The sequence below is a fragment of the Amia ocellicauda genome, unplaced genomic scaffold (genome assembly GCF_036373705.1).
Source record: "Amia ocellicauda isolate fAmiCal2 unplaced genomic scaffold, fAmiCal2.hap1 HAP1_SCAFFOLD_204, whole genome shotgun sequence".
In the NCBI taxonomy this organism is placed as follows: Eukaryota; Metazoa; Chordata; class Actinopteri; order Amiiformes; family Amiidae; genus Amia; species Amia ocellicauda.
This window is the reverse complement of record NW_027102767.1, coordinates 1-70,922: the sequence shown is the minus strand read 5'-3', so window position 1 is coordinate 70,922 and position 70,922 is coordinate 1. Positions and strand designations below refer to the sequence as shown.

Sequence of the window (70,922 nt, the reverse complement as noted above, 5' to 3'; positions counted from 1 at the left end):
AAGAGAGGGAGTTTGTGGATGAGTGTGTGGGTGTGTGTGAGAGAGGGAGTGTGTGGTTGAGTGTGAGGGTGTGTGTGAGAGAGATAGTGTGTGATCGAGTGTGTGTGAGAGAGGGAGTGTGTGATCGAGTGTGTGTGAGAAAGGGAGTGTGTGATTGAGTATGTGGGTGTGTGTGAGATAGGGAGTGTGTGATTGAGTGTGTGGGTGTGTGTGAGAGATGGTGTGTGTGAGAGAGGGAGTCTGTGATCGAGTGTGTGATTGAGTGTGTGTTTGTGTGAGAGGGAGTGTGTGGTTGAGTGAGTGGGTGTGTATGAGAGAGGGAGTGTGTGATAGAGTGTGTGGGTGTGTGTGTGAGAGGGAGTGTGTGGTTGAGTGTGTGGGTGTGTTTGAGAGAGGGAGTGAGGGAGTGTGTGATTGGGTGTGTCGGTGTGTGTGAGAGAGGTAGTGTGTGGTTGAGTGTTTGGGTGTGTGTGAGAGAGGGAGTGTGTGGTTGAGTGTGTGGGTGTGTGTGATTGAGTGTGTGGTTGAGTGTGTGTGTGTGTGTGAGAGAGGGATTGTGTGATCGAGTGTGTGGGTGTGTGTGAGAGAGGGAGTGTGTGATCGAGTGTGTGGGTGTGTGTGAGAGAGATAGTGTGTGATCGAGTGTGTGGGTGTGTGTGAGAGAGGGAGTGTGTTGTTGAGTGTGTGGGTGTGTTTGAGAGAGGGAGTGAGGGAGTCTGTGATTGGGTGTGTCGGTGTGTGTGAGAGAGGTAGTGTGTGGTTGAGTGTGTGGGTGTGTGTGAGAGGGAGTGTGTGGTTGAGTGTGTGTGTGTTTGTAAGAGGGAGTGTGTGGTTGAGTGTGTGGGTGTGTGTGAGAGTGGGAGTGTGTGATCGAGTGTGTGGGTGTGTGTGAGAGAGGGAGTGTGTGGTTGAGTGTGTGGGTGTGTGTAAGAGAGGGAGTTTGTGGATGAGTGTGTGGGTGTGTGTGAGAGAGGGAGTGTGTGGTTAAGTGTGTGGGTGTGTGTGAGAGGGAGTGTGTGATCGAGTATGTGATTGAGTGTGTGGGTTTCTGTAAGACAGGGAGTGTGTGGTTAAGTGTGTGGGTGTGTGTGAGAGAGGGAGTGTGTGGTTGAGTGCGTGGGTGTGTGTGAGAGAGGGAGTGTGTGGTTGTGTGTGTGGGTGTGTGTGAGAGAGGGAGTGTGTGATCGAGTGAGTGATTGAGAATGTGGGTGTGTGTGAGAGAGGGAGTGTGTGGTTGAGTGTGTGAGTGAGTGTTAGAGAGGGAGTGTATTGAATGAGTGTGTGATTGAGTTTGTGGGTGTGTGTGAGAGAGGGAGTGTGTGACTGAGTGTGTGATTGGGAGTGTGTGATCGAGTATGTGGGTGTGTGTGAGATAGGGAGTGTGTGATTGAGTGTGTGGGTGTGTGTGAGAAAGGGTGTGTGTGAGAGAGGGAGTCTGTGATCGAGTGTGTGATTGAGTGTTTGTGTGTGTGTGAGAGGGAGTGTGTGATTGAGTGTGTGGGTGTGTTTGCGAGAGGGAGTGAGGGAGTGTGTGATTGGGAGTGTCGGTGTGTGTGAGAGGGAGTGTGTGATCGAGTGTGTGGTTGAGTGTGTGTGTGTGTGTGTGTGAGAGGGAGTGTGTGGTTGAGTGTGTGGGTGTGTTTGCGAGAGGGAGTGAGGGAGTGTGTGATTGGGAGTGTCGGTGTGTGTGAGAGGGAGTGTGTGATCGAGTGTGTGGTTGAGTGTGTGTGTGTGTGTGTGAGAGAGGGAGTGTGTGGTTGAGTGTGTGGGTGTGTGTGAGAGAGGGAGTGTGTGATCGAGTGTGTGGGTGTGTGAGAGAGAGGGAGTGTGTGATCGAGTGTGTGGGTGTGTGTGAGAGTGGGAGTGTGTGGTTGAGTGTGTGGGTGTGTGAGAGAGGGAGTGTGTGGTTGAGTGTGTGGGTGTGTATGAGAGAGGGAGTGTGTGATTGAGTGTGTGAGTGTGTGTGAGAGTGGGAGTGTGTGGTTGAGTGTGTGTGTGTGTGAGAGGGAGTGTGTGGTTGAGTGTGTGGGTGTGTATGAGAGAGGGAGTGTGTGATTGAGTGTGTGGGTGTGTGTGAGAGTGGGAGTGTGTGGTTGAGTGTGTGGGTGTGTGTGAGAGGGAGTGTGTGATTGAGTGTGTGGTTGAGTGTGTGGGTGTGTGTGAGAGAGGGAGTGTGTGGTTGAGTGTGTGGGTGTGTGTGAGAGAGGGAGTGTGTGATTGAGTGTGGGTGTGTGTGAGAGAGGGAGTGTGTGATTGAGTGTGTGGGTGTGTGTGAGAGTGGGAGTGTGTGGTTGAGTGTGTGGGTGTGTGTGAGAGGGAGTGTGTGATTGAGTGTGTGGTTGAGTGTGTGTGTGTGTGTGTGTGTGAGAGGGAGTGTGTGGTTGAGTGTGTTGTGTGTGTAAGAGAGGGAGTGTGTGATCGAGTGTGTGGGTGTGTGTGAGAGAGGGAGTGTGTGATTGAGTGTGTGGGTGTGTGTAAGAGAGGGAGTTTGTGGATGAGTGTGTGGGTGTGTGTGAGAGAGGGAGTGTGTGGTTGAGTGTGTGGGTGTGTGTAAGAGGGAGTGTGTGATAGAGTGTGTGGGTGTGTGTGAGAGAGGGAGTGTGTGATCGAGTGTGTGGGTGTGTGTGAGAGAGGGAGTGTGTGATCGAGTGTGTGGGTGTGTGTGAGAGAGGGAGTGAGTTGTTGAGTGTGTGGGTGTGTTTGAGAGGGGGAGTGAGGGAGTGTGTGATTGGGTGTGTCGGTGTGTGTGAGAGAGGTAGTGTGTGGTTGAGTGTGTGGGTGTGTGTGAGAGGGAGTGTGTGATTGAGTGTGTGGTTGAGTGTGTGTGTGTGTGTAAGAGGGAGTGTGTGATCGAGTGTGTGGGTGTGTGTGAGAGTGGGAGTGTGTGGTTGAGTGTGTGGGTGTGTGAGAGAGGGAGTGTGTGGTTGAGTGTGTGGGTGTGTATGAGAGAGGGAGTGTGTGATTGAGTGTGTGAGTGTGTGTGAGAGTGGGAGTGTGTGGTTGAGTGTGTGTGTGTGTGAGAGGGAGTGTGTGGTTGAGTGTGTGGGTGTGTATGAGAGAGGGAGTGTGTGATTGAGTGTGTGGGTGTGTGTGAGAGTGGGAGTGTGTGGTTGAGTGTGTGGGTGTGTGTGAGAGGGAGTGTGTGATTGAGTGTGTGGTTGAGTGTGTGGGTGTGTGTGAGAGAGGGAGTGTGTGGTTGAGTGTGTGGGTGTGTGTGAGAGAGGGAGTGTGTGATTGAGTGTGGGTGTGTGTGAGAGAGGGAGTGTGTGATTGAGTGTGTGGGTGTGTGTGAGAGTGGGAGTGTGTGGTTGAGTGTGTGGGTGTGTGTGAGAGGGAGTGTGTGATTGAGTGTGTGGTTGAGTGTGTGTGTGTGTGTGTGAGAGGGAGTGTGTGGTTGAGTGTGTTGTGTGTGTAAGAGAGGGAGTGTGTGATCGAGTGTGTGGGTGTGTGTGAGAGAGGGAGTGTGTGATTGAGTGTGTGGGTGTGTGTAAGAGAGGGAGTTTGTGGATGAGTGTGTGGGTGTGTGTGAGAGAGGGAGTGTGTGGTTGAGTGTGTGGGTGTGTGTAAGAGGGAGTGTGTGATAGAGTGTGTGGGTGTGTGTGAGAGAGGGAGTGTGTGATCGAGTGTGTGGGTGTGTGTGAGAGAGGGAGTGTGTGATCGAGTGTGTGGGTGTGTGTGAGAGAGGGAGTGAGTTGTTGAGTGTGTGGGTGTGTTTGAGAGGGGGAGTGAGGGAGTGTGTGATTGGGTGTGTCGGTGTGTGTGAGAGAGGTAGTGTGTGGTTGAGTGTGTGGGTGTGTGTGAGAGGGAGTGTGTGATTGAGTGTGTGGTTGAGTGTGTGTGTGTGTGTAAGAGGGAGTGTGTGGTTGAGTGTGTGGGTGTGTGTGAGAGTGGGAGTGTGTGATCGAGTGTGTGGGTGTGTGTGAGAGAGGGAGTGTGTGGTTGAGTGTGTGGGTGTGTGTAAGAGAGGGAGTTTGTGGATGAGTGTGTGGGTGTGTGTGAGAGAGGGAGTGTGTGGTTAAGTGTGTGGGTGTGTGTGAGAGGGAGTGTGTGATCGAGTGTGTGGGTGTGTGTGAGAGAGGGAGTGTGTGATCGAGTGTGTGGGTGTGTGTGAGAGAGGGAGTGTGTGATTGAGTGTGTGGGTGTGTGTAAGAGAGGGAGTTTGTGGATGAGTGTGTGGGTGTGTGTGAGAGAGGGAGTGTGTGGTTGAGTGTGAGGGTGTGTGTGAGAGAGATAGTGTGTGATCGAGTGTGTGTGAGAGAGGGAGTGTGTGATCGAGTGTGTGTGAGAAAGGGAGTGTGTGATTGAGTATGTGGGTGTGTGTGAGATAGGGAGTGTGTGATTGAGTGTGTGGGTGTGTGTGAGAGATGGTGTGTGTGAGAGAGGGAGTCTGTGATCGAGTGTGTGATTGAGTGTGTGTTTGTGTGAGAGGGAGTGTGTGGTTGAGTGAGTGGGTGTGTATGAGAGAGGGAGTGTGTGATAGAGTGTGTGGGTGTGTGTGTGAGAGGGAGTGTGTGGTTGAGTGTGTGGGTGTGTTTGAGAGAGGGAGTGAGGTAGTGTGTGATTGGGTGTGTCGGTGTGTGTGAGAGAGGTAGTGTGTGGTTGAGTGTTTGGGTGTGTGTGAGAGAGGGAGTGTGTGGTTGAGTGTGTGGGTGTGTGTGAGAGGGAGTGTGTGATTGAGTGTGTGGTTGAGTGTGTGTGTGTGTGTGAGAGAGGGATTGTGTGATCGAGTGTGTGGGTGTGTGTGAGAGAGGGAGTGTGTGATCGAGTGTGTGGGTGTGTGTGAGAGAGATAGTGTGTGATCGAGTGTGTGTGAGAGAGGGAGTGTGTGATCGAGTGTGTGGGTGTGTGTGAGAGAGGGAGTGTGTTGTTGAGTGTGTGGGTGTGTTTGAGAGAGGGAGTGAGGGAGTCTGTGATTGGGTGTGTCGGTGTGTGTGAGAGAGGTAGTGTGTGGTTGAGAGTGTGGGTGTGTGTGAGAGGGAGTGTGTGATTGAGTGTGTGGTTGAGTGTGTGTGTGTTTGTAAGAGGGAGTGTGTGGTTGAGTGTGTGGGTGTGTGTGAGAGTGGGAGTGTGTGATCGAGTGTGTGGGTGTGTGTGAGAGAGGGAGTGTGTGGTTGAGTGTGTGGGTGTGTGTAAGAGAGGGAGTTTGTGGATGAGTGTGTGGGTGTGTGTGAGAGAGGGAGTGTGTGATCGAGTGAGTGATTGAGAATGTGGGTGTGTGTGAGAGAGGGAGTGTGTGGTTGAGTGTGTGAGTGTGTGTGAGAAAGGGTGTGTGAGAGAGAGGGAGTCTGTGATCGAGTGTGTGATTGAGTGTGTGTGTGTGTGAGAGGGAGTGTGTGGTTGAGTGTGTGGGTGTTTGTGAGAGAGGGAGTGTGTGATTGAGTGTGTGGGTGTGTGTGAGAGAGGGAGAGTGTGATAGAGTGTGTGGGTGTGTGTGAGAGAGGGAGTGTGTGGTTGAGTGTGTGGGTGTGTTTGCGAGAGGGAGTGAGGGAGTGTGTGATTGGGTGTGTCGGTGTGTATGAGAGGGAGTGTGTGATTGAGTGTGTGGTTGAGTGTGTGTGTGTGTGTGTGAGAGGGAGTGTGTGGTTGAGTGTGTGGATGTGTGTGAGAGAGGGAGTGTGTGATCGAGTGTGTGGGTGTTTGTGAGAGAGGGAGTGTGTGATTGAGTGTGTGGGTGTGTGTAAGAGAGGGAGTTTGTGGATGAGTGTGTGGGTGTGTGTGAGAGAGGGAGTGTGTGGTTGAGTGTGTGGGTGTGTGTGAGAGGGAGTGTGTGATTGAGTGTGTGGTTGTGTGTGTGAGAGGGAGTGTGTGGTTGAGTGTGTGGTTGAGTGTGTGTGTGTGTGTGTGTGAGAGGGAGTGTGTGGTTGAGTGTGTGGGTGTGTGTGAGAGAGGGAGTTTGTGGTTGAGTGTGTGGGTGTGTGAGAGAGGGAGTGAGGGAGTGTGTGATTGGGTGTCTCGGTGTGTGTGAGAGATTGAGTGTGTGGTTGAGTGTGTGGGTGTGTGTGAGAGAGGGAGTGTGTGATTGAGTGTGTGATTAAGTGTGTGGGTGTGTGTGAGAGAGGGAGTGTGTGATTGAGTGTGTGGGTGTGTGTGAGAGAGGGAGTGTGTGGTTGAGTGTGAGGGTGTGTGTGAGAGAGATAGTCTGTGATCGAGTGTGTGTGAGAGAGGGAGTGTGTGATCGAGTGTGTGTGAGAAAGGGAGTGTGTGATTGAGTATGTGGGTGTGTGTGAGATAGGGAGTGTGTGATTGAGTGTGTGGGTGTGTGTGAGAGATGGTGTGTGTGAGAGAGGGAGTCTGTGATCGAGTGTGATTTTGAGTGTGTGTGTGTGAGAGGGAGTGTGTGGTTGAGTGTGTGGGTGTGTATGAGAGAGGAAGTGTGTGATTGAGTGTGTGGGTGTGTGTGAGAGAGGGAGTGTGTGATAGAGTGTGTGGGTGTGTGTGAGAGAGGGAGTGTTGTTGAGTGTGTGGGTGTGTGTGAGAGGGAGTGTGTGATTGAGTGTGTGGTTGAGTGTGTGTGTGTGTGTGTGAGAGAGGGAGTGTGTGGTTGAGTGTGTGGGTGTGTGTGAGAGAGGTAGTGTGTGGTTGAGTGTGTGGGTGTGTGTGAGAGAGGGAGTGTGTGATTGAGTGTGTGGGTGTGTGTAAGAGAGGGAGTTTGTGGATGAGTGTGTGGGTGTGTGTGAGAGAGTGAGTGTGTGGTTGAGTGTGTGGGTGTGTGAGAGGGAGTGTGTGATTGAGTGTGTGGTTGAGTGTGTGTGTGTGTGTGAGAGGGAGTGTGTGGTTGAGTGTGTGGGTGTGTTTGAGAGAGGGAGTGAGGGAGTGTGTGATTGGGTGTGTCGGTGTGTGTGAGAGAGGTAGTGTGTGGTTGAGTGTGTGGGTGTGTGTGAGAGGGAGTGTGTGATCGAGTGTGTGGGTGTGTGTGAGAGAGGGAGTGTGTGATCGAGTGTGTGGGTGTGTGTAAGAGAGGGAGTTTGTGGTTGAGTGTGTGGGTGTGTGTGAGAGAGGGAGTGTGTGGTTTAGTGTGTGGGTGTGTGTGAGAGAGGGAGTGTGTGATTGTGTGTGTGATTGAGTGTGTGGGTGTGTGTGAGAGAGGGAGTGTGTGATTGAGTGTGTGGGTGTGTGTAAGAGAGGGAGTTTGTGGTTGAGTGTGTGGGTGTGTGTGAGAGAGGGAGTGTGTGGTTTAGTGTGTGGGTGTGTGTGAGAGAGGGAGTGTGTGATTGTGTGTGTGATTGAGTGTGTGGGTGTGTGTGAGAGAGGGAGTGTGTGGTTGAGTGTGAGGGTGTGTGTGAGAGAGATAGTGTGTGATCGAGTGTGTGTGAGAGAGGGAGTGTGTGATCGAGTGTGTGTGAGAAAGGGAGTGTGTGATTGAGTATGTGGGTGTGTGTGAGATAGGGAGTGTGTGATAGTGTGTGGGTGTGTGTGAGAGATGGTGTGTGTGAGAGAGGGAGTCTGTGATCGAGTGTGTGATTGAGTGTGTGTTTGTGTGAGAGGGAGTGTGTGGTTGAGTGAGTGGGTGTGTATGAGAGAGGGAGTGTGTGATAGAGTGTGTGGGTGTGTGTGTGAGAGGGAGTGTGTGGTTGAGTCTGTGGGTGTGTTTGAGAGAGGGAGTGAGGGAGTGTGTGATTGGGTGTGTCGGTGTGTGTGAGAGAGGTAGTGTGTGGTTGAGTGTTTGGGTGTGTGTGAGAGAGGGAGTGTGTGGTTGAGTGTGTGGGTGTGTGTGAGAGGGAGTGTGTGATTGAGTGTGTGGTTGAGTGTGTGTGTGTGTGTGAGAGAGGGATTGTGTGATCGAGTGTGTGGGTGTGTGTGAGAGAGGGAGTGTGTGATCGAGTGTGTGGGTGTGTGTGAGAGAGATAGTGTGTGATCGAGTGTGTGTGAGAGAGGGAGTGTGTGATCGAGTGTGTGGGTGTGTGTGAGAGAGGGAGTGTGTTGTTGAGTGTGTGGGTGTGTTTGAGAGAGGGAGTGAGGGAGTCTGTGATTGGGTGTGTCGGTGTGTGTGAGAGAGGTAGTGTGTGGTTGAGTGTGTGGGTGTGTGTGAGAGGGAGTGTGTGATTGAGTGTGTGGTTGAGTGTGTGTGTGTTTGTATGAGGGAGTGTGTGGTTGAGTGTGTGGGTGTGTGTGAGAGTGGGAGTGTGTGATCGAGTGTGTGGGTGTGTGTGAGAGAGGGAGTGTGTGGTTGAGTGTGTGGGTGTGTGTAAGAGAGGGAGTTTGTGGATGAGTGTGTGGGTTTGTGTGAGAGAGGGAGAGTGTGGTTAAGTGTGTGGGTGTGTGTGAGAGGGAGTGTGTGATCGAGTGTGTGATTGAGTGTGTGGGTTTCTGTAAGACAGGGAGTGTGTGGTTAAGTGTGTGGGTGTGTGTGAGAGAGGGAGTGTGTGGTTGAGTGCGTGGGTGTGTGTGAGAGAGGGAGTGTGTGGTTGTGTGTGTGGGTGTGTGTGAGAGAGGGAGTGTGTGATCGAGTGAGTGATTGAGAATGTGGGTGTGTGTGAGAGAGGGAGTGTGTGATCGAGTGTGTGGGTGTGTGTGAGAGAGGGAGTATGTGATCGAGTGTGTGGGTGTGTGTGAGAGAGGGAGTGTGTGATTGAGTGTGTGATTAAGTGTGTGGGTGTGTGTGAGAGAGGGAGTTTGTGATTGAGTGTGTGGGTGTGTGTGAGAGAGGGAGTGTGTGGTTGAGTGTGAGGGTGTGTGTGAGAGAGATAGTCTGTGATCGAGTGTGTGTGAGAGAGGGAGTGTGTGATCGAGTGTGTGAGAAAGGGAGTGTGTGATTGAGTGTGTGGGTGTGTGTGAGAGATGGTGTGTGTGAGAGAGGGAGTCTGTGATCGAGTGTGATTTTGAGTGTGTGTGTGTGAGAGGGAGTGTGTGGTTGAGTGTGTGGGTGTGTATGAGAGAGGAAGTGTGTGATTGAGTGTGTGGGTGTGTGTGAGAGAGGGAGTGTGTGATAGAGTGTGTGGGTGTGTGTGAGAGAGGGAGTGTTGTTGAGTGTGTGGGTGTGTGTGAGAGGGAGTGTGTGATTGAGTGTGTGGTTGAGTGTGTGTGTGTGTGTGTGAGAGAGGGAGTGTGTGGTTGAGTGTGTGGGTGTGTGTGAGAGAGGTAGTGTGTGGTTGAGTGTGTGGGTGTGTGTGAGAGAGGGAGTGTGTGGTTGAGTGCGTGGGTGTGTGTGAGAGAGGGAGTGTGTGGTTGTGTGTGTGGGTGTGTGTGAGAGAGGGAGTGTGTGATCGAGTGAGTGATTGAGAATGTGGGTGTGTGTGAGAGAGGGAGTGTGTGGTTGAGTGTGTGAGTGAGTGTTAGAGAGGGAGTGTATTGAATGAGTGTGTGATTGAGTTTGTGGGTGTATGTGAGAGAGGGAGTGTGTGACTGAGTGTGTGATTGGGAGTGTGTGATCGAGTATGTGGGTGTGTGTGAGATAGGGAGTGTGTGATTGAGTGTGTGGGTGTGTGTGAGAAAGGGTGTGTGTGAGAGAGGGAGTCTGTGATCGAGTGTGTGATTGAGTGTTTGTGTGTGTGTGAGAGGGAGTGTGTGATTGAGTGTGTGGGTGTGTGTGAGAGAGGGAGTGTGTGATTGAGTGTGTGGGTGTGTGTGAGAGAGGGAGTGTGTGATAGAGTGTGTGGGTGTGTGTGAGAGAGGGAGTGTGTGGTTGAGTGTGTGGGTGTGTTTGCGAGAGGGAGTGAGGGAGTGTGTGATTGGGAGTGTCGGTGTGTGTGAGAGGGAGTGTGTGATCGAGTGTGTGGTTGAGTGTGTGTGTGTGTGTGTGTGAGAGGGAGTGTGTGGTTGAGTGTGTGGGTGTGTGTGAGAGAGGGAGTGTGTGATCGAGTGTGTGGGTGTGTGTGAGAGAGGGAGTGTGTGATCGAGTGTGTGGGTGTGTGTGAGAGTGGGAGTGTGTGGTTGAGTGTGTGGGTGTGTGAGAGAGGGAGTGTGTGGTTGAGTGTGTGGGTGTGTATGAGAGAGGGAGTGTGTGATTGAGTGTGTGAGTGTGTGTGAGAGTGGGAGTGTGTGGTTGAGTGTTTGTGTGTGTGAGAGGGAGTGTGTGGTTGAGTGTGTGGGTGTGTATGAGAGAGGGAGTGTGTGATTGAGTGTGTGGGTGTGTGTGAGAGTGGGAGTGTGTGGTTGAGTGTGTGGGTGTGTGTGAGAGGGAGTGTGTGATTGAGTGTGTGGTTGAGTGTGTGGGTGTGTGTGAGAGAGGGAGTGTGTGGTTGAGTGTGTGGGTGTGTGTGAGAGAGGGAGTGTGTGATTGAGTGTGTGATTGAGTTTGTGGGTGTGTGTGAGAGAGGGAGTGTGTGATCGAGTGTGTGATTGAGTGTGTGTGTGTGTGAGAGGGAGTGTGTGGTTGAGTGTGTGGGTGTGTGTGAGAGAGGGAGTGTGTGATTGAGTGTGTGGGTGTGTGTGAGAGAGGGAGAGTGTGATAGAGTGTGTGGGTGTGTGTGAGAGAGGGAGTGTGTGGTTGAGTGTGTGGGTGTGTTTGAGAGGGGGAGTGAGGGAGTGTGTGATTGGGTGTGTCGGTGTGTGTGAGAGAGGTAGTGTGTGGGTGTGTGTGAGAGGGAGTGTGTGATTGAGTGTGTGGGTGTGTGTGAGAGTGGGAGTGTGTGATCGAGTGTGTGGGTGTGTGTGAGAGAGGGAGTGTGTGGTTGAGTGTGTGGGTGTGTGTAAGAGAGGGAGTTTGTGGATGAGTGTGTGGGTGTGTGTGAGAGAGGGTGTGTGTGGTTAAGTGTGTGGGTGTGTGTGAGAGGGAGTGTGTGATCGAGTGTGTGATTGAGTGTGTGGGTGTGCCTGAGAGGGAGTGTGTGATCGAGTGTGTGGGTGTGTGTGAGAGAGGGAGTGTGTGATCGAGTGTGTGGGTGTGTGTGAGAGAGATAGTGTGTGATCGAGTGTGTGGGTGTGTGTGAGAGAGGGAGTGTGTTGTTGAGTGTGTGGGTGTGTTTGAGAGAGGGAGTGAGGGAGTCTGTGATTGGGTGTGTCGGTGTGTGTGAGAGAGGTAGTGTGTGGTTGAGTGTGTGGGTGTGTGTGAGAGGGAGTGTGTGATTGAGTGTGTGGTTGAGTGTGTGTGTGTTTGTAAGAGGGAGTGTGTGGTTGAGTGTGTGGGTGTGTGTGAGAGTGGGAGTGTGTGATCGAGTGTGTGGGTGTGTGTGAGAGAGGGAGTGTGTGGTTGAGTGTGTGGGTGTGTGTAAGAGAGGGAGTTTGTGGATGAGTGTGTGGGTGTGTGTGAGAGAGGGAGTGTGTGGTTAAGTGTGTGGGTGTGTGTGAGAGGGAGTGTGTGATCGAGTATGTGATTGAGTGTGTGGGTTTCTGTAAGACAGGGAGTGTGTGGTTAAGTGTGTGGGTGTGTGTGAGAGAGGGAGTGTGTGGTTGAGTGCGTGGGTGTGTGTGAGAGAGGGAGTGTGTGGTTGTGTGTGTGGGTGTGTGTGAGAGAGGGAGTGTGTGATCGAGTGAGTGATTGAGAATGTGGGTGTGTGTGAGAGAGGGAGTGTGTGGTTGAGTGTGTGAGTGAGTGTTAGAGAGGGAGTGTATTGAATGAGTGTGTGATTGAGTTTGTGGGTGTGTGTGAGAGAGGGAGTGTGTGACTGAGTGTGTGATTGGGAGTGTGTGATCGAGTATGTGGGTGTGTGTGAGATAGGGAGTGTGTGATTGAGTGAGTGGGTGTGTGTGAGAAAGGGTGTGTGTGAGAGAGGGAGTCTGTGATCGAGTGTGTGATTGAGTGTTTGTGTGTGTGTGAGAGGGAGTGTGTGATTGAGTGTGTGGGTGTGTTTGCGAGAGGGAGTGAGGGAGTGTGTGATTGGGAGTGTCGGTGTGTGTGAGAGGGAGTGTGTGATCGAGTGTGTGGTTGAGTGTGTGTGTGTGTGTGTGTGAGAGGGAGTGTGTGGTTGAGTGTGTGGGTGTGTTTGCGAGAGGGAGTGAGGGAGTGTGTGATTGGGAGTGTCGGTGTGTGTGAGAGGGAGTGTGTGATCGAGTGTGTGGTTGAGTGTGTGTGTGTGTGTGTGAGAGAGGGAGTGTGTGGTTGAGTGTGTGGGTGTGTGTGAGAGAGGGAGTGTGTGATCGAGTGTGTGGGTGTGTGAGAGAGAGGGAGTGTGTGATCGAGTGTGTGGGTGTGTGTGAGAGTGGGAGTGTGTGGTTGAGTGTGTGGGTGTGTGAGAGAGGGAGTGTGTGGTTGAGTGTGTGGGTGTGTATGAGAGAGGGAGTGTGTGATTGAGTGTGTGAGTGTGTGTGAGAGTGGGAGTGTGTGGTTGAGTGTGTGTGTGTGTGAGAGGGAGTGTGTGGCTGAGTGTGTGGGTGTGTGTGAGAGTGGGAGTGTGTGGTTGAGTGTGTGGGTGTGTGTGAGAGGGAGTGTGTGATTGAGTGTGTGGTTGAGTGTGTGGGTGTGTGTGAGAGAGGGAGTGTGTGGTTGAGTGTGTGGGTGTGTGTGAGAGTGGGAGTGTGTGGTTGAGTGTGTGGGTGTGTGTGAGAGGGAGTGTGTGATTGAGTGTGTGGTTGAGTGTGTGTGTGTGTGTGTGAGAGGGAGTGTGTGGTTGAGTGTGTTGTGTGTGTAAGAGAGGGAGTGTGTGATCGAGTGTGTGGGTGTGTGTGAGAGAGGGAGTGTGTGATTGAGTGTGTGGGTGTGTGTGAGAGTGGGAGTGTGTGGTTGAGTGTGTGGGTGTGTGTGAGAGGGAGTGTGTGATTGAGTGTGTGGTTGAGTGTGTGGGTGTGTGTGAGAGAGGGAGTGTGTGGTTGAGTGTGTGGGTGTGTGTGAGAGTGGGAGTGTGTGGTTGAGTGTGTGGGTGTGTGTGAGAGGGAGTGTGTGATTGAGTGTGTGGTTGAGTGTGTGTGTGTGTGTGTGAGAGGGAGTGTGTGGTTGAGTGTGTTGTGTGTGTAAGAGAGGGAGTGTGTGATCGAGTGTGTGGGTGTGTGTGAGAGAGGGAGTGTGTGATTGAGTGTGTGGGTGTGTGTAAGAGAGGGAGTTTGTGGATGAGTGTGTGGGTGTGTGTGAGAGAGGGAGTGTGTGGTTGAGTGTGTGGGTGTGTGTAAGAGGGAGTGTGTGATAGAGTGTGTGGGTGTGTGTGAGAGAGGGAGTGTGTGATCGAGTGTGTGGGTGTGTGTGAGAGAGGGAGTGTGTGATCAAGTGTGTGGGTGTGTGTGAGAGAGGGAGTGAGTTGTTGAGTGTGTGGGTGTGTTTGAGAGGGGGAGTGAGGGAGTGTGTGATTGGGTGTGTCGGTGTGTGTGAGAGAGGTAGTGTGTGGTTGAGTGTGTGGGTGTGTGTGAGAGGGAGTGTGTGATTGAGTGTGTGGTTGAGTGTGTGTGTGTGTGTAAGAGGGAGTGTGTGGTTGAGTGTGTGGGTGTGTGTGAGAGTGGGAGTGTGTGATCGAGTGTGTGGGTGTGTGTGAGAGAGGGAGTGTGTGGTTGAGTGTGTGGGTGTGTGTAAGAGAGGGAGTTTGTGGATGAGTGTGTGGGTGTGTGTGAGAGAGGGAGTGTGTGGTTGAGTGTGAGGGTGTGTGTGAGAGAGATAGTGTGTGATCGAGTGTGTGTGAGAGAGGGAGTGTGTGATTGAGTGTGTGGGTGTGTGTAAGAGAGGGAGTTTGTGGATGAGTGTGTGGGTGTGTGTGAGAGAGGGAGTGTGTGGTTGAGTGTGAGGGTGTGTGTGAGAGAGATAGTGTGTGATCGAGTGTGTGTGAGAGAGGGAGTGTGTGATCGAGTGTGTGTGAGAAAGGGAGTGTGTGATTGAGTATGTGGGTGTGTGTGAGATAGGGAGTGTGTGATTGAGTGTGTGGGTGTGTGTGAGAGATGGTGTGTGTGAGAGAGGGAGTCTGTGATCGAGTGTGTGATTGAGTGTGTGTTTGTGTGAGAGGGAGTGTGTGGTTGAGTGAGTGGGTGTGTATGAGAGAGGGAGTGTGTGATAGAGTGTGTGGGTGTGTGTGTGAGAGGGAGTGTGTGGTTGAGTGTGTGGGTGTGTTTGAGAGAGGGAGTGAGGTAGTGTGTGATTGGGTGTGTCGGTGTGTGTGAGAGAGGTAGTGTGTGGTTGAGTGTTTGGGTGTGTGTGAGAGAGGGAGTGTGTGGTTGAGTGTGTGGGTGTGTGTGAAAGGGAGTGTGTGATTGAGTGTGTGGTTGAGTGTGTGTGTGTGTGTGAGAGAGGGATTGTGTGATCGAGTGTGTGGGTGTGTGTGAGAGAGGGAGTGTGTGATCGAGTGTGTGGGTGTGTGTGAGAGAGATAGTGTGTGATCGAGTGTGTGTGAGAGAGGGAGTGTGTGATCGAGTGTGTGGGTGTGTGTGAGAGAGGGAGTGTGTTGTTGAGTGTGTGGGTGTGTTTGAGAGAGGGAGTGAGGGAGTCTGTGATTGGGTGTGTCGGTGTGTGTGAGAGAGGTAGTGTGTGGTTGAGAGTGTGGGTGTGTGTGAGAGGGAGTGTGTGATTGAGTGTGTGGTTGAGTGTGTGTGTGTTTGTAAGAGGGAGTGTGTGGTTGAGTGTGTGGGTGTGTGTGAGAGTGGGAGTGTGTGATCGAGTGTGTGGGTGTGTGTGAGAGAGGGAGTGTGTGGTTGAGTGTGTGGGTGTGTGTAAGAGAGGGAGTTTGTGGATGAGTGTGTGGGTGTGTGTGAGAGAGGGAGTGTGTGATCGAGTGAGTGATTGAGAATGTGGGTGTGTGTGAGAGAGGGAGTGTGTGGTTGAGTGTGTGAGTGAGTGTTAGAGAGGGAGTGTATTGAATGAGTGTGTGATTGAGTTTGTGGGTGTGTGTGAGAGAGGGAGTGTGTGACTGAGTGTGTGATTGGGAGTGTGTGATCGAGTATGTGGGTGTGTGTGAGATAGGGAGTGTGTGATTGAGTGTGTGGGTGTGTGTGAGAAAGGGTGTGTGTGAGAGAGGGAGTCTGTGATCGAGTGTGTGATTGAGTGTGTGTGTGTGTGAGAGGGAGTGTGTGGTTGAGTGTGTGGGTGTGTGTGAGAGAGGGAGTGTGTGATTGAGTGTGTGGGTGTGTGTGAGAGAGGGAGAGTGTGATAGAGTGTGTGGGTGTGTGTGAGAGAGGGAGTGTGTGGTTGAGTGTGTGGGTGTGTTTGCGAGAGGGAGTGAGGGAGTGTGTGATTGGGTGTGTCGGTGTGTATGAGAGGGAGTGTGTGATTGAGTGTGTGGTTGAGTGTGTGTGTGTGTGTGTGAGAGGGAGTGTGTGGTTGAGTGTGTGGGTGTGTGTGAGAGAGGGAGTGTGTGATCGAGTGTGTGGGTGTGTGTGAGAGAGGGAGTGTGTGGTTGAGTGTGTGGGTGTGTGTGAGAAAGGGTGTGTGTGAGAGAGGGAGTCTGTGATCGAGTGTGTGATTGAGTGTGTGTGTGTGTGAGAGGGAGTGTGTGGTTGAGTGTGTGGGTGTGTGTGAGAGAGGGAGTGTGTGATTGAGTGTGTGGGTGTGTGTGAGAGAGGGAGAGTGTGATAGAGTGTGTGTGTGTGTGTGTGAGAGGGAGTGTGTGGTTGAGTGTGTGGGTGTGTGTGAGAGAGGGAGTGTGTGATCGAGTGTGTGGGTGTTTGTGAGAGAGGGAGTGTGTGATTGAGTGTGTGGGTGTGTGTAAGAGAGGGAGTTTGTGGATGAGTGTGTGGGTGTGTGTGAGAGAGGGAGTGTGTGGTTGAGTGTGTGGGTGTGTGTGAGAGGGAGTGTGTGATTGAGTGTGTGGTTGTGTGTGTGAGAGGGAGTGTGTGGTTGAGTGTGTGGTTGAGTGTGTATGTGTGTGTGTGAGAGGGAGTGTGTGGTTGAGTGTGTGGGTGTGTGTGAGAGATGGAGTGTGTGATTGAGTGTGTGGGTGTGTGTGAGAGAGGGAGTGTGTGATTGAGTGTGTGGGTGTGTGTGAGAGAGAGAGTGTGTGATTGAGTGTGTGGGTGTGTGTGAGAGAGGGAGTTTGTGGTTGAGTGTGTGGGTGTGTGAGAGAGGGAGTGAGGGAGTGTGTGATTGGGTGTCTCGGTGTGTGTGAGAGATTGAGTGTGTGGTTGAGTGTGTGGGTGTGTGTGAGAGAGGGAGTGTGTGATCGAGTGTGTGGGTGTGTGTGAGAGAGGGAGTATGTGATCGAGTGTGTGGGTGTGTGTGAGAGAGGGAGTGTGTGATTGAGTGTGTGATTAAGTGTGTGGGTGTGTGTGAGAGAGGGAGTGTGTGATTGAGTGTGTGGGTGTGTGTGAGAGAGGGAGTGTGTGGTTGAGTGTGAGGGTGTGTGTGAGAGAGATAGTCTGTGATCGAGTGTGTGTGAGAGAGGGAGTGTGTGATCGAGTGTGTGTGAGAAAGGGAGTGTGTGATTGAGTATGTGGGTGTGTGTGAGATAGGGAGTGTGTGATTGAGTGTGTGGGTGTGTGTGAGAGATGGTGTGTGTGAGAGAGGGAGTCTGTGATCGAGTGTGATTTTGAGTGTGTGTGTGTGAGAGGGAGTGTGTGGTTGAGTGTGTGGGTGTGTATGAGAGAGGAAGTGTGTGATTGAGTGTGTGGGTGTGTGTGAGAGAGGGAGTGTGTGATAGAGTGTGTGGGTGTGTGTGAGAGAGGGAGTGTTGTTGAGTGTGTGGGTGTGTGTGAGAGGGAGTGTGTGATTGAGTGTGTGGTTGAGTGTGTGTGTGTGTGTGTGAGAGAGGGAGTGTGTGGTTGAGTGTGTGGGTGTGTGTGAGAGAGGTAGTGTGTGGTTGAGTGTGTGGGTGTGTGAGAGGGAGTGTGTGATTGAGTGTGTGGTTGAGTGTGTGTGTGTGTGTGAGAGGGAGTGTGTGGTTGAGTGTGTGGGTGTGTTTGAGAGAGGGAGTGAGGGAGTGTGTGATTGGGTGTGTCGGTGTGTGTGAGAGAGGTAGTGTGTGGTTGAGTGTGTGGGTGTGTGTGAGAGGGAGTGTGTGATCGAGTGTGTGGGTGTGTGTGAGAGAGGGAGTGTGTGATCGAGTGTGTGGGTGTGTGTGAGAGAGGGAGTGTGTGATTGAGTGTGTGGGTGTGTGTAAGAGAGGGAGTTTGTGGATGAGTGTGTGGGTGTGTGTGAGAGAGGGAGTGTGTGGTTGAGTGTGAGGGTGTGTGTGAGAGAGATAGTGTGTGATCGAGTGTGTGTGAGAGAGGGAGTGTGTGATCGAGTGTGTGTGAGAAAGGGAGTGTGTGATTGAGTATGTGGGTGTGTGTGAGATAGGGAGTGTGTGATAGTGTGTGGGTGTGTGTGAGAGATGGTGTGTGTGAGAGAGGGAGTCTGTGATCGAGTGTGTGATTGAGTGTGTGTTTGTGTGAGAGGGAGTGTGTGGTTGAGTGAGTGGGTGTGTATGAGAGAGGGAGTGTGTGATAGAGTGTGTGGGTGTGTGTGTGAGAGGGAGTGTGTGGTTGAGTGTGTGGGTGTGTTTGAGAGAGGGAGTGAGGGAGTGTGTGATTGGGTGTGTCGGTGTGTGTGAGAGAGGTAGTGTGTGGTTGAGTGTTTGGGTGTGTGTGAGAGAGGGAGTGTGTGGTTGAGTGTGTGGGTGTGTGTGAGAGGGAGTGTGTGATTGAGTGTGTGGTTGAGTGTGTGTGTGTGTGAGAGAGGGATTGTGTGATCGAGTGTGTGGGTGTGTGTGAGAGAGGGAGTGTGTGATCGAGTGTGTGGGTGTGTGTGAGAGAGATAGTGTGTGATCGAGTGTGTGTGAGAGAGGGAGTGTGTTGTTGAGTGTGTGGGTGTGTTTGAGAGAGGGAGTGAGGGAGTCTGTGATTGGGTGTGTCGGTGTGTGTGAGAGAGGTAGTGTGTGGTTGAGTGTGTGGGTGTGTGTGAGAGGGAGTGTGTGATTGAGTGTGTGGTTGAGTGTGTGTGTGTTTGTAAGAGGGAGTGTGTGGTTGAGTGTGTGGGTGTGTGTGAGAGTGGGAGTGTGTGATCGAGTGTGTGGGTGTGTGTGAGAGAGGGAGTGTGCGGTTGAGTGTGTGGGTGTGTGTAAGAGAGGGAGTTTGTGGATGAGTGTGTGGGTTTGTGTGAGAGAGGGAGAGTGTGGTTAAGTGTGTGGGTGTGTGTGAGAGGGAGTGTGTGATCGAGTGTGTGATTGAGTGTGTGGGTTTCTGTAAGACAGGGAGTGTGTGGTTAAGTGTGTGGGTGTGTGTGAGAGAGGGAGTGTGTGGTTGAGTGCGTGGGTGTGTGTGAGACAGGGAGTGTGTGGTTAAGTGTGTGGGTGTGTGTGAGAGAGGGAGTGTGTGGTTGAGTGCGTGGGTGTGTGTGAGAGAGGGAGTGTGTGATCGAGTGAGTGATTGAGAATGTGGGTGTGTGTGAGAGAGGGAGTGTGTGGTTGAGTGTGTGAGTGAGTGTTAGAGAGGGAGTGTATTGAATGAGTGTGTGATTGAGTTTGTGGGTGTGTGTGAGAGAGGGAGTGTGTGACTGAGTGTGTGATTGGGAGTGTGTGATCGAGTATGTGGGTGTGTGTGAGATAGGGAGTGTGTGATTGAGTGTGTGGGTGTGTGTGAGAAAGGGTGTGTGTGAGAGAGGGAGTCTGTGATCGAGTGTGTGATTGAGTGTTTGTGTGTGTGTGAGAGGGAGTGTGTGATTGAGTGTGTGGGTGTGTGTGAGAGAGGGAGTGTGTGATTGAGTGTGTGGGTGTGTGTGAGAGAGGGAGTGTGTGATAGAGTGTGTGGGTGTGTGTGAGAGAGGGAGTGTGTGGTTGAGTGTGTGGGTATGTTTGCGAGAGGGAGTGAGGGAGTGTGTGATTGGGAGTGTCGGTGTGTGTGAGAGGGAGTGTGTGATCGAGTGTGTGGTTGAGTGTGTGTGTGTGTGTGTGTGAGAGGGAGTGTGTGGTTGAGTGTGTGGGTGTGTGTGAGAGAGGGAGTGTGTGGTTGAGTGTGTGGGTGTGTATGAGAGAGGGAGTGTGTGATTGAGTGTGTGAGTGTGTGTGAGAGTGGGAGTGTGTGGTTGAGTGTTTGTGTGTGTGAGAGGGAGTGTGTGGTTGAGTGTGTGGGTGTGTATGAGAGAGGGAGTGTGTGATTGAGTGTGTGGGTGTGTGTGAGAGTGGGAGTGTGTGGTTGAGTGTGTGGGTGTGTGTGAGAGGGAGTGTGTGATTGAGTGTGTGGTTGAGTGTGTGGGTGTGTGTGAGAGAGGGAGTGTGTGGTTGAGTGTGTGGGTGTGTGTGAGAGAGGGAGTGTGTGATTGAGTGTGGGTGTGTGTGAGAGAGGGAGTGTGTGATTGAGTGTGTGGGTGTGTGTGAGAGTGGGAGTGTGTGGTTGAGTGTGTGGGTGTGTGTGAGAGGGAGTGTGTGATTGAGTGTGTGGTTGAGTGTGTGTGTGTGTGTGTGAGAGGGAGTGTGTGGTTGAGTGTGTTGTGTGTGTGAGAGAGGGAGTGTGTGATCGAGTGTGTGGGTGTGTGTGAGAGAGGGAGTGTGTGATTGAGTGTGTGGGTGTGTGTAAGAGAGGGAGTTTGTGGATGAGTGTGTGGGTGTGTGTGAGAGAGGGAGTGTGTGGTTGAGTGTGTGGGTGTGTGTAAGAGGGAGTGTGTGATAGAGTGTGTGGGTGTGTGTGAGAGAGGGAGTGTGTGATCGAGTGTGTGGGTGTGTGTGAGAGAGATAGTGTGTGATCGAGTGTGTGTGAGAGAGGGAGTGTGTGATCGAGTGTGTGGGTGTGTGTGAGAGAGGGAGTGTGTTGTTGAGTGTGTGGGTGTGTTTGAGAGGGGGAGTGAGGGAGTGTGTGATTGGGTGTGTCGGTGTGTGTGAGAGAGGTAGTGTGTGGGTGTGTGTGAGAGGGAGTGTGTGATTGAGTGTGTGGTTGAGTGTGTGTGTGTGTGTAAGAGGGAGTGTGTGGTTGAGTGTGTGGGTGTGTGTGAGAGTGGGAGTGTGTGATCGAGTGTGTGGGTGTGTGTGAGAGAGGGAGTGTGTGGTTGAGTGTGTGGGTGTGTGTAAGAGAGGGAGTTTGTGGATGAGTGTGTGGGTGTGTGTGAGAGAGGGTGTGTGTGGTTAAGTGTGTGGGTGTGTGTGAGAGGGAGTGTGTGATCGAGTGTGTGATTGAGTGTGTGGGTGTGCCTGAGAGGGAGTGTGTGATCGAGTGTGTGGGTGTGTGTGAGAGAGGGAGTTTGTGGATGAGTGTGTGGGTGTGTGTGAGAGAGGGAGTGTGTGGTTGAGTGTGTGGGTGTGTGTGAGAGGGAGTGTGTGATTGAGTGTGTGGATGTGTGTGAGAGAGGGAGTGTTTGGTTGAGTGTGCGGGTGTGTGTGAGAGAGGGAGTGTGTGGTTTAGTGTGTGGGTGTGTGTGAGAGAGGGAGTGTGTGGTTTAGTGTGTGGGTGTGTGTGAGAGAGGGAGTGTGTGATTGTGTGTGTGATTGAGTGTGTGGGTGTGTGTGAGAGAGGGAGTGTGTGGTTGAGTGTGTGGGTGTGTGTGAGAGAGGGAGTGTGTGGTTGAGTGTGTGGGTGTGTGTAAGAGAGGGAGTTTGTGGATGAGTGTGTGGGTGTGTGTGAGAGAGGGAGTGTGTGGTTGAGTGCGTGGGTGTGTGTGAGAGGGAGTGTGTGATTGAGTGTGTGGTTGTGTGTGTGTGTGTGAGAGGGAGTGTGTGGTTGAGTGTGTGGGTGTGTGTGAGAGAGGGAGTGTGTGATCGAGTGTGTGGGTGTGTGTGAGAGAGGGAGTGTGTGATTGAGTGTGTGGGTGTGTGTGAGAGAGGGAGTGTGTGATTGGGTGTCTCGGTGTGTGTGAGAGATTGAGTGTGTGGTTGAGTGTGTGGGTGTGTGTGAGAGAGGGAGTGTGTGATCGAGTGTGTGGGTGTGTGTGAGAGAGGGAGTGTGTGATCGAGTGTGTGGGTGTGTGTGAGAGAGGGAGTGTGTGATTGAGTGTGTGATTAAGTGTGTGGGTGTGTGTGGTTGAGTGTGTGGGTGTGTGAAATAGGGAGTGTGTGATTGAGTGTGTGGGTGTGTGTGAGAGAGGGAGTGTGTGGTTGAGTGTGAGGGTGTGTGTGAGAGAGATAGTGTGTGATCGAGTGTGTGTGAGAGAGGGAGTGTGTGATCGAGTGTGTGTGAGAAAGGGAGTGTGTGATTGAGTATGTGGGTGTGTGTGAGAGATGGTGTGTGTGAGAGAGGGAGTCTGTGATCGAGTGTGTGATTGAGTGTGTGTGTGTGTGTGAGAGGGAGTGTGTGGTTGAGTGTGTGGGTGTGTATGAGAGAGGGAGTGTGTGGTTGAGTGTGTGGGTGTGTTTGAGAGAGGGAGTGAGGGAGTGTGTGATTGGGTGTGTCGGTGTGTGTGAGAGTGGTAGTGTGTGGTTGAGTGTGTGGGTGTGTGTGAGAGAGGGAGTGTGTGATCGAGTGTGTGGGTGTGTGTGAGAGAGGGAGTGTGTGATCGAGTGTGTGGGTGTGTGTGAGAGAGATAGTGTGTGATCGAGTGTGTGTGAGAGAGGGAGTGTGTGATTGAGTATGTGGGTGTGTGTGAGAGTGGGAGTGTGTGATTGAGTGTGTGGGTGTGTGTGAGAGTGGGAGTGTGTGATTGAGTGTGTGGGTGTGTGTGAGAGAGGGAGTGTGTGATTGAGTGTGTGGGTGTGTTTGAGAGAGGGAGTGTGTGATTGAGTGTGTGTGTGTGTGTGAGGGAGTGTGTGGTTGAGTGTGTGTGTGTGTGTGAGAGGGAGTGTGTGGTTGAGTGTGTCGGTGTGTGTGAGAGAGGGAGTGTGTGGTTGAGTGTGTGGGTGTGTGTGAGAGGGAGTGTGTGATTGAGTGTGTGGGTGTGTGTGAGAGAGGGAGTGTGTTGTTGAGTGTGTGGGTGTGTGAGAGAGGGAGTGTGTGGTTGAGTGTGTGGGTGTGTGTGAGAGGGAGTGTGTGATTGAGTGTGTGGTTGAGTGTGTGTGTGTGTGAGAGGGAGTGTGTGGTTGAGTGTGTTGTGTGTGTGAGAGAGGGATTGTGTGATCGAGTGTGTGGGTGTGTGTGAGAGAGGGAGTGTGTTGTTGAGTGTGTGGGTATGTTTGAGAGAGGGAGTGAGGGAGTGTGTGATTGGGTGTGTCAGTGTGTGTGAGAGAGGTAGTGTGTGGTTGAGTGTGTGTGTGTGTGTGAGAGGGAGTGTGTGGTTGAGTGTGTGGGTGTGTGTGAGAGAGGGAGTGTGTGATCGAGTGTGTGGGTGTGTGTGAGAGAGGGAGTGTGTGATCGAGTGTGTGGGTGTGTGAGAGAGGGAGTGTGTGATTGAGTGTGTGGGTGTGTGTGAGAGAGGGAGTGTGTGGTTGAGTGTGTGGGTGTGTGTGAGAGGGAGTGTATGATTGAGTGTGTGGTTGAGTGTGTGTGTGTGTGTGAGGGGGAGTGTGTGATCGAGTGTGTGGATGTGTGTGAGAGAGGGAGTGTTTGGTTGAGTGTGTGGGTGTGTGTGAGAGAGGGAGTGTGTGATTGAGTGTGTGGGTGTGTGTGAGAGAGGGAGTGTGTGGTTTAGTGTGTGGGTGTGTGTGAGAGAGGGAGTGTGTGATTGTGTGTGTGATTGAGTGTGTGGGTGTGTGTGAGAGAGGGAGTGTGTGGTTGAGTGTGTGGGTGTGTGTGAGAGAGGTAGTGTGTGGTTGAGTGTGTCGGTGTGTGTGAGAGAGGGAGTGTGTGGTTGAGTGTGTGGGTGTGTGTGAGAGGGAGTGTGTGATTGAGTGTGTGGGTGTGTGTGAGAGAGGGAGTGTGTTGTTGAGTGTGTGGGTGTGTGAGAGAGGGAGTGTGTGGTTGAGTGTGTGGGTGTGTGTGAGAGGGAGTGTGTGATTGAGTGTGTGGTTGAGTGTGTGTGTGTGTGTGAGAGGGAGTGTGTGGTTGAGTGTGTTGTGTGTGTGAGAGAGGGATTGTGTGATCGAGTGCGTGGGTGTGTGTGAGAGAGGGAGTGTGTTGTTGAGTGTGTGGGTATGTTTGAGAGAGGGAGTGAGGGAGTGTGTGATTGGGTGTGTCAGTGTGTGTGAGAGAGGTAGTGTGTGGTTGAGTGTGTGTGTGAGAGGGAGTGTGTGGTTGAGTGTGTGGGTGTGTGTGAGAGAGGGAGTGTGTGATCGAGTGTGTGGGTGTGTGTGAGAGAGGGAGTGTGTGATCGAGTGTGTGGGTGTGTGAGAGAGGGAGTGTGTGATTGAGTGTGTGGGTGTGTGTGAGAGAGGGAGTGTGTGGTTGAGTGTGTGGGTGTGTGTGAGAGGGAGTGTATGATTGAGTGTGTGGTTGAGTGTGTGTGTGTGTGTGAGGGGGAGTGTGTGATCGAGTGTGTGGGTGTGTGTGAGAGAGGGAGTGTGTGATCGAGTGTGTGGGTGTGTGTGAGAGAGGGAGTGTGTGGTTGAGTGTTTGGGTGTTTGTGAGAGAGGGAGTGTGTGGTTTAGTGTGTGGGTGTGTGTGAGAGAGGGAGTGTGTGATTGTGTGTGTGATTGAGTGTGTGGGTGTGTGTGAGAGAGGGAGTGTGTGGTTGAGTGTGTGGGTGTGTGTGAGAGAGGGAGTGTGTGATTGAGTGTGTGGATGTGTGTGAGAGAGGGAGTGTTTGGTTGAGTGTGTGGGTGTGTGTGAGAGAGGGAGTGTGTGGTTTAGTGTGTGGGTGTGTGTGAGAGAGGGAGTGTGTGATTGTGTGTGTGATTGAGTGTGTGGGTGTGTGTGAGAGAGGGAGTGTGTGGTTGAGTGTGTGGGGGTGTGTTAGAGAGCGAGTGTGTGATTGAGTGGGTTTATTCCTGGTTTAAAACGAAAGCATTCCTGACTAACTCTGGAGTGATCATTACTGTGCCGCTGTGTGTGTCTCTGTATGTGCATGTGCACGTGTGTGAGGGCGAGTGGCCTTATTCAGGCGTGCTGCTCTCGTACTGATTTTACAAACCCTTCAACACTGGACTGCACATAAAGCCAAATGATGACAGTGAAACATACATAGTGATTACATTATTATTATCATTCTTTATCATTTTCATCAGATTTCTTGAATGAAATGGTAATCAACTATGAATAAATGCATGATGCGTCAGCTGAACTCTATGATTTGACTAAGCAGTGGGCTCTGAAGAACAATGCTAATTACTGTTTTAAATAATGATGAGCAGTGCTTATTACAGCAAGACATCATGGTTCCCTAGCCCTCACCCTCTATCCCCACATTGTTCCCCTACCTTTTCCCTACTGCCGCCGCCGCCGCCGAACCAGAGGTCCCGATCCCAGCCCGGCCGCCACTGCCCAGCCCGAGTTCTTGGTCCTGTTTACCATGATCCTCGAGCCTGCGTTGCCGGTCTTGCCCGTCCCGAAGCCTGCGTCACCAACTCCGCCATCCACGGCCTCTGTAGCGCAGCCTTCTAGGGCTCCACCTCCTGAGGCCTCGCCTTCCATGGTTCCCGAGGCTCCGCCTTTCACGGCTCCACCTCCTGAGGCTTCCAGGACACCGCCTTTCGAGCCTCCAGCACCTCCTCCGCCTGACCCGAACCCTGCCTCTGCATGGTGGCCACCTCCTGGTCCTCCGGATCCTGCCTTTGGCTGGTGGCCGCCTCCCAGACCTCCCGAACCCGTCCCTGTCCTGTGGCTGCCTCCCAGACCTCCTGACCCTTCCCTCCTTCACGACTTCTCTTTTACCTCTGTTCCTGCTCCTCAGCCCCGTGGCCGTCCCCACCGTGTCTGGCTCAGTTCGGCTATGCCGAGTGTGGAGGTGGGGGTACTGTCATGGTTCCCTAGCCCTGACCCTCTATCCCCACTAGAGGCTGCCATTGTTCCCCTGCCTTTCCCTTCTCTTCTCACTGCTTTCATCTGTCACTTAACATTCCTTCACACCCTTGTGCACGCTTGTTCTTTCCCTCTGCTCCCATTGGCCCTGCACCTCCCATCCTGGTTTCTGATCCCCTACTTAAACCCCTCACTGTCCTCACTAGGCATGACGTGTTGTCAGTCCCTTCTGACTCTCTAAGCCTTGCTCCTTGTGCTCCTTGTGCTCCTTGTGCTCCTTGTGCTCCATTGCCTCTCTCTCAGTCCTGTCTCTCGCCCAGCTTTCTTGATCCCCACCATCGCCTGTGACCTCCACAACGTCCTTGCCTAGCCCTATTGCCTTTTCGGCCACCTCTACGAACACTGCACCTGGTTCCCCTAGTTCCCGTGCCCTGCGGTCCTTGTGAGACCGTGACAACATGTTAGCAGACCTACCTGTTCATTGTGTCATGTCACCACAAATCAATAGTAAATTGTATAAAATATGGACATATTTGTCATTATTAGATAAGCTGGAATTTGTGGAAAAGCTGGGCACATGTTCAGGTATTATTAGCAAATCTGTCCAATTCTTATTGTGTCTCTTTAGAATGGTATAGTGTTCTCATTGCATTGACCCCCACCTGGGACCCTCAAGTGGCACTGCAAGACACAAGAGCCATTCAGTGCGACTTAAGTAGGGGCAACGCAGACTGTCAAGAGTACAATCTATAATCCAATGTTAAACAGACGCAATGACAGTCTGTTAAATCAATAGGAATGGGTCACTGGACTGTTGTGAAATTAAATGATGCAATTTGTGAAGTTTCTACTAATTAGAGAAGTCAGCACCCCAGTCAGCTTTCTTTTTAAACCCCTACTGGAGCTGTAAGGCCAGTGCGTATCGACGTGCCAGTCTACAACACGAGAGACACCTCTTCCATGACTCGATACGTCAACGTCAACATCCGTCCACGGACGACTGTGAGTGGACCCCACTCCTGACAGCGTCTCAGCAGCCCATGTCCAGCTCCTGCTCGTCTCATTCACCTTCAGCACATCTCTTTCATCTTATCTGCACTAACTAGCGTTGCTCTAGGAGCTATACATGCATAGCAAATCCCCGTCAGGTCTAGGTGGTCTGATCGAATCAGACCTCACTCTGGTGGTCACACTACAAGGTGCAAGTAGCGGTCTTGGTCTAGGACCTAGCGGGGACACCATGGTCCTCAGACGCGAGTCGTGGGAGTCCACGCTTGTTCTGGGTGGGCGGTGGTGACCACTGCCCCGGCTGTGTCTCTGGCCACTAAGGTTGCTAACGCGCTCTCGAAACAGACAGGGATTGTTCCGGGCCACGGCTCACTGGGGTCAACAATGGTGTTGTTGCAATCACCGGCCCACGGGCCAAACTGTTTACATATATATGGTGAGCGCTGCTCATTGTGATTGGATGCATTGAGTGCATGTGTCTTTGGTACTACTGACTCAAACCTAGAAACTTGTCCGTATTCACGGAGCGCTGCTTTTCCGGCAGAACAAATAAAAAACACGAGCAACAAGAGTGTCACCATTGGGCTTCAATATTTACATGCTGGTTCACAGTTTCTGCTGTAGGGTGCTTCAGGGAAGACTTGGACTTGGGCATTAAAATATCCCAAGGCTTTGAAAGTGCGTAAACACATTCCTTTGCTCACCTTACCTGTAGTCAAACTTCTTTGTGTTCAAGGCCTTTGTCACTGGACTCATGATGGTAAGACAAACTGATGTACAGCTCCAACACAACTTTCAAAACCGGTTGAAGCTCTGTTGTTGTTGCTGGCTTTCAGGGACACTATTGATCTACTGTAGCCATCAATGCCGCCTTGAATTACTATCCTCCATCTATATGCAACACAATACAATATTAACACTGTACGAATATTTGCTTTTTTGTACAGTTCCTACTTTGCCTGTGTATCCTGGTTTAAAGATGTGCTATATTTATGATTATATTGTTATTATTATATCTTGACACTCTGTTATACTATTAGGTCATCAGTACAATTGGATCCAGTGGTTATTGGAATTGTAATTTTGCCAGGACACTGGCTTGATACTTCTACTCTTTGTTTACACGTGCCTTGGGATCTATAATATCCACAGAGTCAGGCGTCTGGTTTAACATCTCAGCTGAAAGACTGCATGGAAGATAGTTTTGCAATTTAACACAAACTATAAAAATACATAGTTCATAGTACATAGTAATATTACCGTACTTGGACAGTATGTTTTTAACAGTATCCTTTGTGTGGGAAAAGACCTGTATGTCTGTGTACACATACACATGCCTAATGGAAAATCAGACTGGGACAAAATGACAACGAAGAGTGGAGACAAAGGTCAGCCATCATTCAATATATCCAAGGAACAGGTTGAATATGTGTCATCCTCACTCATCCATCCCACTGTTCGCCACTAGAGGTCGTCATCCCCCGAGTTCAAACCATTCTCTCCATTTCATTAGCGTCAATCACTCCATTAACATTCAACCCTATTGGCCCCGCACCTCACATCCCTGTTATCTGCTTCACCCAGTTCACTATTTAAACCCCTGAACCCCCCACAATCAATGCTAAGTTTTGTTTCCTAGTGTTGACAACTCTAAGTATCCCAGCTATCGTTACATGCGTCTCGTTAACGATTACTGCATTTTCTCCTCGATTTTCTCGGATTCTCCCTACAGAGACCATCGCCTGACCCCCCGCCTGCCTTCCTGGCTTCTCTTTTGCCTGCTCCTTCGGTTCCTGTTTGCCTGCTCTTCACCCTCGCCTGCCTCGACTCTTCTCCATCTCTCTGCTCCTGGGTTCTCGGGTCCGGTGTGACAGACTATCTCTTAGAACAGGACTTCAGCATTCCTGAAATATCATGTGTGATGTCTGCAAGTGTGAGACCCATCCGGAGGAAAATGACATGCGATGGACAGTTTGTAAAGGCAACATACAGAGACGGCTCTGATGATCTTGTCATTGACATCAGTGCAGAATATGCCGATTCAAGATATAAGAAGGTGAAAGAAGTGTGGGAGACAGGTAGGGTATTTCTTACACATACACATGCCTCATGGAAAATCAGATTGGTGAAAATAAAGTCATTTAGGTCCTGAATCATTTGCACTAATGGTTATAAAAAGAAAAAATGAAATATTTGCTATCCATACTGTAGTTACAGTCGGTTACAATGCAACGTGAGTATTGTTTGTCTGGTGTCCACTATAAAGAAGATTTACATTTCAATTAAAGTGTGAAATGACAAAGTGAATCAGAAAGCAAAACCTGTAATAATAATAATAACAAACCCATTATATATTTATCCCCATTGATTCCAGTATCAGCGATGTGCTGTGAACAGGAGAGACACACACTTTTGAAGCACCACATAGGCTATCCATGCTCATAACTCATGCAATCCACTAGACTCGTATACACTTTGAATGATTTGGGATTTGACGTCAAAAGCGCTCTGTGGCTCCCTGCGAAGGGCGCTATACAAATACAAATGTATTGATTGATAGATTGATAGATTTCTGATTGTCCAGTAAATAAAGTTTAAAGTCAAGGTTTATTTCTGACCAAGCAACAGGAAATCTTGCTGGTTTCCATAGCATTGGCTAGGGGAGTTTTGGACTGGTTATTTCATGACTTGGGAACACTGATACAAGTGGAAACGTCACCTTTTTTATGTTTATTCCTGCAGCCTGAGTTTGAGCTCACAATCTGAGTTCACTACAGGTCTACATTCTTCATTTCAGTAATGTAAGCGAAAATCGATTGCTTCAAAAAGTTTTGTTTTTACCACTGGCTAGAAATAGACTTACCACTGCAATACACATCATTCCCACTAGATAGAACAGAAGTATAAGGTTCATTTTAAACCTGTAAGACTTACACTTCTGCCCCATCAGGTGGATATTCTGTGTACTGCACTGGAATGTTTTTGGTTTTGTATTCATCTTAGAAAGGCGTACAGGATATGAAAAACAGAAGCAATCGGATCTTTATACTTTATAATGCTGTTTATGATTCATACTGCTACTTCATTCCGTATTTCAAGCCAAGTACATTTTGGCAGAACTTAGATTCTGATTTGATCTACATCAGTGTAAAACCAGTTACTTTCCATGATCCTTGATTGGAATCCTTAATTTATATTTAACATTCATATTTTACATTCATATTCAGACTAAATATTTAATTAAAAACTATTTATTTTGTGAGTCAGAGATTTAAGATTTAGTTAAATATTTAATCAAACAATAAATATTTATTTAAAAAAAGGAGATTAAGCATTTATTTAAGTATATATTTAAAAAAAGTGTCCTTTATTAATGTGAAAAAAGTGTGCGCTGTTTTACATTTGGCGCCCCATAGAACTGCAGTGTGTTTGACAGTTTGATGGAGCCCATCAGAGCAGGATGTCCATTTCATGTATCTAATCTTCTTTTGCTTTTGCTGACTGCTAGGGTCCAGAGAATATGGGATTCAAGTCGTTCTTGAGGCTGTCCTACACCTTGCCTACCGTGCTGGGGCTCTTGTGCTGGCGGTGGTGCACGTCTCGCTGGAAAGAGCGCGACACCAGTCACCACGCAGAGGAAGGTGCTGGAGTGGGGCTGCCTGAGGCACACAGCTTCGCTCCCTCTTCCAGCCACGGCATCGAGGAGAAGAGCTGCAGGGCGCAGATGCAAGTGCATTCTGGTCTCGAGGACTTTGAATGTGTGGCTGTTCTGGGCAGAGGGGCGTTTGGAAAGGTAAATTCCAGTAATCAGAGTCATCATGGTTATAATGTGGGGCACCTCCAACGAGCAGTAGTTCAATAGAACATGTGGAGAAGAGATATTTGCTGGACACCAGTTTTCCTAAAAAATTTCTGAGGACAATTAAGAAATGAATATTTAACCTTTAACAAAAACATTGTCTGTGACTTATTAAAGTGCAGCATTGGTGAGGATGTGTTACTGAATGCTTGTGTTGTGAATGTAAATCCTGGGGTTAGACTGGAGTTTGACCATCTTGATTCTGTGTTGCTTTGATAGGTGCTCCTGGCTGAACACAAGAACAGCAGAGAAATGGTGGCCATCAAAGCGTTAAAAAGAGTAGACCTTGTGACCCATGATCAGGTTGACAGGTAAGGTTTCATTTTTATTTTAGTTTGTAAGCAGAGCAAAGATCAATAAACCTAGTCATGTTTTTAATGCTACACAGCAATGCACTGCATTAGCAAAGTCTTCATTGACTTTGTACTTTCTTACTTTGCAGGAAAGCTGCCATTTTGTTGCTTCTGCACCCGAGCTCTTTCTAAATGTATGTTGACATGCTGTCTGTCTTTTGTCTCGCCTCAGGCTCAGGTGTGAAAAGAGGATTCTGGAGACTGTCAGCAGTGTGCAGCACCCATTTCTGGTGAACCTCCTGTCCTGCTTTCAGACGCCACAGCATGTCTGCTTTGTGATGGAGTATGCGGCGGGAGGAGATCTCTTTGTGCACATTCAGGCAGCCAGGTTTTCGGAGCCCCGGGCTGTGTAAGTGCAGAATCGTTCATCTCGCTAGATAAGCTCGCTCTGCGAACAGTGATGATGTCGCCTGAGGGGCATTTCAGCACTGTGTACCTATATGGTCAGAAATGATTGCAAATGATTATTCCTAACCATTGGCCTCAACCTCCACATAACAAAACAAAGTACAACTAAATAGGCTAATACGATCATGATCACAAAAGGAATGCAGATGCAGTTTTTGGTGTCTGTTTGTACTGTCTTTCAGATCCGATGACATAGATTGCTGGAGTTCCTGCATGGACAGGAAATTGGCTGGTTTGGCTCACTTACATTTGAGTGCAATCAGCTTAAAAACCAAAGAGGACAAATATTTGAACTGTGCTTTTTTTGTCGTTGGTCTCTTTTCTTGAACAGATTTTATGCGGCTTGTGTGGTGCTTGGCTTGCAGTTCCTGCATGAGCGCAAAATAGTGTACAGGTAAGTTATCACACTTCAGCAATTGAGATCAAGCGCAGTCTAAACTCTTCACCGATGTCATTTAATTCCTCTTCTGTTTTGTATTATTATGTATGTATTATTGTGATGCTCACAATAGAATATCCTAAAATCAGTGTGGACATGTACCTGAATGCAAAACGTTTGAGAACATGGATGACAGTGGATTAGTTCTTGTGTTTCTGGCAAGTTCTCTTGATATTCTGCAATCCAAGTGATTTTATACTGTGTTATTGCAAGGATTTAAAGCCTTGGTGCTGGACTCAGAGGGCTATCTGAAAATCAGACTTTGGTCTGTGCAAGGAAGGTACATTATAAAACAATTGTATTGTTTTCCTAGTTTGACATCATTTGTATAATTTCCATTTATACTACCAAGTGTTTCTTCCCAACTTTTTCTTGCTAGGCATGGGTTTTGGAGCTCGAACTCGTTCAACTTGCGGCACTGCAGAGTACTTTGCACCAGAAGTCTTGGCACAGAGGCCGTACACCCGGGCAGTGGATTGGTGGACACTAGGTGTTGTCATCTTTGTGATGCTGGTTGGTGAGGTGGGTAATTTGTAATAGAACTTCATTATTTTTTTTTATTTTTTTTACCTGTTGATTTAGAAAATGACAAATATCCAGCTTGACTCACCTAGGAATTTCAGACTGCTACACATATCCTCTAAAATACTAACCTTAAGCCCATGTGCTGCTTTTGCCCATGAAGTTCCAGGTGCCTAATTAGAGGCTCCTTTTTTTGGCCACTGGCTGTGGAGCACGAATAGGTTTTAGCAGGATCTGGTCACTGGGGAATTATTACCCCCCTTAGCTGTCTTTTTCTAGACAGGTCTCGATCTGTGCAGGGGGTGGGGAAGAAAGATCATAATCCTCTCTTTGCTCCATTGTGGTTAAAACCATTTCATTGAATGCCACCAAGGCAGTGTTAAATCTATACCACCGAGGGCCAGTTGGGATTTAATTCAAGCTTTGATTGCATAATTATAGTATTTGAAAATTGAGTCTTATAGTTCCAAAAACTGCTACACAAATGAGTATTTTATTTCATACAGATCTCTCATGCATACAGAACTGACAGCACATGCCTTTATTGCCAGGTTAGGATAGCAAAATGTTCTGTTAGCCAGGTTAGCTTCTCGTGGGATTTCAGTTATTGCAGCGATGAACTGTGTGTTCTATCATTTATCTGCTTTAATAAGTCATGTCTAAGGTGTGCATTGACCATTGTGTTGTGCAGTAGACAATATTTGTGTGGCTCTTGCATTCCCAGGCTCCGAATGTAAATAATCTCTCTCTCATTGTGCCTGTAGCATCCTTTCCAAAGTGACTTCAGAAGAGAGATGTTTTACAGAATTGCTAAGGCTAAAGTGCAATATCCTCAGTTCCTCTCCTCAACAGCCACCTCCATCATGGAAAAGGTCTGTATGCCAGGGTTATTCTTTCTTGTGACAAGTTTTTGCCTCCAGCTTGTCCCTCTGTATCCTGCTTATAACCGTAATGAATGGATGTCACTGTTATTGAAATGTTGTGGAATTGGAGAAAGACCCAGTGATTGTAGCAGTGGAGTGAGATTCACAATAACAATGCAATACCAACATGTGCTCATCTGTGCTTCCAACTATGGGAACTTATTTTTAACATGTTTCACGTTGGCACACACATCTGCTCTACAGCCGCTCTTTCACATGAAGGTGGCACCGCCAAACCCACAACCCGGCTGCTCACCAGTCTGCCCTGGAGGTCTCGTCTGCGTGGGGGGCTCCTCCGCCAGCTTCTTCTGCACTACAGCCCGGGCAAATGTCTCATAGTTGGAGTTCTGACCAGTGCCCACACCAGCTGGCACTGACCGCCCTCACGCAACCGGGCTCCTGCCAGCTTCCCAGGGTGCACACACAGCAGACCACAGTCAAGGAGAGGGCACGCTCTTGCGGCACACAGTTCCACATGCGGCCACCGCACCCTGCCCCCGGATGATGGCCACGCGTCCTGCGCCACCTGCCTGGTGCCAGACCACCTGTGCAGGGCACTGGAGGACCCCTCCTGCGTGATCAGATGCCACTGCTTGGAGCACATCTCCAGACGGCCTTCCTCAGGACATTTTCTTAATGCCAGACTGTGCCAAATAAAGACTTGATGCTTTTAAATCAAACACTGAAGTGTGATATCAGGTTAAAAGTCAACAACTTTCTTGACACTTTTTTTTTAATACTCTGGACTTGTATTAAGAACATTAGTAGGGGGCCTCAGGAAATAGACACAGGAACAGGGAGTCAAGTCTATACCCAATTGCTGCCGCTTGCGCCGTTCCCCCTGCTGCGCTCCTCTGCGTCTCACCGCCCGACTGGCTCTTGCGCTCAGCTTCTCACGGACTGCGGACCCAGTGTGTCTCCTTCCCGTCTGACTCCATTCCCCTTTTCACTGGTCAGCTCCCTGTCATAGGGCCGGAGGACAGGTGAGAGCAGTCCAGCGCAGGTGGGGACACCTGTGGTCAGGGACAGGTGTGTGGCGAAGGGCAGAGGACCGTGATTAGTGATAAAACACAGCACTCAAACTCCCCTTCACTTTGGGAACATTAAATAGATCACAAATTCAAGATCCCCATAGGATTATGTCCAGAAAAAAGATCATGCCAAAGGAATTAGCCTTAATAACCAAATACAATTCAGTCACATTGAATATGTTCTGTAAGTATTTAGTATTTAGGAAGTACTTATGTACTGATGCCTTGTTTGTAAAGCCGCATTCAGACAACCCTCCCACAACACCCTGCTTCCTTGGATTCACAGTTAAAAATCTTGACAGAATCCTGTAGGATCCTTTACAATCCTTTAGGATCCCCACTTTATGTATTGTCTGTACTGTTACCTATAAGTGGGTTAATGGAAGACATTTTGAAACCCTGAAAGTCAAATACATATAATATTAACATGGTTAATGTAAACTGAATTTTAATAGAAATATACTGTAATAATACCTAATAAGATTAATTTAATTCTCAAATCATGAATAATTCATATTTTACATGACAATGATCAATAATAATATAATTTATTGATAATCATACATTCTCCAGTGCTATGAGGTTTCAGGACATTTGATAAGATTTATAGAAATTGGGCAATATTTTGAGAAAAGCCTCACTTTCATTTCCAGATAACTTAAATATTTCATATTAATGTGCAGACGAAGCGTGGACAGCTTTGGCTTTGGAGCTGCAAACTCCAGCAGAACTAACATGGAGTCGGTGTTGAGAGAAATCAGTCCTATTCACAGGAGTTCATGGAATCGGAGTTCCCTTCATGCTGCACCAGCTTCATACTTTACAGTGTAATCAGAAAATGGGCCATTTAATCAGTTCATATCAGATTGAGTAGCTTTACGATCCGTTAATAATCTTTAATTAGTATAAATCTTTATTCCTACTGATTGTTGGGACACTTAAAGGTTAAATACTCACATACTGATAAAATTAATTAGAACAGATTTTGTTTGTGTGTACAATATTATATATAAACAGGTTTCGAATCTACATTAAACCTGTGCATTCAGATAAATACACGTACAATATTTTGTATGTATTATTATGGATTTCCTTACCAGGAACTTACAAATTCACATAATACGTGGAAATTAGGTTATAATGTATATGTACACCACTAAACATGCATAGGCCTATTATTTTATTGCTCAACTGTCAATCTTTAAAATATTATATTTCTGCTGTACTTATCTAGCACGAAACTAATAAGATCCTTCATGACATGACTGAAGGGCGATTCACACCCCCTGACTCGGTGGCGCTGGCCATGCAGTGCCTCTGTCTCTGGCTGACACACACGTCTTTGTCACACAGCGCTCATTTGTTGTTTTGAAGTCGCGGCTGCACCAGCGCAGTCCCTCTTGAGAAGCTGCGCGGCTGTGCAGACTTTGCAGCCTGTGGATGCGTCGCATTGTGACGTCTTTTCCGGCTGAGTTCATGCAGACGGATAACTTGGACAGTATCGTCGCAGAGTCTGCGGAAAGTCTGCGCAGAATCGGCAAAGTATTCGTGCCGTGAACGCGGCCACTGACACACAAGGGGAAAAACGGGGTCGGGGTCCTGGGGACAGCAGCGCTGCGTGAGGGCCTGGGAGAGCCGCTCCACAGCGCCTATGGGAAGGGCGGACTGCACTGCCAGCGAAGTCTAACTACGACTCTCAGTGACCGAACTTGACAGCCAGGCTGTTGGCACCAACCCACTGGCCCCTGTTAAAATCCAACAAATCTCCCAGCTGGATCACCTGAAGCTGCTGGAGAGCAGGAGTGGGCAGCTAAACACAGGGCTCCACAACAATGGCTCCTCCAACAGCCAATACAGAGTGCTGCCTCCCACCTCTCTACCCAGTAAAACCAAACAATAAAATCCAGGAGGGGAAGGAAGGATATGGGGAGGTGTAAAAACATGTGTCTGTCATAATCCACCCCCCCAGATTTTTTAAATTCTGAATATGTTGTGAATCCACATTGACTCTAGGCCAGTGGTTCCCAAACCGGTCCTGGGGGACCCACTACCCTGCTGGTTTTTGTTCCAACCAATTACTTAATTGAACCTTAATTGAAGTAACAATCTGCTTAGATTGTACTTTTTAAATTGTGTAAGAAAATAGTTGTTTCTTCAATATGTTTTTTAATATAATTCTATTCTTAACTTAAAACCCCTACTGTTTAAAATAATTAAAAGTCTCTGATTTAGGAAATTATTAGTTCAATTAAGGGTTCAAGTAATTGAGAGCTCGGTTGGAACAAAAAACAGCAGGGTAGGGGGTCCCCCAGGACCGGTTTGGGAACCACTGCTTTAGGCTGTTTAGATGCCGACTGACTTGCTGGTTTAAAAAGGGAAATTAAATTTGATTGGCACCAGCACAAATTAAGCCCTGGGTGACCTCATATAACTGATTGCATTGTTGTGGGTATATGTTGCTTTCATATTTGAATTATAATTTAAGCATTTAATCAGATTAATACGCTGGGGGTACATTACATTAAGTAAAAATGGTTTATACACAGGAATCATAGACTATTATCTTGTTTTGGAGAAGAGTTGTAAGTTGTGTTCCTCATATAAACACAAGGGGAAAATGCATGCGAATCCCGTGAAATATGATACTGTCCCACTTGACTACCAAGTTATGTGTTTATCCAAATTCTTTAAACTCGCCAAACCACAAAGCACACCCTGCAACGTCAAACACCAGCCTCCAGCGCTCGGCAAGCCTCGTCTGAGGTCAATGCCCGGGAGTTGTGTAGTAGTGACGTAACGCCACACATTTCTCTCCTAGCACGCCCCGCCCCTTGGTACCTTAGCCAAGTTTAAAGATGGCGTCCATCATGGAAGGGCCGCTCAGTAAATGGACTAACGTCATGAAAGGTTGGCAGTATCGTTGGTTCGTTTTGGACTACAACGCTGGCCTGCTGTCTTACTATACGGTATGTACTGTTAAGACAATTATACTGTCGAGCAGGTTTGGGAAAGGGCTGCGCGGTGGTTGCTGCTGCTGCTTTCATAACCCACTCTGCCAGAACTAGCCGAGTGAGAGGGGGAGGGAGGCCTGTTGCCAGTAGTTGGGAATTTCAACTGGGAATGTGGGCGGGGACTAGGAGTGACACCGTTCTTGACCTATCAGAAACCGAGTTAGGCCCAAGTTGGCGAATAGAGTTGGAGCAGGGGCCGTGTGTGCAGACAGACTGTGGAGCGGTGCATCACGCTGATACGATGCAGATGTCTGCTACCACAAAGGGTGGAGGCTAGCCTGTGCTTTCTCTGGTAGGGACAAATGCACGATGTTTCCCGGTTGACAATTTTAGGCAACAACGTAATGTGCGAAGATGTCAGCCACCTCCGCTTAGAATTACTCCCACGTTTTACACAAAGCTAACTCACCCTCTGGTTCACATCACAGGACAGGCAGCGTGACTTGTCGTGCGGCTACAGCAGCCGTGTTTCAATGACTATAGAAAAGCTGTTCTTCCACAGTCTCGGTCTTGCTTTGATTTTCTCATGCGTTGTTGATTTCTGCTCGACGCACGCGACGCAGTAAGTCTCTAAATTAGACGCAAAATTCCCGACTCCGTTTGCCAGCGTTATTAAGTCCCTGTCAAGAAGTCTGTCTTGCACCAATTGCCTATACATCATACTGCAAAATATGTACATTCAAATATGCATCTTTTAGCATATCATATTTTTAAATGTTATGCATTTGTAATACCAAAACATTGCTACAGCATTTATCTATGTATTGTTATTGCTATTGTAGTTCTGATTATATTTTCTTGAATATTAGCCTTCATATTGTAATGTTGCACAATTGGATAGTTTTACAGTGATATATTTATATAATGAATGCACTACTAACTCGTTGGGGTTATTTTAGTTTCTTGTTATTAATTATAATTGTATAATTTTTTTTTCTTAGATGTTAATATGACAATTTACTGTGTTAGACTTGGTGACTCATTTTAGTTTTGTGTTTTGGACTGGCATGTTTAGTGTCCAAACTAAACGTAACGTTTGTGTGTTACACTTTGAGTTGTGGAAATCACTTATGGTGGACAAAAAACAAGAGCTTAATCTTCATTTCATGAAGGAAAGCTGTAGACCATTGAAAATAAGCAAAAAGTTGTAACTGTAGACCCAGATATCTCTTGTATCACGTATCTTCTAGTAAATTGGATTGCATCTGTCGGCTTGTTTTTGCTTTTCTGCCCCATTAGTACGTTTTTATATCTGAAATGCAAACTTGTGATTCCCGTACATCATGTTGACCTGGCATTTAATAGAGTATTAGCTCCCTTGTTTATACTATGAAATCACTCTTAATGTTCAATGTTAGGCAAGGCAGAGGGAGCAAGTAAACCTCTCAATGCATAGTACTTTGGTTAATTCCAGGTTTTATGTAGGCATGTATCCAAATTGCACTGGTGATGCAGAAAAGTACGTTTTATTTTACTGCATATGACTGACATGCATATTTACTCAAAGTAGTGTAGAGTATTGAGGTGGTCATGCCTGATATTGCCCAAAACTCTTTGCAACAAGAGTCTTGTTTATAACCGTGCAAATAAGCAGTGCTCATGTTTAAGTCAATCATAATAAATGTAGATTTCGAAGAAATCATACTGTAGTGTTCAAATAACAATAAGCAAAATATTATTAACTTCGTTTTAAAATACTTATCTAACACAACAACTTTGTTAAATAAACATGTATGTCTATGTAAAATACATTCCTATTACAGAAGACATATGGGAATGGCATAATTATAGCAGCAATTAGCATACCTGTCAACTCTCACGCATCTTGACAATAGACTCCTACTATTGTTTCCCGATGACTTCTTATAACAAATTCATATTAACTATAAAGCTTGTGACTGTTTGTTGTATAAAGGAATATTTTGCAATTACAACTGTAACTGATCGACCAAAATGTTTTTCTTTTTACAGTTTCATTAATTTAATTTACTAAACATTTACTTTTTTCAAGTTATCAAATCACACTCAACATATACTAGACTACCAGTCTACGTTAAATCAAATCACACTCATGCCTGTGGGTTCCAGTGAATACAAAATACATTTGCCTTTTAAGTGGGTTTAACATACCAGTGTTTTTTTCGCAAAGACAAGTGACAGAGATTGGCAGCAATTAAAAAAAGAATAGATAGCGGGTGTATTATTATAATTATAATTATAATTATTATTGTCATTGTAATTAGTAATACTTAATTGTGGCAACACAACCAATAAAAATAAGAATCTCTTCCATTTTCCACTGGATTAGGCTATATTCTGCTTGCTTCATAAATAATACCAAAATAATCCGAACACTTCACAAACATCCGTATTATTGATATTTTCAATGTATTACAAATGACAATAATAATAATAACCCACACGCTGTCTCTTGTGTTTTGAGTTGTGCGGATCTGTCACCTGTTTATAGCAGCGTGCTGTTTTTGTTTTTTCTTCTAATGCAGTTATATCTAAACCACGGCCGGTTTCTGCTGGAGGCGGGTTCTAGCCTAAGGAACCCCGTCAGCAGCTTTACAGGCTGATTGGATCGACTCTGGGAGAATCAGCCGACGGGGGTTAGTGAGAGAGAATGAGGCTCACAGTACAGTTACCTGTTCAGGTGTTTTTACATAAGTGCGACATCTAATGCCTCGTTTCCACTGGCTTCCGTGCTGGGCTGGACGTGTTCCGCAGCTTTTTGTAAAACCTGGCCATTGTAACAAGTCCGTCCCTGTTATGAAGAAAAGAACAACATGGCAAAATATGACAAAACAATAGAGACCTAACCATTCTGATGCAGCAAACTCTCAGTCCATGTTACTTTCCATTACTACAAGCATGCAGATTTAAATTGGATGTGTGTGAAATTACTATATTGGGATAAATACATATCCTGTATAATAAAACGTTTTTTTTTCCATGCTTGCTCGCTGGACTTGGCAGCAGCACTGTTGCATTTAGCTGGAAAAAGGTCTTCATATTCCTCAAAATTTTCAATTGCTCAGTCAGTCAGTCAGTCAGTCAGGTTGCCCTCTGTTTTGACGTTATCTTTGGTGCAGATCAAGTGTGTCTGTGCTCCGCAATCCTCCCTTGTGAGGCAGCACGAGCACACTCATGCACCCAGATTTCTTAAGAGGGGATCCAGTTAACGAGACCATTTAAGTCAGGCTATCTTCATTCCTCGAAGACGTATAGAGGCAATTTATCAGGTAATTGAATCCAGCTAACGTCTGGTTAGTCTGAATTAGTTAAACCAGATACGAGGAACGGGGCCCATGGCTGGACGCATCCGCCAGTGGAAACTGGGCATTAGTGTTTTTCCTCTACCTTACTGTGCTCTGTGCTCCCCAGATGGGATGAACGGACTTGAGCCGCCATCATTTAAAAACACTGTTAATATGTGTGTGTTACAAGGGCCTTTATATAAAGTTAGTGCACTTTATCAAATTTGCATTTAATACGGTTATTACTGATGGATCTTCAGGATTTGAGTATCATATAACCTTTCCTTTCCTTATAAGTTACACCTGCATGTAAACGTGAGCCATTGTCTGATTAAAATGCAGGTATTTACCTTGTCTTTTGTTTTAGCTTGGCATCTGCCGCAGTGATCTGATCTGGGAGTGTTTTTGTTTACAACATGTAAATCATGTTCAGTCTATATGGGTCAATTGCAAACAAACTGAAATGAGCGTCTTAATTGGGGATGATCCCGTTATAGTATGCTGCTTTCAGTTCGTTGCAATCGACCATACCTATCAAAACTCATTCAATTATTCACTGACTCTCGAGTCTGGCTGATTCATTCGTCATAACAAGGAAACCAGGGGTCCGTTCTTCATACATGGATAAGTAGGTTAGCTGGCTAAGTTTCAGGATAACTTGGCATGAACTCAGGATTTTCCGTTCTCCGAAGCAAGCTTAAAGTTCAGCCTGCTATTTTTCCAGAGCAACATGTCCAGCATCTCAAACCTGTTCCCTGGCAGGTTAACTTGAAGTTAGCCGGCTAAGAGTCTGAATGTATATAATCCTGCCCAATGAAATCACAACTGACACACCCCAAAAAATGACGCACATTCCTAGCAGATAGATGTGGGAGCAATCTTAATAAGGCAAGCTTTTAGGTGAGAAATAATTATAAGAGATTACAGATTAAATCATACAGAATATTTATTTGAGCGTTACAGGTTCGGCTGGCAAGCTGATTTAAGATGATTTATTTAGTTGATTTATTAGGAGCAGGCATCACTAATTCCACCTGCTGCAGTCATGCAATGACAGACAGTGCCGCAGACCCTGAGTGTGGCTGCACTACTTATCCAGGGGTACATTCCTCTACACCAGTGGTCTCCAACCCTGGTCCTGGAGAGCCTCAGTTCACTACTCTTATAGGTCACCTTAAATCACCAGTTTCTAAATACTGGGAATACATGCCAGTTATTAATCAATTTAGCAACACAACTAAGGGTAATCTTGCCTTGAGAGGCTGAAGGTATTCAGATGATTGCTCCAATAGTTTCTAAATGACAGAATTTACCAAACCAGCTGCTTCATTGATCAGATAAATTGGTTATAACAGTAAACCACAAAAACCTGCTGGATAGGGGCCCCCCAGGACCAGGGTTGGAGACCACTGCTCTACACTGCAGTGTCAATTCTTTTCAGAAATTTTAATATAACCCCCCTTTATATCCATCCATCATTTAGTTGAATTAAATCTCCTTTGAGTTGTGGGAATAGTGTTATTTTAGTGTTGTTGTTAAAACATATTTTCCCTTCAAAAATAAGTAAGTTTATTGCACCAAAGTAAACAGGGATCAGTGAATAGAAAGAAATAATCAGATCCAGTTTAACACTATGTACTTGAAACCTTGAGAGTCCAGTGTAGACATGACCACTAAATATCAAAGTTCACAGTCACAGCCAGCTTCTTATCGAACAATTCCTTTTCCTTCTCCACCTTCCTCATCTTAAAGTAACTGTAATTCAGATAGGCCTAACTGGTCATTACTTTTAAGTAGGCTGTAATTAAGATCAAACACTGTACATGTTCCAACAGCCTATAAAATAGTTGATTTAAATTATATAATAACATAAGAGAGTTTACAAACGGGAGGAGGCCATTCGACCCATCATGCTTGTTTGGTGTCCATTAATGTGATGCAAGGATCCTATCCAGTCTATTTTTAAATGTTCCCAAATTGTCGCTTCAACCACATCGCTGGGGAGTTTGTTCCAGATTGGGACAACACTGTGTGAAGAAATGTCTCCTGTTTTCTGTCCTGAATGCCTTTAAGCCCAATTTCCATTTTTGTCCTCGGGTCCGTGTGTCCCTGCTGATCTGGAAAAACTCCTCTGGTTTGATGTGGTCGATGCCTTTCATGTCTCCTCTGTTCCAGGGTGAAAAAAGTTCAGTTTCCTCAGTCTCTCAGTAGGACATTCCCTTCAGACCTGGGGCCAGTTGCATAAACATAGACTAAGTCTTTGTCTTGGTATGATAATAAGTCCTACTAACGATAAACATTCACTGTTCAAATTAGCACTTGCAAGAGTCTTCAGATATATTGAATTAACTGTTCAGATGCAAAAGTTACAATTCAACATGGTTTCTTAACATGAATCTAATACTACTATTACTACTTACATGTAGTTTAGGCTAGTAGTTTCGAAAACACAAGCAGCTCTGTTTTGTTAGGCAGCAGCTGCTGCAATGAGCATCTCGGGGAGTTCACATGCAGGGGTTTTAACTTGTGAAGTGATGATGCACGGGCATGTTTGGCAAGAAAAAACGGGACAGGGTCAATCCCAAATACTCGAGTAAATCATGTGCATGCTTTTTAGTTTTTCCTCATTTGTACATTCCAAATATAAACTGTATTCATCTTATATATCCTTAAATGTCTGCATTATATAAGTGTAACATTTCAAGGTAAAGTAAGTTGCCGATGGAGGTTTCAGTGTTAGCAATGTTGTATTTTATGTTACTAATAATGCTCAAAGCTTTTTTCTATTATCATTATGATTTCTATCTTGTGTGTCTGTTGTGCACCGTTAGATACTTTACATCATGTTGTAATCCTACCTTTATAAGACTAATCCAAAGTATTAAAGCCGCAAGGCACATCTACCTGTTTAATTTGAACACGTTGTCACATGACAGCCATGGATTCCGTGATGGAAGTGTTTAAGTTTATTCTCACGCGTGTAAACCAGCCTTTCTGGCACTTTCCTGCAAAAACCGCACGAGTGCTGTATTAGAGCTGATTTGTGAGTGAGGTTAAAACACACACGTGAACTCCTCCATAGATGCCACCAACACTGAAAATACATTCACTTTGTACGGTGGTACAGAAAAATACACTTCAGTCTATCTTGCAAGGACAGGTAGTCGATACTGGTTCATTTTCCACAACAACAGCCTTTTCTTTCGTTGAATTATAGTTTCACCAAAATATGTAGTTACCTCCAGTGTTGTAGTTATAGAATAATATATAATAATAATATAGAATATGAATTGTTAAGTTCATAATCAGGCTTTATTACTTTTTCTCATCATATTATTTCATACAAATACAGTGCGAAAAGGAAATGTTTTAAATACATTTATTAATAATTGTACATATTTGGAATTGAGAAGCATGGGGTTGAAAGAGTGGCGCTGCTCCGCCTGGCTTCACTACACCCCTGTATCAGAGGCGGAGTTCTGCTTTAACGGATGTTAAAGTGCCAGAGCAGTGTTCTGGTCTGTGTGCTCCCACAGTATTACATCCCCATCTGTAACAATCGCATCATCCCTTCTCTCTGTAAAGTAACATCTGGGCCGTACTGAGTGAATGAGTGGACTGACTTCATGCATGTGCGTGTTGCAATGCTAGACAAAAATTTTGCTTCAAATTCGAATTTGTTTGGATTAGGAGTTCAGATTTGCTAAACGTGCGAAGTTCGACATCTGCCAATGTGGATTCAAACTTTGTCACAACCCTAGCCCAGGCAAGCCTCTTTCTTATTTTGCCATGTTAGCAATGGCTTTCTTACTGCCACTTGACCTGTCAAACCTGCAACTTGAAGTCGTCTCTTCACAGCTGAAACTGAGACTTGCTTACTTTGACCAGTGTTAAGCTGTGCTTGAGGCTGTTGTCCTGTGAGCCGCCTATCACGCAAGCTGTTGACTCTCAGAAACTTGTCTTCTGATTCTGTTGTGGCTTTGGGTCTGCCAGACCCGTCAGAGTTCCCTCCAGTTTTGCTGAATGCAACAGTGCTGCTGCCTTTTGATGGTGTAGGAAACTGTACTCACTGACACCTTGGCTTTCTTTGCAATTTCTCTGAAGGAAAGACCTACATTTTAAAGGGTTATAATGGTCTGTCTGTCTTCCTTTGTGAATTGTTAATTCCTACATCTTGGCCTTTTTCTTGTCATTATGATGGCAATATACTACTCCCTGCTGTACAGTACTGTCCAAATAATGCTTAAGAGGGTGTAGTAACAGTCTGTTCCAACACTGCTTTTATACAGGTGGAGGGTTTGTAAGTAAACAACAAAAGTTGGGACACCTGTAGGAATTGTTAGCATCAACTTAATTTACTTCCAATTTTGCAGAACAGCTGTAAGTTGTTAACCCATTAGCCTATTTGTACTTTGTACTACAATACTTTTTTTGTATTTAGATTTGTTTTGCTTTGGGCCTTGTATGGATTGACATCTAGCCCTTCGCTCACCAACGCACGTTATTGTGAGCGGCGCAGCAGTTGCCGCAAATCCCCTTACACACCGAACACGCAGTGAACACGGCAGGGCAGTCAGTGGATGGACTCTCGTTAAATCAAAGCTGTATAGACTTCTGTAAAGACAATTAATAGTAATCACACAACACATGCACTGTAAAATAGTATAGATTCAAGTAAATGTACCACATCCGGGTTTATGTAGGCCTATTTAACATCTGTTTTATTCGCTATGACAGTCGAGTTTTGATTTTAATTTGTGCTTACCGGTACAGCACTGTGAAATGTGATAATATAAAAGTGTTATAATAATAATAAAGAAAAGTGTTTTACCACTTCACCATCCTAATATGTATATAAAAAAAGAAACCTTCTGCATTATTTTACATTGCATTTTTATAAATTGGAAAGCAAACAAACTTATTATTCTTTAATTGTATACAAATTATAGCTATGTCTAAATTATTCAGAAGGTCATGGATCACTCAGTTTAGATTGGATAGGCTTGCTTTGTTCAGAACTACCTAAGGCTTAATCTGAATTATTTGATGTCCTATCAAACACAGAGAAGTTCAGATCCAATTATGTAGCATCGTTGTGTATTGGTACACTGTAAAAAGTTTTCCATCTTGACATTTTGAGCTCTCTACGGGTGTGTTGCTTCTACCAAAAAGTGGACGATCTTGTTTTGATCGGTAGACTGTCTGGTTCCATAATCTGTCATAATTAATGGAATTGGCACTTTTTTTTTTTTTAATTATTAGTAAGATGTTAATTTGTTAACACCTGTAGGATAACCACTGAATTCTATTAAACTACTAAAAATGCCCTAGTTATGATCATTTGCCTCCAGTATTAACTTTTGCAGTGTCAGAGTGTTTTTTAACAAAGGGAATGGCTGTTCATAGAGCTGCAATGCTACTGCTACCGCAGATGTAGAAGTTTCTTTTCAAACCTGCAAGGACCACTGACTTTAACAATCCTCTGCTTCTCTTCCAGTCGAAGGACAAAATGATGCGGGGTTCCAGAAGAGGCTGTGTACGACTTCGGGTGAGTTTCTGCCATCTTGCTCTTTTAATCTGTAGCCTATAGTATTTTTATTTTGTATTTTTTTATATTAATCTTTGGTTGAGTTCCTTGCAGAGGGTTTGTACAATTTCCTGACTCAGTTATTTTTGCTTCTCTACTAGTACAAATCCAAAAACTACTGTACAAAGTATAGGAATAGATTTACTCATTTGAATAGATGTACTTGAAAAATACTTCTTAAAAGTGATAATTTTCTGTTGCTGTGGTTGTTTTCTTTTGTAAGGTTTTTGCCACAATTTTGTCTAACACCCGGACACCCTGTGGGTGTTTATGCAGTGGATGTAAGACTAGGTAGGGTTATTGATTTGCGCTTACATAACTGTATTTGTGTGTGTATACAGGTCCATAAATATTTGGACAGTGACACAATAGTCATTTTGGCTCTGTATACCACCATAATGGATTTGAAAGGAAACAATCAAGATGTGCTTTAAGTGTAGACTTTATCTTTAATTTGAGGGTAGTTACATCCAAATAGGGTGAACGGTGTAGGAATTACACACATTTAAATATGTGGTCCTCCCAATTTTAGGGGCTCAAAAGTAATTGGCCAGTTGGCTGGTCCGCTGTCTCAGCTGTTCCATGGCCAGGTGTGTGTTATTCCCTCATTAGTTAAATTACAGGTAAGCAGATAAAAGGTCTAGATTTGATTTCAAGTGGGGCATTTGGAATCTGTTGCTGTTAACCCTCAATATGAAGTCCACAGAGCTGCCACTGTGAGTGAAGCAAGCCATCATTACGCTGAGAAATCAAAACAAACCAATCGGACATATAGCAATAAAAATTAGGTGTGGCCAAATAAACAATTTGGTACATTCTTAAAAAAGAAAGAACTCACTGGTGAGCTCAGGATCACCAAATGGCCCGGAAGACCATGGAAAACAACTGTAATGGATGACAGAAGAATTCTTTCCCTGGTGAAGAAAAATCCCTTCACAACAGTTGGACTGATCAATAACTAATTCAGATGGTCACAGATCACTCGGTTTTGATCGGATTTCTTTGCAAATAGGCTTGTTTTGTTCGGAACAACCTACAATTAATCCAGTGTATATTATTTGATGTTCTATCAAACTGAGAGGTTCAGATCCAATCATTGTGTATTAGTACACTGTAAACAGTTTTCCATCTTGACATTTTGAGCTCTCTAAGGGTGTGTTGCTTCTACCAAAATGTGGATGGTCTTGTTTTGATCTGTAGACTGTCTAGTTCCAGAAATAATTATCAATATTTTCTGACTGAGATTTTGTATTCCTACTCAGACCAAATATCTCCCGTATAAAAACTAATTTTTGCATATCGGAGAATGCTTTTTAATAATTTCAGAGTACATTGAGACATTGAACTGCGTAAGTTTCAGTAAAAGCTGGAAAAATGGAGGTGTTCTAAAACTTTTGACCGGTAGTGTACATACAGACGGGTGACGGAAAAACCAACATAATGTGTCTCGGTAAGGTGCCAGAACAGCTTCAGTGCTCTTGGCATAGATTCTACGAGTCTCTGAACTCTACTGGAGGGATGAACACCATTCTTCCAAAAGATATTCCCTCATCTGGTGTTTTGATGATGATAATGGTGGTGGAGAGCGCTGTCTAACACTTTGGTCCAAAATCTCCCATAGGTGTTCAATTGGGTTGAGATCTGGTGACTGCGAAGGCCATAGCATATGATTCACATAATTTTCATACTCGTCAAACCATCCAGTGACCCCTCGTGCCCTGTGGATGGGGGCATTGTCATCCTGGAAGAGACCACTCCCATCAGGATAGAAATGTCACCATAGGATAAAGGTGATCACTCAGAATAACTATAATGGTTTGCAATGACCCTTCCCTCTAAGGGGACAAGTGGACGCAAACCATGCATTTCTGTGTATTCTATACACCTGTTTGAAAATAAATATATATTTTTTACAAAGGAAATTTAATTGATTTTAACATGTCAATACATAGTGGTAGAAAAATCTAAAGGGAAGCAGATTTTGTAAGGAAGGGAAAATACAGAGAAGTCATTGGCATTAATGTCTTACTCCAAGTGATGCCATGTGTAAATTTCTGTAAATTCACTACAACTAATTACAGAAACAAATTACTGTAAAGTGTCATACTGTACATTTTCAGCAAATGTTTCCAGTACACTACTGTAAAATCTGAGAAGCTACTGTATTCATAGTGCTGCAGGATTTGAACCTGCAGTCTTTTGTATTATTAATGAGTGTCATACCTAGGATACTGTGTTTTACGTTACCTGCTTTTTTAGGCTGCACTTTATTCCACCCATACATTGATCAATAATCTCCCGATTTTGATTAATCATCTTAGTGCATTCTGTGCAGCAGCAGCTACAGACATGTATTTAGTCATGCATCCCATTATTACTGACTTAAAAAAAAGTGTGTGTGTGTGTGTGTGTATATAATATATATATATATATATATATATATATATATATATATCGCCAAGTATTTTATTTTCTCCCCCTAACCCCCACCCCCCAAGTTGGGGAGGGTGAGGAAGTATGACTGGAGTCCTCCAATCCCAACCACCCTTGAGTCACCCATCATTTTACACACTGCAGGCTATACAGCCCACGTGGGAGGTTCAGCGCCGATTGGAGGAGAGGCATGTCCCCCCGGTGGAGTCAGACGAGAAACCTGGCTGATTTAGCCCTCCGTATTTTCTTTTTAAGATTTGCAACCAGCTTGTCTGCTTTCAGAATTTGTTAGATATTGCTAGAAAACTAATAATGTGCAAAGCATATGAATCCTTTGCATCTTTTAGACTCATAAGTATTAACAGATATTACTTATGAGTTAAGAATTAGGAAGGGAATATCTACTAGAAATCTACCACAAAGATGACAAATCAGCAGTTTGTGGTAGATATTCCTTTCCTAATTCCTCCCACGTTAATTACTTGTTTGTTTTAAGATTAAAACAAAAAATGCTATTACCCAACTTAAGTGTTCCATTACGCAGCTCTCTATGTATCTAACATAAAAGTTTAGTAACTCGAACATTTTACATTAAGTCAAGTTTACATAAGTCAGGTGTTACAGTGCCTGTATTGTGATATCATTTCCTTAAATACTCTTATTAGATCAATAGAAAGAGGGCTTAGGAAAATCAACTTCTATTTTCCAGTTTGCATCTGCAATAATAGCAGATGTGTTGTAGAAAAAATATTTGATACCAGAATATTTGTATCCTTTTTTTTTTTTTTTTTTATGGTGTCATGACATATTTGAATGCCCTTAAAGTTCTTAATTCATCCTCAGAAAGCACCCAACTGCTGTGTGGTTCTGATGAGGGAAATCTTAATCAATCAATCCAATATTTTTTTATTTTATGTAATACATGGTTTATGATTTATTTATTTATCAACCTGTAAAGTGCTCTGTGGCTGCTTTGCAAATGGCGCTATACAAATATAAAATATGTGGGTGGGTCTCATCGGCTCCAAGGGGCAACCATTTGCTGGAACCCGAGAGAGAGACAAGTAAAGTGCCAGAGGGGTGGAGACTACAGGCTATGTTAATGTGAAACATTTTTCAGAAACATTGGTGGCAGGAAGTATGTGAAGACTGGAGGGGAAAGATAAACCAAATAAATAACTTCAGCCTGGACTTATATTTATAATGAATTTCCATGCACTCTTAAAATAAACCAGATGTATCCCAAATATATTCCCCAAACTATAGTAAATTATAAATGTCATTGTGTTGCAAAAAAGAATCTTAAAGATATAATGCCTGTATATACTTATTTTTTTGTTGAATAAAATGTGATAAAACAGTTACTCACAATATGCTTTTTCATGGCTCAGCTTCAGGAACTCTACAAATGTGACCTTATAATGCAACTTCTAAGTGGTCTCCTGGGTTTCTTTACATATTTTGGTCAAGGTTGTACATATGAGTGCTCTAAACAACATTAGTAGGCCTGTATCAGGATATTACATGTGCAAACATTTTAAGTATTGTTTTTGATAAATATGGCCTTGGGTACAGTACTGTGCAAAAGTTTTAGGCAGGTGTGAAAAAATGCTGTAAGAATGTTTTCACAAATAGACAAATTCTTTGGTGTGACCACCCTTTGCCTTCAAAACACCATCAATTCTTCTAGGTACATGTGTACACTTGGTTTTTGAAGGAACTCAAAAAGCTGGTAGGTTGTCTGTGGATTTAGGTAGCCTCCGTTGCTTCTCTTTCTTCATGTAATCCCAGACAGACTCGATGTTGAGATCAGGGTTCTGTGGTGGCCATACCATCACTTCCAGGACTCCTTGTTCTTCTTTATGTTGAAGATAGTTCTTAATGACGTTTGCTGTATGTCTGGGGTCGTTGTCATGCTGCAGAATAAATTTGGGGCCAATCAGATGCCTCCCTGATGGTATTGCATGATGGATAAGTATCTGCCTGTACTTCTCAGCATTGAGGAGACCATTAATTCTGACCAAATCCCCAACTCCATTTGCAGAAATACAGCAAACTTGCAAGGAACCTCCACCATGCTTCATTGTTGCCTGCAGACACTCATTCGTGTACCGCTCTCCAGCCCTTCGGTGAACAAACTGTCTTCTGCTACAGCCAAATATTTCACATTTTGACTCATCAGTCCAGAGCACCTGCTGCCATTGTTCTGCACCCCAGTTCCTGTGTTTTCGTGCATAGTTGAGTCGCTTGGCCTTGTTTCCACGTCGGAGGTATGGCTTTTTGGCCGCAAGTCTTCCATGAAGGCCACTTCTGATCAGACTTCTCCGGGCAGTAGATGGGTGTACCAGGGTCCCACTGTTTTCTGCCAATTCCGAGCTGATTGCAATGCTGGACATCTTCTGTTTGCGAAGGGAAGTAAGCATGATGTGTCTTTCATCTGCTGCAGTAAGTTTCCATGGCCAACCACTGCGTCTACGGTCCTCAGCGTTGCCCGTTTCTTTGTGCTTCTTCAAAAGAGCTTGGACAGCACATCGGGAAACCCCTGTCTGCCTTGAAATTTCTGCCTGGGAGAGACCTTGCTGATGCAGTATACAGTGAGGGGAAAAAAGTATTTGATCCCCTGCTGATTTTGTACGTTTGCCCACTGACAAAGAAATGATCAGTCTATAATTTTAATGGTAGGTGTATTTTAACAGTGAGAGACAGAATAACAACAGAAAAATCTAGAAAAACACATTTCAAAAAAGTTATAAATTGATTTGCATGTAAATGAGGGAAATAAGTATTTGACCCCTTCGACTTAGTACTTGGTGGCAAAACCCTTGTTGGCAATCACAGAGGTCAGACGTTTCTTGTAGTTGGCCACCAGGTTTGCACACATCTCGGGAGGGATTTTGTCCCACTCCTCTTTGCAGATCCTCTCCAAGTCATTAAGGTTTCGAGGCTGACGTTTGGCAACTCGAACCTTCAGCTCCCTCCACAGATTTTCTATGGGATTAAGGTCTGGAGACTGGCTAGGCCACTCCAGGACCTTAATGTGCTTCTTCTTGAGCCACTCCTTTGTTGCCTTGGCTGTGTGTTTTGGGTCATTGTCATGCTGGAATACCCATCCACGACCCATTTTCAATGCCCTGGCTGAGGGAAGGAGGTTCTCACCCAAGATTTGACGGTACATGGCCCCGTCCATCATCCCTTTGATGCGGTGCAGTTGTCCTGTCCCCTTAGCAGAAAAACACCCCCAAAGCATAATGTTTGCACCTCCATGTTTGACGGTGGGGATGGTGTTCTTGGGGTCATTCCTTCTCTTCCAAACACGGCGAGTTGAGTTGATGCCAAAGAGCTCGATTTTGGTCTCATCTGACCACAACACTTTCACCCAGTTCTCCTCTGAATCATTCAGATGTTCATTGACAAACTTCAGACGGGCCTGTACATATGCTTTCTTGAGGAGGGGTACCTTGCGGGCGCTGCAGGATTTCAGTCCTTCACGGTGTAGTGTGTTTCCAATTGTTTTCTTGGTGACTATGGTCCCAGCTGCCTTGAGATCATTAACAAGATCCTCCCGTGTAGTTCTGGGCGATTCCTCACCGTTCTCATGATCATTGAAACTCCACGAGGCGAGATCTTGCATGGAGCCCCAGACCGAGGGAGACTGACAGTTATTTTGTGTTTCTTCCATTTGCGAATAATCGCACCAACTGTTGTCACCTTCTCACCAAGCTGCTTGGCGATGGTCTTGTAGCCCATTCCAGCCTTGTGTAGGTCTACAATCTTGTCCCTGACATCCTTGGACAGCTCTTTGGTCTTGGCCATGGTGGAGAGTTTGGAATCTGATTGATTGATTGCTTCTGTGGACAGGTGTCTTTTATACAGGTAACGAGCTGAGATTAGGAGCACTCCCTTTAAGAGAGTGCTCCTAATCTCAACTCGTTACCTGTACCTGTGTTGTTATTCTGTCTCTCACTGTTAAAATACACCTACCATTAAAATTATAGACTGATCATTTACCTTACCTTACCTTACCAAATTTTGTTGAGTTCCTACAACAGCTTAACTCATATTGTTGGTCTATATTATGGAAAGCTTAATTGAAGGTGCAGTTAAGGTAATAATTAAATTACTTCATATTTCAGTAATGATAAGCAGGTTGCTGTAACATGAATATTTCGCTAATGAGAGTAACTGAATAGCCTATGTAGAGAGCAATAGTATTTGAGTTCATGTTTCATGTTAATCAAATAACAATGTAAATTGTATAGATATGGTGCAGCATCAATATCAAAGCTTAGAGCACTAGAAATGTTTCTTGAATTTAAGTTAATCAGGGCTGGTTTCAGGCACAGGCTTTACGGGAGGTCACCTAGGCCGACATCCATCCAAGGGGTTGAGATTAAAAAAATATTACTTGATTTTATGCCTAATATTGTCTACTTTTGAATTAATATAAATATGATAATTGATGTAGTTGTGGCTGAAGACCTCTAGACCCTCCTCAGTACCATTTACTCTCATAATAAATCGCATTCCACGGCTTTACTTAAAGCTGGTATTTGCGGTTGCCAATACAAAATCTTGACTATGCCTTTTTTTTTTTTTTTATGGATTTTTGACCTCAGCTCTTCTATCAGGTGGGTCAAAATCAGACATTTGCAGTTAAACAAATGAATAATGTTTAAGAGATAAAACAATGGCTTATTTAGTGGGGAGGGGCCTCGGGGAAATGGAAGTTTTGAAAAATGAATTATTTAAATCATGCCCAAGACTATCCCTGAGTTCCGAGGTTGGAGTGGCTAAACCATCTCCATTAACGTCTTTACCTCAATTTGACTGATATCCAGCTTCAACAGTGAAAGTAAAACTGGAGCTGAATCTATGATTTTGTTTTGCAAACTTTCCTCTGTAAATCATCAGATTGAGAACCTGAGATTCACGGGTCAGGAATTTCAAATTGGAGGCAAGAAAATTAACATGCAGTGCACCTTCAGTGTTTATTTTCTTTGGTGTATATGAGGACAACTTTCTTTTATTGCCATTTTGTTGAACAAAAACAAAAACAAAATCTGAAAGGAAGGGGTAGCAGGATGGGTAGTCTTCGTTGACAATGAAGTTAATTATCTTCCAGAAATCAAAAAGTTTCTGATTTAAACAACTGTCTTCAAAGTTCTTCTATCATCTCTGCATTCATGAGGCGGGTGGGTGGAATCGGACGCAAACCAGTTGATATGTGACCAAAGTGGGTCCTAGATGTTCTGTTGGTCGCAGTAACTACACAGTTCTGAGAACCCTAACGGATTTTTGTAATTGTGCAAGTTACGACATCAACAGAGTGTATTTGCATATTTGCCATTTCACAACAGACTTATGGTATGCTTGCTCATCTGTCCATAAATACCTCAAACTAATTGTTGGAGATGTTCTTGATTTAATTTAGTCGGTACTACAGCAGACTTGAATTCACCTAGAAACTCCAACATCAGCAGCGGAAACAGCTTATTTCCATTGAAAACACATTTGTAGGAGGGGCACTAATCATAAATTCTGCATCCTCAACAATTTTTTAAAAAAATACATGGTTTATCATTTCAAAGAACACTATACACTATACTAAGGCTGGGCGATATGACTTAAAAATAATATCTCTATATTTTTAGGAGTATGGGCGATACATGATGTATATCTCAATATCCAAACAAGCCACAAAATAAGACCAAAGACCTTCAAACTACAAGTATTTTGTTAATCCTTCAGTAAGCAAAACTAACAAATACTACATGCAGGCTGTCATGGTAAATATATGCAGAATGCAACACATTACAGGGCAAGTGGTGTGTGATTACTATTACGTGTGTTATGTTGTTATGGGTATAATATACACGTGTGGTGTGTGTGTGAGTGTATGTGTATATATATATATATGCGTGTGTATATATATATATATATATATATATATATATATATATACACTCACCTAAAGGATTATTAGGAACACCTGTTCAATTTCTCATGAATGCAATTATCTAACCAACCAATCACATGGCAGTTGCTTCAATGCATTTAGGGGTGTGGTCCTGGTCAAGACAATCTCCTGAACTCCAAACTGAATGTCTGAATGGGAAAGAAAGGTGATTTAAGCAATTTTGAGCGTGGCATGGTTGTTGGTGCCAGACGGGCCGGTCTGAGTATTTCACAATCTGCTCAGTTACTGGGATTTTCACGCACAACCATTTCTAGGGTTTACAAAGAATGGTGTGAAAAGGGAAAAACCTCCAGTATTCGGCAGTCCTGTGGGTGAAAATGCCTTGTTGATGCTAGAGGTCAGAGGAGAATGGGCCGACTGATTCAAGCTGATAGAAGAGCAACTTTGACTGAAATAACCACTCGTTACAACCGAGGTATGCAGCAAAGCATTGGTGAAGCCACAACACGTACAACCTTGAGGCGGATGGGCTACAACAGCAGAAGACCCCACCGGGTACCACTCATCTTCACTACAAATAGGAAAAAGAGGCTACAATTTGCACAAGCTCACCAAAATTGGACAGTTGAAGACTGGAAAAATGTTGCCTGGTCTGATGAGTCTCGATTTCTGTTGAGACATTCAGATGGTAGAGTCAGAATTTGGCGTAAACAGAATGAGAACATGGATCCATCATGCCTTGTTACCACTGCGCAGGCTGGTGGTGGTGGTGTAATGGTGTGGGGGATGTTTTCTTGGCACACTTTAGGCCCCTTAGTGCCAATTGGGCATCGTTTAAATGCCACGGCCTACCTGAGCATTGTTTCTGAGCATGTCCATCCCTTTATGACCACCATGTACCCATCCTCTGATGGCTACTTCCAGCAGGATAATGCACCATGTCACAAAGGTCGAATCATTTCAAATTGGTTTCTTGAACATGACAATGAGTTCACTGTACTAAACTGGCCCCCACAGTCACCAGATCTCAACCCAATAGAGCATCTTTGGGATGTGGTGGAACGGGAGTTTCGTGCCCTGGATGTGCATCCCACAAATCTCCATCAACTGCAAGATGCTATCCTATCAATATGGGACAACATTTCTAAAGAATGCTTTCAAGCACCTTGTTGAATCAATGCCACGTAGAATTAAGGCAGTTCTGAAGGCGAAAGGGGGTCAAACACAGTATTAGTATGGTGTTCCTAATAATCCTTTAGGTGAGTGTACATATACACAGTATGATTTACTGCCACATAACCACAATAACACAAGTAACAGTGATCACGCAACACATGCGCTGTAAGGTACAGATTCAGGTAGATTTAGCACAGCCGGGTTTACAGTGGCGCATTAACATCTGCTAGACAGAGACATTTCTTTCTGACTGTCATCTCGATTCTGCTTACAAGTACAGCACACGTTAATACAAAATAGTTATATTAATAATAATACAACTGTTGAACCACTTCACCATCTTAATAAAAATAAAACGATACTTTCTGCATGTGTTTGCATTGCTTTCCAATTGATTAAAATGCAAACAAACGTTATTATTAATGTTATACAAATTATATCAGTCTAAATTAGCGGGGGTGGGGGGTGCTGGCAGATCGAGTTTAGCCCGGCGACGAGAGCGGGGCGGACCATGTGCGCTTGCGCATTAAAGTGTCTCTTGCTTGTGTTGGTTATTGTGTCTCTTCTCTCTCCTCATGTCTGTCTGTTTCTGAGGCTCATTTCTTGCCGCATCCAGCACGTGTGGAAGAACCGGGAAGAACACAAAGCGTCCTAATGACGAAAAATACTGCCGTAAAGATTGCAGTTTGCGACACTATGATATAAACGATATGAAACGATAGACGTTTTTCTATCGTCATACGATACAGTGAGGGGAGAAAGTATTTGATCCCCTGCTGATTTTGTACGTTTGCCTACAGACAAAGAAATGATCAGTCTATAATTTTAATGGTAGGTGTATTTTAACAGTGAGACACAGAATAACAACAAAAAAATCCAGAAAAACGCATTTCAGAAAAGTTATAAATTGATTTGCATGTTAATGAGGGAAATAAGTATTCGATCCCCTATCAATCAGCAAGATTTCTGACTCCCAGGTGTCTCTTATACAGGTAACAAGCTGAGATTAGGAGCACTCTCTTAAAGGGACTCTCCTAATCTCAGCTCGTTACCTGTATAAAAGACACCTGTCCACAGAAGCAATCAATCAATCAGATTCCAAACTCTCCACCATGGCCAAGACCAAAGAGCTGTCCAAGGATGTCAGGGACAAGATTGTAGACCTACACAAGGCTGGAATGGGCTACAAGACCATCACCAAGCAGCTTGTTGAGAAGGTGATAACAGTTGGTGCGATTATTCGCAAATGGAAGAAACACAAAATAATGGTCAGTCTCCCTCGGTCTGGGGCTCCATGCAAGCTCTCACCTCGTGGAGTTTCAATGATCATGAGAACGGTGAGGAATCAGCCCAGAACTACATGGGAGGATCTTGTTAATGATCTCAAGGCAGCTGGGACCATAGTCACCAAGAAAACATTTGGAAACACACTACGCCGTGAAGGACTGAAATCCTGCAGCACCTGCAAGGTCCCCCTGCTCAAGAAAGCACATGTACAGGCCCATCTGAAGTTTGCCAATGAACACCTGAATGATTCAGAGGAGAACTGGGTGAAAGTGTTGTGGTCAGATGAGACCAAAATCGAGCTCTTTGGCATCAACTCAACTCGCCGTGTTTGGAGGAGGAGGAATGACCCCAAGAACACCATCCCCACCGTCAAACATGGAGGTGGAAACATTATGCTTTGGGGGTGTTTTTCTGCTAAAGTGACAGGACAACTGCACCGCATCAAATGGACGATGGACGGGGCCATGTACCGTCAAATCTTGGGTGAGAACCTCCTTCCCTCAGCCAGGGCATTGAAAATGGGTCGTGGATGGGTATTCCAGCATGACAATGACCCAAAACACACAGCCAAGGCAACAAAGGAGTGGCTCAAGAAGAAGCACATTAAGGTCCTGGAGTGGCCTAGCCAGTCTCCAGACCTTAATCCCATAGAAACTCTGTGGAGGGAGCTGAAGGTTCGAGTTGCCAAACGTCAGCCTCGAAACCTTAATGACTTGGAGAGGATCTGCAAAGAGGAGTGGGACAAAATCCCTCCTGAGATGTGTGCAAACCTGGTGGCCAACTACAAGAAACGTCTGACCTCTGTGATTGCCAACAAGGGTTTTGCCACCAAGTACTAAGTCAAAGGGGTCAAATACTTATTTCCCTCATTAACATGCAAATCAATTTATAACTTTTTTGAAATGCATTTTTCTGGATTTTGTTGCTGTTATTCTGTCTCTCACTGTTAAAATACACCTACCATTAAAATTATAGACTGATCATTTCTTTGTCAGTGGGCAAACGTACAAAATCAGCAGGGGATCAAATACTTTTTTCCCTCACTGTATATATCGTCATATCGCACAGCCCTACACTATACCTATCACTGCAATGCTTGTAAACGGCCTAGTAAAGGCATAACTTTAGAAATTTTTGGAGTATCATAACAATGTAATTTTTCATCTGTAATATTTTCTCACTACCGGTCAACCTGGGCAACAACGTAATACATTAATATGAATAATATTATCCATTAATATTACAGATAAAATGACAAGTTCAAGTTAAAATACTGACAAATATGCCTTTCATCATTACCGCAAACTGAAGTTCTCATTACCGAAATACATATCATAAAATAGCGGTAATGAGAAAATACATTGCAGTGATGAGGAGGCCTAGTGAAAAATGCTAACAATAGGGGTAGCCTTTTTGACACGGCAAAACTTAATGCATCATCTTGTAGAGCATTTTAAAGACTCATATTGATCAAAAATGTATAATCAAAATAATGATACCAATTTATCATCAGTAGTGGTAATGAGAATCTATAGTGTCGGGAACAGGGGGTTTAGATACAAGTACATTTTAGTGAATAAAAGTGAGGAGACTAGCATATTTTTAATCCATCTTTGATCTTCTCCTCTTGTTGATGCATCATGGGAGAATAAAACCTTATTGACAATATTGTTATGATATTGACAGGGCAATGAACAAATATTGTGGTAATGAGAAATTGGTTGATGGACACCATGTTTTTTCATTATATTATCCATCTGATGATTTTTTAAATAAATTATTTGTATAGACTATTGGACATCTGACACAACATACACTGCAAGACAGAACACATGTATATCTGTTGGATTAAGGTTTTACCATTTAGTTTCATAATGTTTTTTTATATTCAAATCATCACGCCCATGGTTCTGGTTTCATGAGAATCACCCTTACGAACGAGAGGAGGCCATGCGACCCACCGTGCTCATTTGGTGTCCATTAGAATCCAAGGATCCTATGTAGTCTATTTTTAAATGTTCCCAAATTTTCAGCTTCAACCACATTGCTGGGGAGTTTGTTCCAGATTAACATTACCTCCCTTGTTCTAAATTCTACACTTTTGACAATATACTCTAACATTGTTTGCATTTTTTATTGCTTCCCCACGTTGTTTGGATGGAGAAAGTGAGGAGTCCACGTAGACTCCTAGGTATTTCTCATGCTTTAATTCTTCTAGTTCTGTTCCTCCCATATTGTAATTATAGTGGACATTTCTATTACCTGTATGTAATACCTTGCATTTGTCCACATTGAATTTCATCTGCCAGGTGTCGGCCCACAACTGAATATTATCTAAGTCCCTTTGAATAACCTGAGCTGCCGAGATTGTATCTGCTGAGCCACCTATTGTAGTATCATCTGCAAATTTGACAAGTTTGCTAACTATCCCAGAGTGCAGATCATTAATATAGATTAGAAAAAGCACAGGCCCCAAAACTGATCCCCGTGGATCTCCACTAACAACCTCACTCCAGTTAGATGCAACTCCTCTAATCGACACCCTCTGTTTCCTATACATCAACCAGATCATAATCCATCTACTTACGTTACCCTGAATACCTACACCTTCTAATTTAGGATCATTCTTTGTTGTGGAACCTTATCAAAAGCTTTCAGAAAATCTAAGTATATCATATCATATACTTTCACGTGATCTACAGCTGCAGTTGCATGTTCAAAAAAGTCTAATAGTTTATTAAGACATCTGCCTTATCTAAATCCATGTTGACTATCGCCAAGAATATGGTTTTCATTAAGATGGTCCTCTATATTCTGTCTAATAATTTCTCCAACATTTTACAAGTAATACAGGTGAGACTAATTGGCCTGTAATTTCCTGGCCCAGTTTTGTCCCCTTTCTTGTGGATAGGTATGACATTTGCCATCTTCCAGTCAGTTGGCACATCCCCTGTTCTAAGTGTCATTTAGAATATTTGAGTTAGTGGCCTAGAAATAATTTCCCTAATTTCTTTAAGTACTGTTGGAAATATACCATCTGGCCCAGGTGATGTGGTTTTTAATTCTGCTAGTCCCTTTAGTACCTCCTTCTCATTTATCCTGATTTCTATTATAGTTTGACTGGACTGGTTGTTAACCTGTGGCATGGTATCTGATTTATCTTTTGTAAAAACTCTGTGAAATACTCATTTGGAACATTTGCCACATCTTGTTTGTTTTCTGTGATACTTCAATTTGTGCCCTTTTATCTGTTTCACTTCTTCCTTTATTGACCTCCTGCTGTTGTAGTATTGAAAAATCTCTTTGCATTAGTTTTAGATCCAAGAGCTATGTTTCTTTCTATTTCCCCCTTTGCTTTCCCAATCCCTTTCTTAAGATCTCTTTGCAGCTCAACATATTGTTTATATTTTGTTTTGTCTCTATCCCTTTTGTATGCGCTATACAACATTTTCATTCTTTTGATGTATGCAAAAAAATATCTATTAAACCATTTTGGCCAATGTTTTTTTGTCCTCAGTTTGCTATGTTTTGGTACAGATTTAGTATATTCTTAAAATATAACCATCCATTTTTAACTGAATCTGTATCCAGTGTGATCCTGTCTAACACTTCCAAGTGCTGCATCATACCATCAAGGTTTGCTTTTCTAAAATTGTAGACCATTAGTTTAGACTTGGTCCTTGTTTTTTGACAGTATGCCTCAAAGCTAACCATATTGTGATCATGGTTTGCCATTGGTTCTCTAACTAGTGTCACTCTGACTGACTCTTTCTTAGTCATTTGAAAATATCAAGTCAATGCATGCCCTCTCTGGTTGGTTCCCTGACAAATCGAGTTAGAAAGCAGTCATTTACCACCTCAACCATTTATATTTCTGCTTCTGTAGTCCCAACTGGGCTTTCCCAGTCTGTGTTTGGGAAATTGAAATTCAATCTGAATTGGGTGGTCTGTGAAACACTCCCACCACTAATCCTCCTTTTAAAATCTAAAATGAGGATAATAAGGTAGCAATTCTAGGGCATACAGGCTGATATCTGCATCATGTTAGAGAGCTCTGCAGTTTTTTTTTTTTTTTGGATATATATAAACTGCTGCTGATCTGTGTGCACATTCACCTTCCCCCTCTCTCTATGCCCAGCCTCCCTCCCCCAAATCTGCCTGCCTGCGTGCGTGCATTTGTGTTTGTGAGAGCGAGAGAATGAGAGAGAGTCTGTGACGTTCCCTTCAGCCTCTCTTTTGTTTCCTAGGGAGCCGTGATTGGTATTGATGACGAGGACGACAGCACTTTCACCATCACCGTGGACCAGAAGACATTCCATTTTCAAGGTGAGCCATGCGCTTACCATCTCCTCCTCCTCTCGTCAGCTGCTTGTCAGTCAAGGCATCTGCAAACCTCATCAATCACCTCGCCTAGGCTCGTCTTTAGTCTAGCTGTAGCTCTCATGCACTCTCTATCGCTTGTGCTCCCACTCTCCCTCTCTGCATTTTTTTTCAAAAGAGGATCATCTTATCTGACCACACATACACACTTACAGAAACAGACTTGTCAGTGCTGTAATCTGCAGGATGTAATGAAAACATAGCAAGAGTTCTGTGTGATTCTAAGAGACGACAAGGAGTAAAGGATGTGCTCTCTCTCTGGCTCTCTACTGGAAAGAATGGAGATGTTTTTTGGGTGTTTTTTGGGGGTATTTGCATTACTTTGCAAACCATAAGATACCTGCTGTACTTTTTAAAGCTGCTTCCACCTTCAGTGGCACAGGATCTGCTTCAGGTCTACGGGACGCCCTATCCCCACAAACGAAAGTTCTCCAGCCCCGCTTCATGGAGAAGTGATGCTCCAAGGACACCTCTCCAGGTCTTTTACCTGTACCATCCTTTTGCCAAACCATCCTCACTCCATCCCTAACCTCATTGCCACTCTGTCCATAAATTGCCCAGTGCCTCTATGCCATCTCCCATTGCTATGTTTCGACATTGTATGCTGTGGCTCTACAATAGGAAGGGTAAGGTCATGAGAAAGTGATGTTTCTTTGCGTGTTTACTTATTTGCTTTAACACTCTTCCTTAGGAATGACTGTTCCCAATACTGTTGTGCTCAGAGAATGCTTAATCTGTGCATGGCTTTACGGTGCATGTATGAATTAATTTCTTAATCTGTTGTATCTGAGATGGATGTTTTTTTCCAGAGCTGTTGGAAAGATAGTTATATCAATAACTTAAATATAAATCAGATAAATCTGTGAAAGCAGAAATCGTCCTAGTTTGAAACCTTTGAGATTTCTCATGTGATATCCAGTTGTTTTGTCCCTCATTTGGACATTTTCTATGGGATTTAATTAGTCTGTTTAAAATAATTTAAAAAATGCTTTTTGTTTTTCCTATTATTGGAATTATTTCAAGATTTGCTTACAGCTAAACAGCTGAAGTATATTGTAGAAATGTCTTACAGATTTTTCAGCACCAACTTAAACCAAGTGTGTGGTGTGTGTGTATATATAAATGTTTTAAATACTTTCTTAGCAGTGTGCCAACTTGAATTTAGATGGCATGAAAAACACCTTGAATGATTTAGCTGATAATAGGAATTACTGCCTCGGAGTTAATCCCTTTCCTTTCAATTCCAATACAGTACATTTCTCTTGAGTTTTGCTTCCATTTCATATTGCAGATAAACTAAACAAGTGCTGTTCTTCTGTTTTTATTTTAGCCTTTTAATAGCTTATAGTGTTAAATGCAGCAGCATTCTACATTTTGGTATCTTTCATTAAGCAGATTTAAATTAGATTGACTGGATATTTTTTAATACTTAAGTTTTCCTTGATAGACTTGATTCTGGAGTTTTGAGACTAGAATTGTTATTAAATGTACATTTGATGTAGTCATACAAAACTGAAAAAATACCTTGTTTAAATGCAATGGTATGTAGTCAACACAACATATTGCATATATATGTCTGTGCAGAATGACAGGATGTCCTTAATACCATCTCTCCCAGAATTGACAATCCTGAACTAATAGTGTCTGTTTTAGCCCAGGCTTGTTTGTTCTGGCAGATATGCTGTTTGCTTAAGTTAACTTTTTCATTTAAATTACTGTTGATGGTGAAGATGTAAACCTTGCTCAGCTGTGTCTCTGGTTAGATTGACCTAAATAAAGTTGAATCTTATTTGTATTGTCTAATTGTCTGTTGCATATGGGTTCTACCATTCATCTTAATTAGATAACAATTGCTATTTACTTTGAGGTAGTATCAAAGTAAAGTACTACACTAGAAAATATGCACTTTGCAGCAGGAGTTGCTTGGACACATGGTTGGGCATGCTTTTATTTAAATCAAAAGAAAATATTCTATACGGAATTGCTGAAAAATCGGAGACAATAGGTTAATCGTTAATAATTGCCTTGAAAGCACACATCTGTGGACAGTCATACTTCAAATACAACCTGCTCAGTATTCTTTCATATGCCAACAGAATGTGAAAGTTGCTTTCGACACTCTTAAGATTTGTTATTATATTCAGATTACAAATTTTGTAACTGTATTCCATTAGGGTTACTCAGATCAGATGGGTATTTTGATTACAGATACATTACGAAACTTGTACAACTGTAGCAACCATCATAATGGACCAAGTAAGAATTTAAGAGCCTAGGCAGGGGCAGGGCTCCTATGCAAACAACCATAATCGGCAAACTATTTTAATGGCATTATTGCTGACATGGAGATTAATCTGCTGATGCTGTGTATAAAGTTTGTAATACAGTGTCTACACTGCAAGGTTGAACCTGCCAGCATGATTCTTATCAATATTCTGTGGTGCGTTTACACTCTGGGGTACATATGCTCCTGTGGAGAACAGATGAGGGGGCCGAATTGTGTCTCTGTGAGGCTGGTACACCCTGCAACATATTGCCATGTATGACGTGGTTTCTGTTGCTGGGTGTAGAGTGCAGCATTACTGTCCAAATGTCCACGGACACGCAGCATGCTACTAACTACATTATGTCACCTATGTATGGAAGGTATCTATGTACAGTACTGTGCAAAAGTTTTAGGCAGGTGTGAAAAAATGCTGTAAAGTAAGTGCTTTCAAAAATAGACATGTTAATAGATTATATTTATCAACTAACTAAATGCAAAGTGAGTGAACAGAAGGAAAATCTTCATCAAATCAATATTTGGTGTGACCACCCTTTGCCTTCAAAACAGCATCAATTCTTCTAGGTAAACTTGCACAAAGTCAGGGATTTTGTAGGCATATAGTCAGGTGTATGATTAAACAATTATACCAAACAGGTGCTAATGATCATCAATTCAATATGTAGGTTGAAACACAATCATTAACTGAAACAGAAACAGCTGTGTAGGAGGAATAAAACTGGTTGAGGAACAGCCAGACTCGGCTAACAAGGTGATAGTTTACTGTCAAAAGTCATACTCCGTGGCAAGACTGAGCACAGCAACGAGACACAAGGTAGTTATACTGCATCAGCAAGGTCTCTCCCAGGCAGAAATTTCAAGGCAGACAGGGGTTTCCAGATGTTTGGGCCAACCTACCTGCCAAGTTCCTTCAAAAACTGTGTGCAAAGTGTACCTAGAAGAATTGATGCTGTTTTGAAGGCAAAGGGTGGTCACACCAAATATTGATTTGATGTAGATTTTTCTTCTGTTCACTCACCTTGCATTTAGTTAATTGATAAATTATAATCTATTAACATGTCTTTTTTGAAAGCATTCTTACTTTACAGCATTTTTTCACACCTGCCTCAAACATTTGCACAGTACTGTATGTACAGTGCCTTGTGAAAGTATTCACCCCCCTTGGCATTTTTCCTATTTTGTTGCCTTACAACCTGGAATTAAAATAGATTTTTTGGGGGGTTTGTATCATTTGATTTACACAACATGCCTACCACTTTGAAGATGCAAAATATTTTTTATTGTGAAACAAACAAGAAATAAGACAAACTTGAGCGTGCATAACTATTCACCCCCCCAAAGTCAATACTTTGTAGAGCCACCTTTTGCAGCAATTACAGCTGCAAGTCTCTTGGGGTACGTCTCTATAAGCTTTGCACATAGACCCACTGGGATTTTTGCCCATTCTTCAAGGCAAAACTGCTCCAGCTCCTTCAAGTTGGATGGGTTCCGTTGGTGTACAGCAATCTTTAATTTATACCACAGATTCTCAATTGGATTGAGGTCTTGGCTTTGACTAGGTCATTCCAAGACATTTTTTTAAATGTTTCCCCTTAAACCACTTGAGTGTTGCTTTAGCAGTATGCTTAGGGTCATTGTCCTGCTGGAAGGTGAACCTCCGTCCCAGTCTCAAATCTCTGGAAGACTGAAACAGGTTTCCCTCAAGAATTTCCCTGTATTTAGTGCCATCCATAATTCCTTCAATTCCGACCAGTTTCCCAGTCCATGCCGATGAAAAACATCTCCACAGCATGATTCTGCCACCATCATGCTTCACTGTGTGATGGTTTTCACGTGGTGATGAGGTGCTGGGTTTGCGCCAGACGTACTGTTTTCCTTGATGTTTGGGGAGTCTCCCACATGCCTTTTGCTAAACAGCAAACATGTTTTCATATATGGAATCGTTAACAAAGGTTAACCCCTTCAGCTGACAAGCCCCTCTGGAACCCCTAAAAGGGCACCAAATCCGTGTGCTTCTCTTTAATCCCATTTACTCTTCACTGTTGTTGTTTGCCAAGTGTTTAGTGTCCCATGAAAGCTGAGACTTTCTAACGATGTGAAGCATTCTCTGGTGTGAATCATTTGTTTTTTATAACCCTCCCCTCTGCATTCTGAAATGGGGGGGGTGGGGGGATACTTGTTCTGAGTAGGAATACAAAATCTCAGAAAATATTGACAATTATGACATTCTGGAACCAGACAGTCTACTGATCAAAACAAGACCATCCATGTTTTGGTAGAAGCAACACACACCTGTACAGAACTCAAAATGTCAAGATGGAAAACTCTGTTTACAGTGTACTTCTCTGTGTTTGATAAGGACATCATTCAGATTAATCATTAGGTAGTTCTGAACAAAGCAAGCCTATTTGCAAAGAAATCCGATCGAAACTGATTGATCTGTGACCGTCTGAATGAGACCCAACCACCCCCTGGAGCAGACTGCGTGTTTTCACCACCGGGCCATGAATGACAGTGGGTGACATGGAAACTTTAAATTGGATCTGTTTGAAAATGAAACGCGCTGGTACCAAAGAAAATAAGCTTTCAAACGATGATCAAACAGGTGACTGATCAAGGCATTGATCCAGAGACCTGGGTTTGCAAATTGATCGAGATTGCATTCCAACAGAAGTTTATTATTCAAATGTAAAAATCCTGACTTCAGTGCATATTTGTCAACTTTTCTCTGAGAGCCACATTTGAGGGATCCATGCTAGAAAATGTCTGCTTTGCATGCTTACAAAGAAAAGTAAATATCTGCAGATATATCGGTAATCAGGATTTTGCTACCCAATTATCGGTATTGGACCCAAAAATTTTGTATTTGTCGGGCTCGGGTATTTGTAACATGCACAGTGTTCTCAACTTACATTTCCCAGTTTTCTAATTTACATGAAACAATTAAAAGGAGTTGATCAGAATTATAGCCAGTACTACATTAATATATATACCAATACATGTTCTTATTAGGATATACTTGGAAAGAACCTAAATCAAATATAAATTGGCTACATGTATTTTGTAAGGCAATCCAATGCTTTGCTTGAGTGCTTCTTATTATATTGTAACCCAGCTACAGGCAAAGGTGTAAAAGCTTTCTCCGGAGTCCTCAGTCAGGGCTCTTTCGTTCTCTGAATGGCTCTTTAGGTTTTAATGGCTAGAGTGCAGTAAGCAGGCTATATGAGGTACTTTACTTTCTATGAATAGAGAAGCATTAAGGCATAATTGGGTTTTCTGAATAGTCTCCTGCACTTCAACAAAGGGTATATTTCATCTGTCTGCTTCTAGAATGCAATGACACATGACTACTGCTGTAAAACCTTCTATTTTATTTTTGATTATTACTTTCCTCAATAAATAATGGTACTGAAAATGTTAACATTTGCTGCAGATCCATGAGCAGTACATTTAATCTGCTGAACACTTTTAATTTTGACTGAAACGGAGTTGTAGTAACCAGTTTATACCATTTGTCATGTTCAGATCATGCTCAGGTGTAGCTAAGCTGGACTGTTTGAGATAAGGTAGTGTGGCATTTGAAATTCGGTTAGTCCCAACTAAATCAGGTCCAAGTATCACCATTTAAGCATGTGGAGCACTGCTCGATGTAGGTTAGAAAGTGCCATACGTGAGAAATTACAGCATTTAAGCTATTGGAAATTATTACATTTCATTTAAAGCAGCTAACTAAACCTAAGCAGATCCAAGAGACTTCCAGTATTCTTAATAAGTGACTATTGGAAGAACAATGAAATTGCTAGGTGTTACTGTCTGTTTCTAGAACACAGTGACACATGACTCCTGCTGTAAAACCTTCTCCTATTTAATTTTTGCTTATTACTTTCCTCAATAAATAATGATACTGAGAACTTTTATGAGAACTTTTCAGTGAAAAAATAATTACTCCCATTAGAATCCAGTGTCTTCAGGATTAAGAAGGACCCAATGAGCTGGACATTAGTGTGAAGTGCATGAACAAATTAAAATTGGGAGCACTTATGTACACAAAGTGTATTGGAAGCCACATTGTACAAGTTGGTTACAACCAAATTAGAGGGCCTTATTTTGTAACCTTAGATATTTGAGCATAGATATATGGTGCAAAGGATGTATGAAAGGATCTGGCTGGGGTGGGTATTACTGCAAAATGTATTGTCCATGTAATCTGGGTGAAGATGTAATCAGCGAGCAGCGTTTTTTGTATTGTAGTTCAAACTAGACTTTGGAACTGTGAAAAAGATAGATATTATATAGATATTCATTTTCCCACAATGCTATATCATTGCTTTTGCAGTCTAACCCTTTGTGCAGTTGCATACAAACTGTAGCTGCACTTAATGCCCTAAAAGCTTTTTGTTTATGCTGAGCTTTGACCTATTCATCATCTTGGTGTCAGCAGTATTTTTTTACATTTTAATTAGCCGTTTCTTCCTCCAAAGTTAAATATTAATGGGGGTCAATGCAGCTCTTCCCTTGGAGCAGTGAGGTGGGGATGTTTTTTTATTTTCATTTTTTACTGACTGATCTTTAGATGAGTTGTGTGTAGTGTTTTTTCCTTTTCATAATTCAACAGTTTAGCTTTATTTTCCCTTTCATGGCCTCTACAGTAGTAAGACTCAAAGTTACTGCCCACCACAGACTCTGCATCTTTGTAGAAGCTTCTAGAAAGCAGCCCAGTATCTCAATTGGGCATTGATGTGGAGCTGAGTCAGTGTCTTCAGTGTCAAGTAGTGAAGAAGGGAGGGGGGGAGTGAGGGTTTATGACAATAAGAATAAAGAGGAGCTGCAGGGTTTAGCTGCTTTTGTAAGTGCATCACAAACTACCAAACTTACTTCATATCGTCCATTTGTGGAATAAGCCTTGGTTATCTGAAACAGGCAATAATCCCCAAAGAGTATGGCAGTGTGCTTCGGAATTTACTGAAAGCTTAGACGCATTTACACTGCCATTTCTGATCCGGATCAAATGCATCGGAACATTTGATCCTGCTCAGTGGTGTCACATTTACACTGCCATTTGATTAGGATCAACTTTTAGCCGCCGTAGGGGTCTTCGCATGTGCACTAGCAGGCAAGTACAAACTTAATTATATTGCATATATTAAATTAGTCATTTAGAACACTATATCAAGTACTGTCGTTTTCTCTCATTACGAATTATTCTAACACGTACAACTAATGTACAAAGGGAAGTAGGGAAGGGTCTCTTATCTGCTCCCCTGATGCACATCTGCCTCCTGCCTTTAAAACAAATGCTGCCACACTAGCTTGTAAGTCCAAACTTAATTATATGGCTATATTAAATTAGTCCTTCAAAAAACAAAGCTATATCAAAAACTTTATCCCTTTACGAATTATTCTAAGAAATAAAGCCAACGCACTTGCATATTTTTTCACAACAGAAGCATTCAAAATAAAAGCTATTTACTCTTAATTTTAACTATTTTATTAATAATAAGGGAAGTGTACTCTTTTTCTACTCCACTAATGTGAGGGGTGTTTGTCTGCCCCCTGCTTCTAAATCAAACGCTGCTGCAGTGCATGCTGGATCTTGAGCCGGTCGAGCGTTTACACTGCCAGGATCAAATGTTACTCATGGATTTGATCCTGATCTGTACCATCTACTTGGGCGCTGCATTTGATCTGATCGCCAAGTGTTTACACTGCCATTTGTCCACGATGTTGGGAGGGGGGGGGTGTGGTGTGGTGGTGCTGACGGTGTTTTGTCCGCAATGTTAGCTGGGGTGGGTGTTAACAGTGTTTGGTCCGTGGTGCTAGTTTGGGGGGCCACAGGGGGGGCCAAAGCTTGCTGTCATGGGGCACTGGCCCCCCCTCAGAACTGCCACTGATATCAACGTATATGTATGGCCAGGTGGCATGAGGCACCAATCTTTGGCAGGGCCTGGCCTGAATATAGATGTGGGAAACGCTGAGATGTATTCATTGTTTCTAAAATTACAATTAACCTAAAATACAGATACTCTGATTAACTAACTGCAATTCACCAGTGTAAAAACAAAGACTTAATGGCTTTGGGGATAATATATTTTTTCTTTCTAAAAAGTCTCTCAAGCTTTCTACTCGCAGCAAAATGTTTAATGCAGATCCTATATATATATATATTAATGAGATCATGGGGCAGAAAATATAATTTAGGCCCTGAGTTTTATGCAACTAAAAAAAAAATTAAACTGCTATGAACATCTCCCCAAACTTTGCACAAGACTATAATTATATAACTGATAAATATGTTTAACTGTGTATCTAAAGTTACTGAAAAGTCTGTATTTTTTGTTTTGTTCTTCATGGATTATCAAATGCCTTTGAAGTGAAAGCAATACTAGTTGATACAGTTAATCTCCACTAGTTTAATTGGTGGCACAGGGTGTTTTGAAATGTTAATTTTAATAATGTGACTGGGTTTGTCACAAATAATGTTAGTTCCTTGACCTCAATGACATTTTTAGAGGTTTACTACCAAGTTCAGTACATTTGACTTGTAATATCAATATATAAGCCCTTTCCAGCAATATCTGCAAATCATTTTCAGAAAGCAGACAAGCGGTTTGCAACTGTTAAAAACATGTTTAAACATTGTCCAAGAAAACTACATTTTAAATAACACCTGGTAGAAACAATCCAACAAGAAGGTTGTACTTTACCCATAAAGTTGCAAACTGATCTATTTATAACACCATTGGCAACTTGGTATTCTGGATTGAATTTAATTCCAAATGCATCACTTTACACCAGCTTCATATAAATTGAAATGCACATTTGATCAAACACTGTGTTAAAGGAACTCCAGAAATTGCTTAACAATGTGCAGTTTTTAAAATGTGAACTCTTTCTGACTGATGCATGGGAAGGGACTGATTGCATCTGGTTCAGTGGTTTGAAAGCTGTAAAGGGAATCCATCAGTAAAGTTGCAGAATGAATGAATAAGGCACAAGAGGCTGATATCAAACCAGAGGAGCTTTTCCAGATCAGCAGGGACGCACGGACCCGGGGACACAAATGGAAATTGGGCTTCAAGGCATTCAAGATGGAAAACAGCGGACAATTCTTCACACCAGCGGTGTGGTTGAAGCTGAACATTTTTGAACATTTAAAAATAGATTGGATAGGATCCTTGGATCACTTAGTTACTAATGGACACCAAACGAGCATGATGGTCGAATGGCCTCCTCTCGTTTGTAAACTTTGTTCTTATAACACAGAAGCCACAATAAACAAACTGTGTAAAACTTTCCATGACTTTTCTGACAAATTACTACAACCCATAACAATGCAAAAAGGAACCATGTTTTACTCAACCAGCTCATAACCCTTTGACGGCAGTCCGTATATTCGACCCACAACAAGCGTGTAATTTGGATCTGGAAGCCATCTCATCATATTCTATTCCAGGATTTGACTTGTAATTTATTTTTCATTAAAGCAGAATAATTATTAGCCTAATAATTATTATTATTCTTCTGATGGCATTGTTTTTACAGAACACTGTCAATCTATGAAAGGAGTTAACCAACTTAAATTTGAATGCATTATTATAATTTTTTCCATGAAACTGTAGTGACACAATGTGCTGCTTTTTAACAATCTTGCATTATTATTGCTGTCTTTGTAACATTTCATATAAATTGTTATTTGAATCAGTCCTGATTTTTCTCCACTTTTTGATGTTCATAGCAGTAAACTGAAACCTTTAAATTATTTTTGATTTTTTAAGAAATAATGTTGAATAATTAGTTGGTAATAAAGGAATGCATGAGTAAATGTCCAAAGCTACTTCCACATAATTAACGTGCCAATGAACCTTAATACAATGACTTATTGAGATGATTAAAGGAAGTGGGAGATTATTAATCAGTGAGTTTTAATTAAACAGACTACATTTTAGACTACCTTACTTTTGGAGGAATTAAGAACATGTCATGTAAAAGGCCAGGCCCTACATATAAGTATTTCCAATAGAATTTGCACTGTCATTTTGCCCGTCATATAGTAGGAAGAAAAACAAGCCTGTGGACTGTATTTTATTTCAATTCCTTTTTGCATACAAGGAGGATCTTCTAGGGCAGTGGTTCTCAAACCTGTCCTGGAGTACCACTTACCCTGCTGATTTTTGTTCCAATCAAGCTCACAATTACTCAATTGAACCCTTAATTGAAGTAATTTGAGTACATTTATCAGTTACATTGTAATTGTTGCCCATTTGGATCACACCTCATAATTAGTCAGTTTTAGGCAAGAGTTTCCTAGATGTCTGATATTCATGCATATTGCATTGCATTTCACAAATTGATGTAACTAAATTGTCTTTTAATATATGCATAGCATTACCTTTTTAAAAACAAGACACTGCATGCTAATAAGAGCACAACATTTTAATTATCAGCTAATCTTCATTTGATTAAAGAACAATAATAATTACTAATAGTTAAGGAAAAATCTGGTGGTAAAGCAATTTTGATAAAACTGATGTTGGTTATAATTGAGATTTCTTCAAGAGGCTATCAATTGAATGCACTAGAGTAGAAATACT

At 44.2% G+C, this 70,922-nt stretch overlaps 2 long non-coding RNA genes across 2 annotated transcripts; both read left to right on the top strand.

Moving 5' to 3' along the window:
* The first annotated feature begins 30,166 nt into the window (after positions 1-30,166).
* Positions 30,167-32,154, top strand: LOC136724972 (uncharacterized). Its single transcript, XR_010807368.1, has 3 exons — positions 30,167-30,472; positions 30,897-31,039; positions 31,804-32,154. It is a non-coding gene; the product is annotated as an uncharacterized LOC136724972 (long non-coding RNA).
* A 3,657-nt stretch (positions 32,155-35,811) lies between these two features.
* LOC136724974 (uncharacterized) lies at positions 35,812-61,836 on the top strand. Its single transcript, XR_010807369.1, has 3 exons — positions 35,812-35,959; positions 44,765-44,815; positions 59,915-61,836. It is a non-coding gene; the product is annotated as an uncharacterized LOC136724974 (long non-coding RNA).
* The last annotated feature ends 9,086 nt before the right edge of the window (positions 61,837-70,922 follow it).